This window comes from Hyperolius riggenbachi, chromosome 3, assembly GCF_040937935.1.
Source record: "Hyperolius riggenbachi isolate aHypRig1 chromosome 3, aHypRig1.pri, whole genome shotgun sequence".
Classification (NCBI taxonomy): domain Eukaryota; kingdom Metazoa; phylum Chordata; class Amphibia; order Anura; family Hyperoliidae; genus Hyperolius; species Hyperolius riggenbachi.
In genome coordinates, this window is record NC_090648.1 from 446,919,175 (window position 1) to 446,991,263 (window position 72,089).

The window sequence follows — 72,089 nt, forward strand, 5'->3', positions numbered from 1 at the left end:
TATTCAATTGGAATTGTGCTGAGGAAAGACAGGAAGAAGAGTGTGGAGATAAAGGGGTGTCTTTTTTAGGCCAGGATTCAGAAAACGAAAACGGAGAGACAGGAGACGAGGAAGAGGGAGAAAAAGAGGAAGAGTAACAAAGTGGGAGGGGGATATTGAAAATCCAGAAAGACAAGCCCAAACAGAAAGTGAATGAGAAAGAGAAGGTGAAAGAGGTAGAGAAAAAAAACGAGGGCACAATTAGCCAAGAGTCAGAAAGAGAAATAATGGGGAATAATGTAATCAATCTAGTAGAAGCACCGTTGGTTTAAGATAGTGTGTCCCTGTTGGGCAAAGGTCTCTCTTTTGCGCCCATGTGTGGTGGTGATGAATTCACTGTATACCGAGATTTGTGTTTTTTCCTCAGGCGTGTAGCCTTAAAACTCATGTTTGGGGAAATAAATAAAGGTGAGACTTTCAAAGAGATGTTGTAGCCACCACAGGTTTAGATTTGAAGGATAGGGTGTTGTTGAGAGACCTTGAAGCCCTGAAAGATGAGGCTGAAAGCCATGGAGCCCCTTTGGAGGGCCCTGAAGTTTTAAACCCAATCCCCACAGGTGCTAGAAAGAAATCGAAATATATGCCACCCCTGAATCATAAATTGAAAACATTTAGAGATTTAGTGCAAAGAGATCTATATACAGTTAAGTGGAAACCATTGAGAGGTAAGGATGACCTCTCAAAAGGTGAGAGAGAAGCGTTGGATAGATTAAAACAGAGAGAGGATATCATCATAAGAGGGAGTGACAAAGGAGGTAATGTGGTGATCCTATCGGCTGAATACTATGAGGGTGAATGCCTGAGGTTATTGAGCGATCAGGATACCTACCAGAAGTTGCAGGAAAATCCCTTTATGATGATAAAACAAAAAATTAATGGACTCGTCAAAGAAGGAAAAAAGTTGGGAGTGTTGACTAGGGAGGAAGCTGCTTTCTGCAAGATCAACTCCTTTCCAAAGGTTCACAAAAATCTTGAGCGTCCCCCAGGCCGACCGATTGTGTCGGGAATTGGGGGACCGATGGAAAACCTTGGAAAATTGTTGAACGGAAAGCTGAAACAGATGGTTGAGGAACTCCCATCATATGTCGAGGATACCGGCGAAGTGTTGGTCGCTTTAGATGGGTTCGTTGTTGCGGAGGACGATTTGTTGGTTAGTATTGACGTTGAGGGGTTATATACCTCTATACCCCATGAGGTTGGCCTGGCAGCGGTGGCTTTCTACCTGAAGGAACACTTCCCTGAGTCCCCACTGCACAACAAATTTGTCATTGAGGCCCTGGAGTTTCTACTTGGATATAACTGCTTTGTGTTTAATGGTCGGTTCTACCGCCAGTCCAAGGGGGGCATCCTGCGCTCCGGCATATGCTTGCCTCCACTAGGGACTTTGGGAGCGTCAGGATGTGTACCCTATGTGCCTCTTCCAGGAGCATGTGTGGCTCTGGTTGAGGTACATAGACGACGTGGTCCTGGTCTGGCGGGGAACAAAGGAGACACTCGAGAAATTTGTTGACCAATTAGGTAGCAATATAAGAAATTTGAGTTTCACGTATGTGTGGGACAAAGAGGAGATTTCATTTTTGGATTTGAACATCAGGAAAGAGGATGGTCACTTGATGACTAGGACATACAGGAAGCCAACAGCAGGAAACACTCTGCTTCACTTCACGAGTCACCATCTACCAAGCCAGAAAAAAGCAATACCAGGTGGACCATTCCACAGATTAAGAAGAAACTGTGTGAGGGATGGTGACTTTGAGGTGGAGGCAGAGGATTTAAAAATGAGATTATTAGAAAGGGGCTACCCTAATGAATTACTAAACCAAGAGAAGAGAAGAATCCAAGAGAAATCAAGATGGGAGATTTTAGAAAAGATTAAAATAAGAGGAAAACAGGATGAGATGGTTAAAAAAGGTCCTATGAGAATAGTAACAACATTTGGCTCCCACTTGTTTAATTTGCAAGAACTTTTACAAAAACATTGGCATGTGATGATGCTGGATGAGAAAATTAAAGCCTTAGTGGGGGAAAGACCATTTATGACAGCTCGTAGGGCCCTAATCTTAAAAATGAATTGGTTAGGTCTGAGTATAATAGTAAAAAGAAGGGAACCTGGTTAGCAAAGTATCCGAAAATGAAAGGAATGTTCAGTTGCGGTAATTGTAAAGTATGTAATTATGTTGATAGAACAAAAGTATTTAGAAATGCGAAAAGTACTAAAACCTATGAGATAAGGGATATGATAACATGCGCAACAGAAAGAGTTGTGTATTGTATAGAATGTCCTTGTGGATTAGTGTATATAGGAAAAACAAAAAGGAAACTAGGAAAACGCATCTGTGAGCATTTATTAAATATTGAGGAAGCAGATAAAGACAGTCCCCTGGGACAACATTTCAAGGACCTCCACAATGGTAAACCTGCAGGACTTCAAAGGAATAATAAAACAAAGAGTATCAAATAGAGGTGGAGATGTGGAGAACGAACTATATAAAATAGAAGCCACCTGGATTTATAGATTAGGTACAAAAATTCCTGGTGGATTGAACTCAGACCTCAATTTAGCGTATTTTTTGTAAAAGATTATGTGAATAGATAAAGTGTTTCAATCTCTTAGGAGAAAGACCAAAACTATCTAGTCATAGAGTACACTACAGAGAGAAAAGGAAAAAGTGTGAACTATACCTGCAATCCAAAAAGGCCTACCTGTCCCTTTAATTTGAGTGTTGAGGGAGAAGAAAATAAAAAGAAATGTGAACCAAACCTGTAATCCAGAAAGACTGGTCTGTCTCCTTAAGAATATGTGGTGTGGAGGCAATACACTATGGGCTATAAAAGGAGATGGCTCTGTAGAAGAAACATGGCCAAATAGAATGCCCTCTGCCCAGCGAAATGACAAGGAGTAAGGAAGAGTTCTGATTTAAAATTGGAATATGTCGAGAGATCACATCGGGAGCGAAAAGTACAGAGTGATGTGTATGTGTGGAGGGGGAGGTCCCCAGGAGGCTGCCCGGCCCCACTCAAGAATAAGAGGACTTGCACTGATGTGAAGCACAACCCTCTATCACTTTGAGAAAGCCCCGGTGGGAGGGGCGAAACACGTCAGTGGGAGGAGTCGGAATGGGAGTGAGCGCTCACGTGACGCCCGGATGCCATACAGATACATCCTATGCCGCAGCAAGTCGCCGTGCACGGCGTGGAAACGAGTTGGCTGGCGGAGGTAGTAAAGGCAGAGGCTCGCTCTACGAGCTGGAGCACTGCAAATAGACCCACAGAGCCATATGGATCAGCGATCGATACAGCAGGTGTACACTGTCGGGCAGTCCAGGACAAGGAGCCGTGAGTAAACAGACAAAGCCCTACGGGGGAGTTGCACGCTGAGAAGAAAAGTTTATTGTCATGTTGAAACATCAGAGCAGGGCTGGTTCACACGTTGATATGGGCATTGTCTCTGTTCTAAAGCAAGTGCACAGTATAAGTGAAAAACAGCCAGAGGTATTGCTTTGAAGTGAACTGGAACATATGATAGATGTCAGCAAGGGTGATGGATGTCAGCAAGTTTACCATAGGTGTTGGCAGTGCCTGAGAAGAGAAGTAAGAGCTCAGAGGTTTTTGGAGTGTACCTGGAGGTGCCTGCAGCTGCTTTTGTGAGGCCTCTGTGGTGTGCGTCGGTGGTGGGTCCACAGACAATCAGACCATATTGGTGGCAGGGGCGATTTGCATAGGCCAAGGCCGGGCGATCACCCTTGGCAGTTACCTAATGGTGATTGGTGGAAATTACTGTGAAGGAGCGCTCCCTCCCATTCCTCTGTGTTTTTAAGCATTTTATATTGTGGGAAACTGAGTCACTCGTGACTGCAAATTTTTGTATCAATTAAGTTTTTTCATAAGCACAGGTAAGGCCACTGGTCTTAATTTACTACAGTGTGTATGTGTGTATGTGTGTGCATGGTATTGCGTGTGTGTTAGAAACACCGATGCGAATAGCTGATCCACTGCTCCTTACGCTATGAGTGAAAAAAGGCAGCTTTTGATGACAAGTTTATAACAAAGAAGGAAAAGATAAGGAGGGAAGGATCCATTTTCAGAGTGATTGAAACTAATGATATATTGCCTCTTACTATCGCCTCTTCATAGCCTAGGGGGACAAAATGTATAAAACTGGCCTTGATGCTTATTGGTTGTGAGTGACTGTATGCAATGCATCTTGAGTACAACAGACAACCTGGGTTTGAATCTTGGCTCTTCCTGTTCAGTAAGCCAGCACCTATTCAGTAAGGAGTCCTTAGGCTAGACTCCCTAACCCTTCTACTGCCTACTGAGCATTTCCTAGTGGCTGCAGATCAAGGGCTTGATTCACAAAGCGTTGCAAACTGTTAGCACGCTGGTGAAAATCCCCTTATCACGCCTAAACTCAGTTTAGGCGTGATAAGTTTAGGTGTGATAAGTTTAGGTGTGATAAGTTTAGGCGTGATAACTATAGCACTAACTGGGTTAGCACCGCAGTGCACAGCTGATCAAAAGTTTTGCGCTAGCAAAGTCTGGTGCGCGAAACATCGCATAGAGTTTAATGGGTCTGCTTTGCATGATAAGGGGCTTTTCACCAGCGTGGTGCAATGGTTATCACGCCTAAAGTCTTTTAGGCGTGATAACTGTGTTATCACCGCTTTGTGAATCGAGCCCCAAGTGTTTTGAGTCTGCTAGGAGAAACGCGCAATATACATGTTATTTGTCTTGTATAATATGGCTACTGTTGAACTTTTATATAGTGTCAGCATCTTCAGTGATGTTATACAAAGAAATAAATAGTGTATAATACGAAGGATTCACATGGACATAGCAAAATGTAATGCAGGCAATAACTGGAAACTACATTGTGTAATCATACACACAGATAGGACAGCAAAGTCAATACTGAAATGCTAAAATATGTAAGGCAAGATCATTTGTAGAGCGCAGGCTGCATTTAGGAGCGCATAAAACATATATGCAAGTGATTGAGTGGTTAACTGGAATATGTTAGCTTTGAAGTACAGCATGCCTCCAACGTAAGTGTTTATATAATTTGCCTTCTTAAAGATGAATCAGGATGTCACATATTTATATTAATGACTGTTGTTAGAAAAAAAAAAACTAGTGCTGCTTTTTTCCCAAAAAAGTTATCAACTTAAAAGTTTCCATAAAGTAGTCCTTGATGACTCAGAAGCCGTAAAAAGTTACTTTTCTAAAGGTCACTTTAAAACTCATTATATGGATACACAAGAGGCTGGAACTCAACATGTACTGGTCAAGAAAGCATTGAAGAACTGTTAAAAACAAATATAAATCTCCAGCTAGCATTATGTTTGTGTAGAGCAAAAATAAACACTCACAGAATGATTTGGTGCTCTAATTAACACTGGGCATTGGATTTTCTTCACAGAGTGTAGTGTTATGTCAATTAAATGTTGTAGGATTAATTGACAACTTCTTGATTTATAGACCAAAATTATTTTTTTCTAAGTTTTTAATCTATTTTTTTCCCACAATTGGGGAAACATTTAACACAGAGCACTGGATTTCCTTCACAGATTGTAGAGGGTGCAGAGGTGATCACACATGATAACATTTTATTTTCAATTTGAGAGCTACAATATTTTTTTTCTCATTGATTGTAACATTTTAATAATCTGACCAATGTATCTCAATAAAACAAAAACAAAAAAACCAAAAAAAAAAACATACACCTAGAAAATAAAATAAAATAAATAAAAACTAAAATAAAAACATCTAAATATAAATAAAATGTTATCATGTGTGATCACCTCTGCACCCTCTACAATCTGTGAAGGAAAGCCAGTGCTCTAAAAACTTAGAAAAAAATAGTTTTGGTCTATAAATCAAGAAATTGACAAGTAATCCTACAACATTTAATTGACATAAAATTGATCAGAAAAATCAGCCACTCCCAACTGACTTATATCAATAAGAAAGGAAAATTCAATTGGATTTTTCACTTGAATAGAGAAAAAAATGATCTTCCTGTACAACCAACCTTTTGATCAAATTGCAGTGAAGCCTTATGTTTTTATTGTATCTTGTGTGGCAACCTTAATCTCCCTGGTGGTAAGCCCTACCTATGCTCGGGCTAGATGCCGGAGAGGATCACATGACCCCCGGAGGATTGTTTTTTAAATAAAATTTGATTGAAATGCTTAAGCTAGCACTTCGCTAGCTAACCATGCCTCCCAGGTCACTCTGCTCTACCCCAATCCCCCCTCGATCACCATCCTTATACGTACCCCCCAGGGATCCCGAGAAGGCGCAGCCTCCAAATCAGCTCCAGGCTTTGTTATGGGGAGGATCGGGACTGCGCATGATGTCATGTCCGATTGTCGCCATAGCGATCACTGAACCTAATAATGAAGTTGCGGCTCTCGCGGGATCGCGGGCGGGTAAATATTGCCGGCGGCGATCGGGGGGATCAGAGCAGTGATGGGGGACTTGGGGGGCATAGTTAGCTAGCGAAGTGCTAGCTTAAGCATTTAAATCAAATTTTATTTTAAAAAATCCTTCCGCGCACGCAGCCTCTAAACTGCATACCGCCAGGGAGGTTAAAGCTAACCTGCACCTGTTTCTAGTTGTATTTGTTGTTGTTGTTGTTGTTGTTTTAATTAACTAACAACATCAGAGCATCCATAAACTCTGTTAGAGTTTTTCTAACTAGATTATATGTATTGGTATCCCTGCCATACAAATTTTCAGTTTTAACCAGCAGTATATCTGCTTAAAGCCTACCTCCAGTGAACAAATATTTCAGTTGTGGATAATGTAGAAGTGTTTTAAAGTTCCTAGGGGTTTTTGCCATTGCATATTTTCCCATAGGTGAGATTTCCCCTAATTTCCGGTCCCTGATACCTCCATGGATTTCCATGACATTTCTATGAACACTGCGTCTCTGCTCTCTATTGCATGAAATAAGAAATATGAAAGTAGTTGTGGAGCACTCCTCAAAAGCAAAGCGGATGTGCCATGGTTAGACCAGCTGCACTCCAGTCGTTCAATTGTAGAAAACAGGAAGACCGGCACCATCCATTCAGTATTCAATATAGCTCTTTTATTAGCTCTTCAAAGGCATAACAGCAACAAAAGCGACGTTTCAGGGCAACCGCCCCTTTATCAAGCTATGCTGTGCAAGAGACAATCTAACAATAAATCTCACCATCTATATATACCCCAGCAGCCCACCAGTACAGCCAATCAGTAAATCCCACTATCAAACTGACCAATCCTTCCAGTCTCACCTTATGCGGACCTGATGGGTGACTGTTTTCCTGGTTCTGCTATTGGAGGATTCAAACTGTGTTCTCCCCACCTCACCCATCTCGCCAATGGATGCCTCTACTCCGGCGCATGCCCTGCGCTGTAACCATTCCCACCAGGCCGCCGTGAGACATGAGAAGTGGAACGAAAATCATACATGATTCCAAACATTTTTTACAAATTAATAACTGCAAAATGGTGTGTGCATAATTATTCGGCCCCCTTTGAGTGCAGTCAGTTGCCTATAGACATTGCCTGATGAGTGCTAATGACTAAATAGAGTGCGCCTGTGTGTAATCTAATGTCAGTACAAATACAGCTGCTCTGTGAGGGCCTCAGAGGTTGTCTAAGAGAATATTGGGAGCAACAACACCGTGAAGTCCAAAGAACACACAAGACAGGTCCAAGACAGGTCAGGGATCAAGTTATTGAGAAATTTAAAGCAGGCTTAGGCTACAAAAAGATTTCCAAAGCCTTGGAGCCTTCCAAGGAGCACTGTTCAAGTGAGAATTCAGAAATGGAAGGAGTATGGCCCAACTGTAAACCTACCAAGACAAGGCCGTCCACCTAAACTCACAGGCCGAACAAGTAAAGCGATGATCAGAAATACAGTCAAGAGGCCCATGGTAACTCTGGACTAGCTGCAGAGATCTACAGCTCAGGTGGGAGACTCTGTCCATAGGACAACTATTAGTCATGCACTGTACAAAGTTGGCCTTTATGGAAGAGTGGCAAGAAGAAAGGCATTGTTAACAGAAAGCATAAGCAGTCCCGTTTGCAGTTTGCCACAAACCATGTGGGGGACACAGCAACCATGTGGAAGAAGGTGCTCTGGTCAGATGAGACCAAAATGGAACTTTTTGGCCAAAATGCAAAACGGACAGGGAAGCTAGTCAGAGTTGATGGGAAGATGGATGGAGCCAAATACAGGGCAAACTTGAAAGAAAACCTCTTGGAGACTGCAAAAGACTTAAGACTGGGGCGGAGGTTCACCTTCCAGCAAAACAATGACCCTAAACATAAAGCCAGGGCAACAATGGAATGGTTTAAAACAATACATATTCATGTGTTAGAATGGCCCAGTCAAAGTCCAGATCTAAATCCAATTGAGAATCTGTGGCAAGATCTGAAAACTGCTGTTCACAAACGCTGTCCATCTAATCTGACTGAGCTGGAGCTGTTTTACAAAGAAGAATGGGCAAGGATTTCAGTCTCTAGATGTGCAAAGCAGGTAGAGACATACCCTAAAAGACTGGCAGCTGTAATTGCAGCAAAAGATGGTTCTACAAAGTATTGACTCAGGGGGCTAAATAATTATGCACACCCCACTTTGCAGTTATTTATTTGTAAAAAATGATTGTGGAATGATGTATTATTTTCAATCCACTTCTCACGTGTACACCACTTTGTATTGGTCTTTTACGTGGAATTCCAATAAAATTGATGCATGTTTGTGGCAGTAATGTGACAAAATGTGGAAAACTTCAAAGGGGGCCGAATACTTTTGCAACCCACTGTATATAGATGGTGAGATTTATTGTTAGATTGTCTCTTGCACAGCATAGCTTGATAAAGGGGCGGTTGCCCTGAAACGTCGCTTTTGTTGCTGTTATGCCTTTGAAGAGCTAATAAAAGAGCTATATTGAATACTGAATGGATGGTGCCGGTCTTCCTGTTTTCATGAAATAGGAAATAGCTTTTTCTTCTAGGTAATATTTTCACACCTTATCAATAAAATGCCCATTAAAGAGGAACTCCAGTGAAAATAAGGTAATAAAAAAGTGCTTCATTTTTACAATAATTATGTATAAATGGTTTAGTCAGTGTTTGCACATTGTAAAATATTTTAAATCCTTGATTTACATTCTGACATTAATTACATGGTAACATTTTTACTGCTGGCAGGTGATGTAGTGGCTGGATAGTGTAATGGTTAAGGGCTCTGCCTCTGACACAGGAGACCCGGGTTTGAATCTTGGCCTGTTCAGTAAGCCAGCACCTATTCAGTAAGGAGTTCTTGGGTGAGACTCCCTAATTCTGCTACTGCCCACTGAGTGGGCTCTAGTGGCTGCCTCACAAGCACTTTGAGTCTGACAGGAGAAAAGCGCTATACAAAGGCACACTAGCTACACTACATTAAGCCCTGTTGCCCCTACCAGCTAAACTAGACTACACTACACTGATCCTTGCTGCCCACTAACTAAGCTACACAACAATACACTACACTTCACTTAAATTAAACTACACTACACTGCACTACAGTACACTACACTACAATTAACTAAACTACACTACAATACAATTTCATACTATACCTGTTCCTGCCGCCGTGATCCTCTCCCCTGGCTCCATCAGTGATCCTCGCTTGCATGTCATCTCCTCCTTTCTCTCACAGTACGCTCCTTTTCAGTGGCAGCGGTAGGCAGGGACACCAGCAGCCTACCCATATGCTGAAGAGTGTGTTCCTCCATACTGCTGCCTGCATCCATGCCGTCTCTGTACACTAGTGATGAAAGTGCGTCGGGGGTCACGCAAGAAATCATGCATGACCCCCGGTGCATGTGCCCCTCTAGTGTACAGAGACGGCATGGATGCAGGCAGCGGTATGAAGGACCCGGCTGTTCAGCATAGTGGTAGGCGGCCGGTAGCCCTGCCACCACTAAAGAAGGGTGCGCTGCGGGAGCCAGGAGGAGAGGAAGATGCAGAAGAAGATTGCTGTCGGAGCCAGAGGGAGAAGATTGCATTGGCAGGGGCAGGTAAAGTATAGCAGTAGCTTCCTCTGCATTCATTTTTCTATATCTGTAGAATATCGCCCGGCACCAGGGGGTAGAGCGGAATACATATCCTCTCTGTAGAATATAAGACACACTCCCTTTTCTCCCCAAATTTTGGGAGAGAAAAAGTACGTCTTATGTTCTGAAACATATGGTACATGAAATTTGATCTCTGATCAGCCCTAGTTCTAAGCAATGATAAGACAACTCTTAAAGGGGTTTTCTAACAACACATTAAACATAATTTAAATATATAATTACAAATTACAAAGCTACACTATAAAGGCAGATGACCATTGGAGCAGCCTTGAAAAAGGCACTAACTGTCCGCAGGGGAGAGAGAGTGCCATAGAGGGCAAGACCTTAGGCAGTTTTCAACTCAAAATAAGGGAGAATGGTTATGAAGGGAGATACATGTGGATAAATTGTGGCATGGAATATTGGACGTAGCATTTCTGAAACTCTTGTGCTTTGACAATGCAACCCCGTTTTTGTTAATGTCTTGGTTATATTTCATTATTAGTAATTATGAGTCCCACTTTGTAAATGTGGTTGTTACAGAAGAAGCGATGTAAGGGCAAGAAAGTATGGAAGTGAAATCCTATCCATAAAAAACTTCAGCCATTGTCTGTGCATGGGGATCAACTAGAAGACAACGTTATTTCTCTTGACCTAAAATATATGCCCTCAGCACTAGCAAATGTGGGCTACATGAGGTAGCATAACATATGCTCGATGAGCTTACCTCTTGTGTTGCAAAATGTGTTATCGGAAAGGGTTCTCTCTAGATATGCTCTAGGCAGATGGGGTTGGTGACCACTATTCCAAAAACAATATGGATCCATGGGCGTAGGGCCCGCGGTAGCAGGGGTCGCCGTGGCGACCGGGCCTGCCTCCTAAAGAGGCGGAGGAGGGGCCCGGGGGCCTGGATCCCCCAGGTGTTGAAACTGGCTCCCGGAGGCAGAGCAGGATCCTGCAGTGGAGCAGCCAGTTTCTCCCGGAGGCAGAGCAGGGCTATGGCAAGATGGCTGCCGAAGCCCTGCACTAGAGACTATTTGTGTCTCCAGTACAGGGCTTCGGGCGCCATCTTCCCGTATCCCTGCACTCTGCCTGTCAGCGAGGGAGAAACTGGCTGCTCCACTCGCTGCAGGATCGTCGCTGGAGGAGCTGCATGAGGGAGGCTGGTTGCACGTCGGGGCGCTCACGTCAGAGGTTGTCCAGGTGAGTGAATTTTTTTTTATTTGTACAGGTTTATTTTCTGGTGACTGTCCCCACATAACGATTATTTTCTGGTGACTGCCCCCACATAACGATTATTTTCTGGTGACTGCCCCCACATAACGATTCTTTTCTGGTGACTGCCCCCACATAACGATTCTTTTGTGGTGACTGTCCCCACATAACTATTATTTTGTGGTGACTGCTCCCCACATAATGATTATTTTCTGGTGACTGCCCCCACATAACAATTCTTTTCTGGTGACTGCCCCCACATAACGATTATTTTCTGGTGACTGCCCCCACATAACGATTATTTTCTGGTGACTGCCCCCACAGAACGATTCTTTTCTGGTGACTGTCCCCACATAACGATTATTTTCTGGTGAGTGCCCCCACATAACGATTCTTTTCTGGTGACTGCCCCCACATAACGATTCTTTTCTGGTGACTGCCCCCACATAACGATTATTTTCTGGTGACTGCCCCCACATAACGATTATTTTCTGGTGACTGCTCCCCACATAACGATTATTTTCTGGTGACTGCCCCCACATAACGATTATTTTCTGGTGACTGTCCCCACATAACGATTATTTTCTGGTGAATGCCCCCACATTGCGTTTATTTTCTGGTGAATGCCACCACATTGCGTTTATTTTCTGGTGAATGCCCCCACATTGCGTTTATTTTCTGGTGAATTCCCCCACATTGCGTTTATTTTCTGGTGAAAGCTCCCACATTGCGTTTATTTTCTGGTGAATTCTCCCAAATAGCGTTTATTTTCTGGTGAATGCTGAGCACATAACGATTATTTTCTGGTGACTGCTCCCCATATTGCGATTATTTTCTGGTGAATGCTCTCACATTGCGATTATTTTCTGGTGAATGCTCCCACATTGCGATTATTTTCTGGTGATGAATGCTGTGCACATAACAATTTTCTGGTGAATGCTGCGCACATAACAATTATTATCTGGTGAATGCTGCGCACATAACTATTATTTTCTGGTGAATGCTGCACACATAACGATTTTCTGGTAAATGCTGCGCACATAATAATTATTATCGGGTGAATGCTGCGCACATAACGATTATTTTCCTTCAGACTGACATCTTGCTACTAATTGCCCTATTTCCTCTGGGTGCTGCGTATGTTTGCAAATTGAACGTGGCACCCATGCTGCTGGAAAGCGGAATTGATATAGCCATGCCATGCACAGCTATGGGGATTTGGATATGTGTGTGCTTCGGGTGTTGCGAGGGGGGGGGCTGTTGTTGCTGGGAGGGGGGGGGGGCCACATCCAGATTCCGCATCGGGGCCCAGAGGTTTCTAGCTACGCCACTGTATGGATCACCTGACATTTATATGGTTTGGATCTCAATTTTTACAACATTTTAGCTGCAGCATGCTACTCCATATGTCTAAGTGTATAATAGAAAATATACTTACTAAATAAAGAACATTCACTTTTCTCCCTAGACATCTAATTTGAAGCCGGATTAATGTTTTCTTAGGAAGACTGTTCCTTTTGCCTCTCATTTGAGGACTGCCTACTGCCTAGATTTTCTAGGAAGAAGACACCCCTTCATTTCCTTTTATGCTCTTTGTTGCAGGTACTAAGAAAGGAACCCTTTTGTTGACTGGAAGACTGTAGGAGGCGCCCTTGTTGTAGTTTTAGTGATGTTGTATAGGGTGCAGTATATAAAGGTGAAGTAAATCGCCTACCTTATGAAACGACACTTCACTAGGTAGGGATGATGAAAAGCATTTATTGGTAGAATGCACTCTGGACAACGCGTTTCATGGTGTAAGGTAGGCGATTTACTTCACGTTTATATACTGCACCCTATACAACATCACTAAACCTACAACAAGGGCGCCTCCTACAGTCTTCCCGCATACGTTTAGCATCCCACGAAGTGGGAGTGCTATTTTTTACCACAGGCTTGTGGTGAAAAAACTTTTTCCAAAGGAGCTGCGACCATCTATTCTAAAGACCGAGTGGGAATGGGATTTCCCCACAGGCCTGCTTGAGTGGTTGCCTATTAGCAACCCACACTTGTGAGTAATTTTTTATCTATTCCTACACCGGTTTACAAAGATAATACACTATAGGGGCTCCCGGTGTCTCTGTGGTTTTTTCATTTTTTGTCTATCACAGTTCCCTTTTGTTGACTGTCAGTTTGGAGTTGAAGGTTTTTTGGAGAGAACACAAATACCATTTGCTAAAGTGACAAAGGTTGACCACAATAGGAATGCTTTTATTGTAACTTATGCTTCATTTAAAAAAAATGTGGTTTCCACATTTTTCCATTTTTTTTCCATTTCAAAGTAGGTTTTGATATCTAAAGCAAAGCATGAACTCATTGAGAGTCCCACAAGTGGTAGTCAGTATTTCTGTAACAATGATTGCAGCATTAGAAGACCTGATTTAAAAAATGCTCTCTATTTAGGAAGGGTTTCTTTACAGAAAGAGTTGTTACATTGTGGAATATTTTACCACAGGTAAATGACAAATAGATATTACAAATGACAGGTAGATATGACAAATTATATATCTACGTTTAGAGGAGGCCTGGATGTTTTCCTTGCACTGAAGGACTTTCATGGCTATAATTACTAGGTTATCCCCAGCAGAGTTGATCCAAGGATTTTATTTGATTTCCTACAGTAATTGGAAAGGATTTTTTCCCCTTAAATGGTAATTGTCCCAAACCTTAGAAGGTTTTTTTTTTTGCCTTCCCCTGGATCAAGTGAGATAAGTGAGGGTGCAGAACAGAACCTAATGTTAACTTCTTTTATTTTTATTATTCTGGTTGGACTTGATGGATGAATGTCTTTTTTCAACCAAACTAACTATGTAAAGTGAAGGATTTGGCAATTTCCATGTTGCCCTCAAAGCTGTACAAGATGGTCTCTCCCAACAGTTGTGCAGATTTCTTCCCCTTTATGTAAAAAAAAAAAAAAGTTCCTCAGAGATTTTATGGCCTTCCTATGTTACCTTGGAGCATTTGGCCATTGTAGCTGCTCTCCAGAAACCAAAACAAAGTAACTAATTTATTCCACCTGGCTACAATGGTACTCAAATGTAGAATGTCCTGAATCCAGGATATGTTGCCCTATTTGCCCTATTTGGTCAAAAAATCTAAAAAACAAACAGAGGCATATTAAAGTAACTGCACCAACAGACCAAGAGCCCCAGTATGAGCATATTTGAATTTCTCACTGAAATTTCCCATTGGTCCAGGTAAATGGACCAGTAAGAATCCTCAGGAGCAAATACAAACAAACAAAAGGCACAAATTACATTTTTCTTAGATCATCCACGCTAACAGAAATGCAACAAATTTGACATAGTTGATCATGAATATTTAGGTTTTCCATGTGCTTTATATTCTTGCTTGATATATTCTTGCATTTAAACTGAAAACAGTTTTGATTAATTATATAGGTTACTTTACTAGAAACCGTCACTGGTGAATATGTACATTTCAAATGGGTGCTGTAGGAATATGGCCACTAGAGATAGCTGCAAGTAGAATATCAGTATGTGTTCATCTAAAGGTTAAAGCCAGTGTTAAACTTACTATACGGCTTCACGTTAATGCTATCATAAGTACTAGGCTTATTGAGAGTAGAGATGGCCTGAACGGTTCAACCGCAAACTTATTTGCGCAAACTTCGGTGGATCACGTTCGCGGATGAACGCAAAATTTATGGCGGTTTGACCCGCCTCCTATACTACATCATTAGGGTCAACTTTGACCCTGTACATCAAGACTTTTCAACCTGTGTTACGCGTACCACCGGTGGCACTTTGCTGTTGGCCAGGTGGTACACAACAGGTTTCCCTGCCACTTTATTGCCCGCATGCCACTTGTGCTGGTCCTGTCCTGTCTCCACAAAGTTTGGCTCCTCCTCCCTCGCTCCTTGCTGTGCAGCTCTGCAGCATACTTCAGATCAGTGGGGAAGAGAGCCAGGCGAATGGTGCACAGTGATGGCGCACATACAGAAAGTGGCATCACTGCTCATTTCCTGTATTTGAAGTATAAGCGCCGTCACCGCGCACTGTTTGCCTGGCTGCCTCTTCACTGCGGCTGGCTTACCAATGATCTGAGGTGTGAACTATATCGTAGGGTAGCACAGCAAGGAGGGAGCAAGGGGGGAACCAAACTTTGTGGTGAGTCACTGCCTAGCTCTCAGCTCTCTGGTGAGGGGGCCAGGCTATGTATAATTAAGCGGGGGTGGGGCGAGTGCTGTAATGACAGCGCAGGAGATTTGGGCGCAGCCGGCGCCATCATAGACTGTAATAGGAATTACGGCTATAGCGGCGCACAGTCAGTAACTTCGGGGCCGTCAGAAGACGGAGCTGGAGTTTCTTTTAAAACACTGTAATTTGGCTTCCAGCAATAGCCGTATACCAGCTGTATCCTGTGCCCAAGTCTCCCGGCGGCCAGTTCATATGTATGCGGTGGGGGGGGGGGATTGCAAGGCTACCTATATTGGCAATCTACATACAGATTGCCAATACTGACAATCTGTCGGCTAACAATCTAATTGTAATATTTTTCCCCACCAATGCCTCCTATTTTTCCGCTCCCATATGCCCTCTTTTCTTGAAGTGTACCTGTAACAAAAACGTGTGGAGAGGGTGTACTTACCTCAGGGAAGGGGAGGCCTTTGTATCCTAAAGAGGTTTCCCCCTTCCTCCTCAGCAGAGGAGATCCAGTGCTGAGAGCTCCAAAGTTCTCCTCATCGGTGTGTGCGCTTGTGCAGTAGCTGCTCTCCGTTCAGGCTCTAGCAGAAACAACCAAGCCCAATCGCATCCAAACTACTGTGCAGGCACACTGGTGGTACTTTTTAGGTGATAAAAGTTGTAGAATTAGTGAAAAGCCCTGCTCTAGTCACACACACACATACACACACACACACACACACCAGACACACACCACTCACACCACACACACACCCACACCACACACACACCCACACCACACATACATTCTCAGCAACTATATTTGTTTCTGCAGTGCTTGAGTTTAGGTCTTATTTAAAGAGATTCTGTGGGATTCTAAAAATCAAACAAGCTGACACTTACCTGGGGCTTCTATCGGCCCTCGGCAGCTGTAATGTCACGCGCCGTCCTCCTGCTATGCTCCGTTCCCCCGCCGCCGGTCCTGGTTTAATATTCATCTATGGGCCCTTTTACACTTAAACAGTTGGTATGCGTTAGTGTGTGTTAGTACGCGTTGGCAAGCGTTTTTTCCATAGCAGTGCATTGGAAAGAAGATTTCAGTTAAAACGCGTTAAGTGTGAAAGGTGCCATAGGAACACATGGGACTTACTTTGAAAATCAGTTTTCTTTCCGTTTTAACTGAGAGCAACTGATTAAGTGTAAAAGGACCCTAAACAGACAAATAATGCTCACTCCCGCTCGCGTCATCGGGAGCTTACTGTGCAGGTGCAGTACGATGCTTGGAAGAACAAAGAAATCGAGAGCCTAATATGGTGTAGTATTGTTAAGTTGGTTGTGGGTTAAAGCAAAATATTTAGATATACTCACAAACATGGGTTACCCAAAGGCAAACACTTCAAGTGCAGCTGGGGAATATTAGAAACCCCACTCAGGTTTTTAAGATGTCGCTCTCTGTACATAGGAAACTGGGTAGCACCCCTCCACTGAGGGTGGAATCAAGATTTCAGCAAGGCTTGGTGTACATAGGCGCCAGAGTAGAATAAAAACGTTTAAAAACGGTGTAAAAAAATTTTTTGGGGGAGTTAAATAAAACATTTTGTTTTGATATATTGTGACTCAATTGAGTATTATACTTTCCAGGGAGGTAAGTCCACCTGAACATACCCCTCTTTTAGATGGTTTTTAAACGTTTTTATTCTACTCTGGCGCCTTGGTACACCAAGCCTTGATGAAATCTTGAGGTGCAGTACGAAGTTTTCTTGTACTACGCCTGCGCGGTAAGCTCCCGATTATGCATGCAGGAATGAGGACGCGCGCGGCCATGGTCTCGCCGCCGCAGTATAATCACTCGCATAATTCCCCCGGGACCGGCGGTGGGGAACGGAGCATCTGAAGAGGACAGCTTTTTTCACTGTAGTGGAAATAGTTAAACAGTTTAAACAGTTGAAATGTGACAGTTGGAAAATGACAGTTTAAAAAAGACAGTTAAAAAATGGCAGTTTGAAAATGGCAGTTGGAAAATGGCAGTTGGAAAATGGCAGTTGGAAAATGACAGTTCAACTGTCATTTTTCAACTGCCAAATTTCAACTGCAATTTTCCAACTGCCATTTTCAAACTGTCATTATCTAACTGTCATTTTTCAACTGTCATTTTCCAACTGCCATTTTCCAACTGTCATTTTCCAACTGCCATTTCCCAACTGCCATTTCCCAACTGCCATTTTCCAACTGCCATTTTCAAACTGTCATTTTTAAACTGTCATTTTTCAACTGTCATTTTTCAACTGCCGAATTTCAACTGCCATTTTCCAACTGCCATTTTCCAACTGTCATTTTCCAACTGCCATTTTCCAACTGCCATTTTCAACTGCCATTTTCCAACTGTAATGTTTCAACTGCCATTTTCCAACTGCCATTTCCCAACTGCCATTTTCCAACTGCCATTTTCCAACTGTCATCTTCCAACTGTCATTTTCCAACTGTCATTTTCCAACTGTCATTTTCCAACTGCCATTTTCCAACTGTCATTTTCCAAGTACCATTTTCCAACTGCCATCTTCCAAACGTAATTTTCCAACTGCCATTTTCCAACTGGGATTTACCAACTGCCATTTTCCAACTGGGATTTTCCAACTGTCCATCCAACTACACCGTGAGGAGTTGGACTAGTCCAAAACCTATTGGTTCTGTCAGCTTTTAAAGCGGACCTAAACTCAGAGCTTCCTCTCTGCTCTAAGGAGATAAGCAACAGCATAATAAAGTTAAAGAAAAACATTTCTTTGTTACAACTTACAGAAATCTTACAAAAACCCTGCAGTGTTTACTTTCTGGTGTCCTAGGAGCACAAAAGGGTTAACCTCCTGTGCTTACATATTAGCACAAACTATGGCACACAGTGGCACACCTGACAACCCTAATTTACACTTGCTGTTTACTTTCCGATAAGGCCTAATTAGACGGGCTAATCTATCTAGACCAGAACTTTGCACCTGTGGTACGCGTACCACCGGTGGTACTTTGCTGTTGGCCAGGTGGTACATTCCAGGTTTGCCTGCCACTTTATTGCCCGCATGCCATTTGTCCTGGTCCTGTCCTGTTTTCACAAAGTTTGGCCCCCCCTCCCTCACTCCTTGCTGTGCAGCTCTGCAGCATACTTCAGACCTCAGATCAGTAGGGAAGAGACTGGCCAACGGTGCACAGTGATGGCGCACATACATAAAGTGACATCACTGCTCACTTCCTGTATTTGAAGTATACGCGCCGTCACCGCGCACCATTTGCCTAGCTGTCTCTTCACTGCGGCTTGCTTACCAATGATCTGAGGTGTGAACTATATCGCAGGGCTGCACAGCAGGGAGTGATCAAGGGAGAGCCGAACTTTGTGGTGAGTCCCTGCCTAGCTCTCAGCTCTCTGGTGGTGGGACCAGGCTACCTATAATTAAGCGGGTGGGGGGGAGAGGAACTCATTTACACTTCACACTCGTTTACATTTAATCAGTTGGTATGCGTTAGTGTGTGTTGGTACGCGTTACTATACGTTTTTCCCATAGCAGTGCATTGGGAAAAAGCTTTCAGTTAAAACGTGTTAAGTGTGACAGGTGCCAAAGGAAAACATGGACATTACTTTGAAAATCAGTTTTCTTTCAGTTATAACTGAGAGCAACTGATTAAGTGTTAAAGGGCCCTAAGGCTATCTATATTGGCAATCTACCTCTAGATTACCAATACTGACAATATGTAGGCTGGCAATCTAATGGTAGTCTTTTTCCCCACCAATGCCTCCTACATTTCCCCTCTTTTTCTTTAAGTGTACCTATTAGAAAAAAGTGCCCCGGGAGGTACTTACCTCAGGGAAGGGGAGGCCTTTGTATCCTAAAGAGGTTTCCCCCTTCCTCCTCAGCAGATGGGATCCAGCGCTGAGAGCCCCAAAGTTCTCCTCATCGGTGTGTGCGCTTGCGCAGTAGCTGCTCTCCGTTCAGGTTCCAGCAGAAACAGCCAAGCCCGATTGCATCCAATCTACTGTGCAGGCACACTGGTGGTACTTGAAAATTTTCAGGCAATAAAAGTAGTACAATTAGTGAAAAGGTTGAGAAGCCCTGCTGTACATCACAGTAAGCAGGCACATTGTAGCCAATCAGACTACACTCCCTCCTGGAGCCCCCCCCCCCCCTTATAAAAGGCAGGCAGCGTCAGGCACTGGACTGGAGCATTGGACTCACTCATGTGCCTGCAGTAACTAGAGAAGGGAGAGCTGCTGCAGAGAGAGCTAGAGGTAAAGCTTAGTTAGGCTCTTGTAGGCTTGTTAGCTTGCTCCTTGCTGATTCTTATTGCTAAAAAAACACCCCTCAACAGCTCTTTTGAGAGCTAATCTTGTTCTTGTGATCTATTTTTTATTTTTTTTTTGTGTGGCCCACTTGCATTATATAAAGCCCTGTCAGTCAGTCGCAGCTGGCCTTTGGCCCCTTCATTCCTACTGTGCCACTGCCAGGCCCAGCACATTCAGTGACTACCTGTGTGTGTGACAGGCAGCTGCACATTTGTAATCCCATCCCAATCACTGCACCTGTTCACTGTTCAGTGCGCCTACTTACCTACCTACGTGAGCGCACGCATTGTTAATACCACCAGTCATTGCACTTGTTCACGGTACGTGTTTGTGACAGGTGCACATTTGTAATACCCATCACTGCATATACCTACCTGTTGTTCAGTGCACCCACCTACCTACGTGAGCGCACGCAGTGTGATATTTAATACCACTAGTCACTGTACCTGTTCACGGTATGTGTGTGTGACAGGTGCACATTTGTACTACCCATCACTGCATATACCTGTTGTTCAGTGCACCCACCTACCTACGTGAGCACATGCACAGGACAGGACAGGACAGGACAGGATGCTCCAGCAATCTCATGGTGATGTCGGACATGCGGACATTCTTTGCTTCCGGATCCACCCTCCACCAATGCCTGGACGGCAGGTAGCCAACTACCTGGCCTTAAGTGTGGATGTAGACACTGTGAGCAGCGATGAACCCTTGGACTACTGGGTGCGCAGGCTTGACCTGTGGCAAGAGCTGTCCCAATTCGCCATTCAACTTCTGTCTTGCCCTGCCTCAAGCATCCTGTCAGAAAGGACCTTCAGCACAGCTGGAGGCATTGTCACTGAGAAGAGAAGTCGCCTAAGTCACAAAAGTGTTCAATACCTCACCTTTATCAAAATAAATGAGGCTACTGCCCACCCGAAGACTAATGGCCCATACTCACGGGCTACAATCGTTGCCGCAACACGCGGCGCGTGCGTGTTGTGGCGACAGGTCACCCGTGAGTATGCGCCGTTGCACGGGCGCACCCCGAACTGTCGCTCGACGCTGATGTCGCCAGGCAATTGAACTGCTCAATCGCCTGCTCCGCCGCAACTGTCGCTAGTTCATGTGAGTACGCGGACTAGCGACAGCAACCTCCATTGAGGAAAATGGAGCTTCCGGCGGGGGGAGGAGGAACGTCGCCGACAGCTTCCGTCGCGCCGCTGGTCCCTCTTCCGCGTGTGTACCCGGAGGGACCTGGCGAGGAGCTATCGCCGGCCTGTCGCCCACACGCTCACGTGTGCTGGCGACAGGCCCAAAAAGTTGCCCGTGAGTATGGGCCATAAGTCAGTCCCCACACACAGCATCTCTGCCTGCACGCTGTGTGACTGCCTGCCCCATGACAAAGTCGGTCCCCACACAGCATCTCTGCCTGCAGGCCACTTGACTGCCTTCTCCGCCACCACCAACAGGGTCCAGGACACCAGGCGGATTACTGAATTTTTAAGGCTGCTGCTAGCAGTGGCCGCTATAATATTTTTTCTGGTGCGTGTACATGCCTGCCTAATTTTTCTGGCTGCACTTCAGCTGCAACAACAAAACAAAAGGCATGTACATGTGTCAATTCCCCTTCGTGATTGTTACCTTGCTGCAGTGAAGGGGCTTGCGTATCACAATGAAGCAATGAGCGATGGCTATATGAGTGTCTCGGGGGGAGGGGCACACCCAAGAGTCGTTGCTTTATTGTGGACAGACCAAATTTGATCAGTTGGACAGTCACTGTTGTTCTATCATTGAGCTACCACATAGAGTTGAGCCGAAATTTTCGTAATTTCGCATTACTATAATTACGCATGCGAAATTTGCGATTACGATGCGAAATTACGGTAGCGTAATTGCCATTAAAATCGTAATTGAAAATACCGTAAGCGTAATTTTCAACGCGTAATTTCGCGTTTCGCTCATGCCGTAATTTCGCATTAAACGCTACCGTAATTTCGCGTTAAACCGTAACGCTCCGTACAATGTAAAAAAGACGCCGACTTTAAGGGTTAATAGCAAAGCCCCCTTAAATGCCAAGAGCCTCAAATTTGGAGAATATATTAAGGAGATCAGAAGGAATAAGAGGAAATTTTTTTTCAAAAGGACCTTATAGTTTTTGAGAAAATCGATGTTAAAGTTTCAAAGGAAAAATGTAAACATTTAAAAACCCGCCGACTTTAACGGTTAATAGCAAAGCCTGCTTAAAGTTTAGGAACACCAAATTCCAAGGGTATATTAAGGGGATCAGTGGGAATAAGAGGAAAACATTTTTTTTCAAAAAGACCTTATAGTTTTTGAGAAAATCGATTTTTAAGTTTCAAGGGCAAACATGTCTTTTAAATGCGGAAAATGTCAGTTTTTTTTGCACAGGTAACAATAGTGTATTATTTTCATAGATTCCCCCAAGTGGGAAGAGTTTTACTTACTTCGTTCTGAGTGTGGGAAATATAAAAAAAAAACGAGGGTCCCCCCTCCCAGACCTCTTTAACCCCTTGTCCCCCATGCAGGCTGGGATAGCCAGAATGCGGAGCACTGGCCGCGTGGGGCTCCGCACCCTGACTATACCAGCCCGCATGGTCCATGGATTGGGGGGTCTCGGAAGGGGAGGGGCAGCCAAGCTTCCCCCTCCCCCTCCGAGCCCTTGTCCAATCCAAGGACAAGGGGCTCTTCTCCACCTCCGATGGGCGGTGGAGGTGGAGGCCGCGATTTCCTGGGGGCGGGTTCATGGTGGAATCTGGGAGTCCCCTTTAAAAAGGGGTCCCCCAGATGCCCACCCCCCCTCCCAGGAGAAATGAGTATAGAGGTACTTGTACCCCTTACCCATTTCCTTTAAGAGTTAAAAGTAAATAAACACACAAACACTTAGAAAAAGTATTTTAATTGAACAAAAAACATAACCACGAAAAAAGTCCTTTAATATTCTTAATTAACCATTAATACTTACCTGTCCCTTTAAATAAATGATCCCTCGAAATAGCCTCGGAAATGTTCTATCAGTTACAATGTAACAAAGTTATTACAATGTAACAACTTTGTTACATTGTAACTACGCCGCACCCGACGTCACTCGCCGCTCAGCCGCCGCATACGAGTCTGCGCTGCACAGACCCGACAGAGCTCTGAGCTATATATTGGTCCTTAGCAGACCAATGGGGTTCCTTATGCGGCGGCTGAGCGGCGAGTGACGTCGGGTGCGACGTAGTTACATTGTAACTGATAGAACATTTCCGAGGCTATTTCGAGGGATCATTTATTTAAAGGGACAGGTAAGTATTAATGGTTAATTAAGAATATTAAAGGACTTTTTTCGTGGTTATGTTTTTTGTTCAATTAAAATACTTTTTCTAAGTGTTTGTGTGTTTATTTACTTTTAACTCTTAAAGGAAATGGGTAAGGGGTACAAGTACCTCTATACTCATTTCTCCTGGGAGGGGGGGTGGGCATCTGGGGGACCCCTTTTTAAAGGGGACTCCCAGATTCCACCATGAACCCCCCCCAGGAAATCGCGGCCTCCACCTCCACCGCCCATCGGAGGTGGAGAAGAGCCCCTTGTCCTTGGATTGGACAAGGGCTCGGAGGGGGAGGGGAAAGCTTGGCTGCCCCTCCCCTTCCGAGACCCCCCAATCCATGGACCATGCGGGCTGGTATAGTCAGGGTGCGGAGCCCCACGCGGCCGGTGCTCCGCATTCTGGCTATCCCAGCCTGCATGGGGGACAAGGGGTTAAAGAGGTCTGGGAGGGGGGACCCCACGTCGTTCTTTTTTATATTTCCCACACTCAGAACGAAGTAAGTAAAACTCTTCTGTTATGATCGATTCTGCAGCGTTTACTGCTGACTGCAGTGGTATTGCAAACCAAGCAGTTCTAATGTCATTACATGCATTTGCTTGCATAGTTTGGTTTGCACTTAAACTAGTTGCTGATTACATCTGCAGTCGCTCTGAAGTTAATGACAGTTTAATATGCTTTTGTGTAAACAAACATTGTCTGCTGCAATGGAGGGGCAATCCCTTTCCTGCAGGCTGCATATCATTGTCTGCCTTTTCCTGCTATCAGCCTGTGATTAATTACCATTCACTTGTGTGGGAATCTGCAGGTCTGCTCCCATTGGATGACCTCAGTATAAGGAACTGCTTCCTGCAATGCCTCATGGGCTACCATAGTCTCAGATCCTGTCTGTTACTCTGCCCGTGCCCCACCTTGTTCCTAGTCCGTGTGGACTGCGCTGACTCCTGCGAAGGGGTCAGCGAGTCCTCCTAGTTCTGCTCTTGTTTCTAGAAGTTGTTACTTTGCTTGTCTTGTGTCATATATTGGTTCATCGCCAATATATACGCATACTTGCACGTTTATTATTTTCCTTGTATTCGTGTTACGTTGATACATCAGTGTCGCTGATATATACGTACACGAACTGTTTATATCCTGTGTTCCGTTAGTCAGCGTTCCAGCACGCTGAGCTAGTTATCCTGTTCCTGGTCCTGTTTGTGGATTGCGTTCATCTCTGCGAAGAGATAGCGAATCCTTCTGAGTCCTGTTCCCTGTATTACTCCAGTCTTAGTCAGAGTTCCTGCTTATGTCATATATCGGTTCATTGCCGATATATACATATGTTAGTCAGATGTTACAAATAGTTTCATTGATAGCTGTAATTGTAATACGCTAGGAAATCATACTTATTGTATATTTATCTGTGTTACGTTCATCTATCTTGATCCTGCTATTTCCTGACTATCCTGTCCTGTCTTGGTGAGGCACGCCATCGCTGCAAACGCATTGGCTACCTCATTCCAGTCTGTTTTATTGTGGACGCTTGCTGTCACTAAGTAGTGACTAGTTAAGCAAGCGTTCATTCTGTCTACCTGTCCTGATCTCCTCAGTCCTGGTTTATGCGTCTCAGCACTACTTGCGCTGAGACGTTATTTTACGAAAGTGTTGTTTGTGGCTGTTCGGATCTGCACCGGCTCTGTGCACCACAATCTCCTATTGGAGTCAGTCCTCTCCTCCACTAAACTGGGGATATCCTGATTCCTTGTGCTGGTGTGTGTACCTCCTTCACGTCAGCTTATGTGTTGCATGCTGACGGTGGAGATTACACCTCCAAGCTTAACATCTTCCCACTTGGGAGAATCTATGAAAATAATACACTATTGTTACCTGTGCAAAAAAAACTGACATTTTCCGCATTTAAAAGACATTTTTGCCCTTGAAACTTAAAAATCGATTTTCTCAAAAACTATAAGGTCTTTTTGAAAAAAATGTTTCCTCCTATTCCCACTGATCCCCTTAATATACCCTAGGAATTTGGTGTTCCTAAACTTTAAGCAGGCTTCGCTATTAACCGTTAAAGTCGGCGGGTTTTTAAATGTATACATTTTTACTTTGAAACTTTAACATCAATTTTCTCAAAAACTATAAGGTCTTTTTGAAAAAATTTTTTTCCTCTTATTCCTTCTGATCTCCTTAATATATTCTCTAAATTTGAGGCTCTTGGCATTTAAGGGGGCTTTGCTATTAACCCTTAAAGTCGGCGGCTTTTTTACATTATACGGAGCGTTACGATTTAACGCGAAATTACGGTAGCGTTTAATGCGAAATTACGCCATGAACAAATACCCATTGTAATGCGGAAATTACGCGAAAATTACGCTTGCGCGAAATTTCGCGAAATCCTTCTTCATTACGATTATGTACTTACGGCCATAATCGTAATTATACTAATTACGCGAAATTTCGCGAAATCGTAATTACGTCATTACGCTCATCTCTACTACCACAGCCCGGCGACCACATGGGCTTGAAAACCGCTATCGTCTGCACTCTGGCCATGGTGCACACCTGTTCAGCATGGCCATCACTACGCAAACAGCTGTTTGCGGTGCATTACATGGTGAGTTTGGTTGTCAGTGTGAAGCAGTACTCTAATTACACTCCCTGATTGATGTATACACATGCAAGATGTTTTAAAGCACTTTAGGCCAATGTGATTTCTGCCCTTAAAACGCTTGTTTGCGTCAAATCCAGATTTTTCCCCGGGACTTTTGGCATCTATCCCACTCATCCATTTCCCCCTCCAGGTGTTAGACCCCTTGAAACATCTTTTCCATCACTTTTGTGGCCAGCATAAATGTTTCTAGTTTTCAAAGTTCGCCTCCCCATTGAAGTCTATTGCGGTTTGCGGAAGTTCGCGTTCGAGGTTTGCGAACCGAAAATTGAAGGTTCGAGCCATCTCTAATTGAGAGAGGATTAAATTAGTTTTAGGCTACTGAAAACTGGTACTCAACATTTTAAGATATTTCACAATGATACATTTTAATACAAATTTGACATCAATATGGTCATCCTATTGATGTCAAATTTGTATTAAAATGTATCATTGTGAAATATCTTAAAATGTTGAGTACCAGTTTTCAGTAGCCTAAAACTAATTTAATCCTCTCTCAATTAGAGATGGCTCGAACCTTCAATTTTCGGTTCGCAAACCTCGAACGCGAACTTCCGCAAACCGCAATAGACTTCAATGGGGAGGCGAACTTTGAAAACTAGAAACATTTATGCTGGCCACAAAAGTGATGGAAAAGATGTTTCAAGGGGTCTAACACCCCTTGAAACATCTTTTCCATCACTTTTGTGGCCAGCATAAATGTTTCTAGTTTTCAAAGTTCGCCTCCCCATTGAAGTCTATTGCGGTTTGCGGAAGTTCGCGTTCGAGGTTTGCGAACCGAAAATTGAAGGTTCGAGCCATCTCTAATTGAGAGAGGATTAAATTAGTTTTAGGCTACTGAAAACTGGTACTCAACATTTTAAGATATTTCACAATGATACATTTTAATACAAATTTGACATCAATATGGTCATCCTAGGGCGCATGCGCGGCGCTGAGCAAGATGGCCGCTTAACCTGGGAGCTCCGCCGATGGCTAGCTTAAAATAGACTCGACCACGTCAAATACCTGGCTTACCTGAGCTAAAAAGGCTTATCCCGGTTCCCCATCGAGCACTGATTCATATGGGACCAAAGAAGAGGGGCAGATCGGCATCCAAAAAGAAAATTGAGGCATATTTCTCCCGGCCTGCCAAGCCTCCGCCTACATCCAAGATGGCGTCTCCTAAATCTCAGCATGGCGAGGAGCAGCCCGATACTTCGGACTTTATAACTAGGGCCATACTGGAAACCTGTCTATCCGACTTGCATACAAAGATATCAGGTACAATAAAGGATGCGATCTCCTCAGCCCTGGAAGGCCTACGCTCGGATGTTAAGTCCTCACTAGCGCGGACCACGGCACTGGAAAAATCAGTTGCGGCCTTGGAACAACGCTGCGCATATTTAGAGGAGGAGAATGATAGACTAACGGACACAGTCGGGGAACTACACCGCTCTATGGAAGATCACGAGAACAGAGACCGGAGGTCAAACTTAAGGGTAAGAGGGGTGCCGGACTTTGTCAAGCCCCCGGATATTAAGCAATACCTAACCGATCTATTCACAGACATTGCCCCAGACACCTCACAGGATATGTGGCGGTTTGACCGTGCCCACCGAGCGATAGGGCCACGTCCAGAAGGAGCACCTCAACTTCGGGACATAATAGTCCGCTTCCACTATTACGAAGCAAAAGAGAAGGTGGCCATGAAGGTACGCAATATAAACTTTTACAAATTTCGTGACCACGAAGTACAAATCTTCAACGATATATCCCCTATCACGTTGGCTAAACGCCGAAAGCTTAAAGCTGTCACAGCACTTTTACGGGAAAATGATATCCAATACAGATGGGGATATCCCTTTAAGTTGATTGCGGTTAAGGAAGGCAGATATCACGCCATCTCTGCTCCAGAAGATGCACCAGATTTACTCAAAGGCCTAGGCCTACGCATGCTGGGGAAAGTTGAATCTCAATCCCAAACAAACGGTTCTCCTGCTAAATTCCGGGATCAAACAGCATCACCACCCTGCCTCTCACCTGAAATCCCAGCTACTTAAGCTTGGAACCGGGACGTTACCCAAATTTTTCTTCTTACAACTCAGGTTTATTTTTTGAAAATTGTAAAGTTTTTGACATAAAATGATCATAGTATATGGTACTATAATATATAGCCTGTCGGTGCGGCTCCGGGACACCCGGCCGCAAGGTGCCAGCATGCATTCCCTCTATGGGTGTGTAGTGGGGCGCACCCACACAAGGGATATGTATACCCTTGTTCCTTCTAGAATTGTTTTGATGGCTTTGCATATTCAGATTACGGTTATTTCACTGTTGTTCACTATGCAAAACTCAGTTTATGAAAATATTAAGAGGTTTGTTCCCCTAAATTTAGGGGTTGGTCTTCTTCTGTTTCTATTCTATCTTCTCCCTTTTCTTTTCTTTCCCACCTTTACCTCGCTCCCTGAGCATCTTGCCTGCCAGCCATTTTTCATCATATGTTTGGTGTTGGATAACATATTGTGTGTCTCCCTACGCTGGGCTCACTGCATAATTAAAGATGGCTTTTATAACCCCTCATCATGGTGAAGTTAGTTACACTTAATGCCAAAGGGCTTAACTCGGTTCGCAAACGATACTTAGCATTACGGGATCTAGAGCGCATCGGGGCAGACTTTGTTTTCCTTCAGGAAACTCGGTTTTCCTCAAGGCGACCGGGATATCTGAAAAGCAAGGCCTATCCAACTTCTTTTATGGCTAGTGCTACGGAAAAAAAAGCGGGAGTCGCACTTTTAATACATAGCAGATGCCCATTTCTAGTCAAAACTGAATGCAGTGATCCCAAAGGTAGATTCATAATATTACAAGGTACCTTACATGGACTAGAAATTGTACTGGTAGTTGTATACGCACCAAACGCTCATCAGCTACAGTTTTTGGAAAAAGTATTTAAGAAAGTTGAACAGTTAAAATGCCCAAATGTGATTATAGGGGGGGATTTTAACCTGATAAGCTTCCCCACAAGGGACCGTAGATCCGAGTTCATCCCCTCTAATTTCTCCACTATTTGTAAAACTGCTAAGAACTTCAGGCTGCTGCAGAAACAGTTTGGACTATGTGATGCTTGGAGAGCTCTGCATGCAGGAGATACTGATTTCACTTTCTACTCTCATAATACTTCCACTTACACTAGAATAGATCATTTTTTTATAACCCCTGCCTTGCTGAATACTTTAATTGCATCCGAGATAGGCCCAATTTCCTGGTCAGACCATGCCCCACTAGATTTAACCTTAAACTTAGCAAACAATCCAAAAATCCCCTCGGTTTGGAAGCTAAACGACAGCTTACTCTTAGATGAGGAAGTTTACCAAGATATCTTAGAGAGCTTAAATAGCTTTTTCCAAATAAATACAGGATCCGTTACTGATTACTCCACTGTCTGGGAAGCTCATAAGGCAAACATTAGGGGTAAACTCATTGCAATAGCAAGCAGAAGGAAAAAAGTAGCCCTTGCAAAAGTAACAGCTCTCCTCACTCAAATTACTACACTTGAAGAATCACACAAAAAAAGTCCTTCCAAACAGTTATTTCAAAAACTGGAAGATCTGCGCAAACAATTAGCAGATCTTCAATATACTTCAGTAGAGAGATCTCTGCTCTTCACGAGGCAAATGTTCTATGAGAAAGGGAATAGAGCCCATACACTACTAGCCAAAAAACTTAGGGATATAAAAACACGCAATGCAGTCCTTTCCCTCAAAGATAAGAAGGGGGTGATACATCATGACCTCCGCCACATAGCCCAGATATTTAGGGAATATTTCTCTGAGATTTATAACCTCCAAAAAACAGAAAACTACTCACATCCTACCCAAACAGAAATGAAAAATTATCTTAAATCATGTGGGCTCCCTACACTGTCAACAAATCAACTAAACATACTAAATGCAGGTATAGAACAGGAAGAGATTCTTGAAGTTCTTAAAAAAGCTCAGCCCCACAAAGCCCCTGGTCCTGATGGATACACAATGGCCTATTACAAAAAATTTCGAGATATTTTGGCTCCAAAAATGGCTTTATTATTTAATAATTTCATGGGAATGGATCCTATCCCAGAGACAATGCTAAAATCCCATATGGTGGTACTGCCCAAACCAGATAGAGATTCATTAGACCCTAAGAATTACAGGCCAATATCTCTGCTGAATACAGATTTAAAAATATATTCTAAAATCCTAGCAAATCGCCTTTCTCCGCTATTACCATCCCTGGTAGACAAGGACCAGGTGGGATTTGTCACAGGTAGATACGCAGGAGATAATATTCGACGAACTATAAATTTAATAGATTTTATTAACCATTCAAAACTTCCATCCATATTATTAAGCCTCGACGCGGAAAAGGCCTTTGATAGGCTGAGCTGGCCTTTCCTGTTCCAAACTTTGAGGACCATGGGCTTTGAGGGAGCGTTTTTGAACACTCTCTACAAATTGTATTCCAATCCTCAGGTAGCCCTAAAAATCCCATTTACAGACCCCCATCAATATTTCTCAATTTCTAATGGTACTCGACAGGGCTGCCCCCTGTCCCCCCTGCTCTTTGCCCTTTCTATAGAGCCCTTGGCGGCTCGGATACGGGGCAACCCGGATATAACAGGGATAAAAATTGGGGCAAATGCATATAAAATCTCGCTTTTTGCGGATGATGTGTTAATATCAGTAACCAATCCACACATATCCCTCCCTAACATGCATGCAGAGCTCTCTAAGTTCGGTCACCTCTCAAACTATAAAATAAATGACAGCAAAACGGAAGCTCTCTCTTTTCATCTTTCTTCCCTAATGGTGGACGGTCTGAAGTTGCGGTTTCCATATAGATGGCAAAAAGATACTCTTAAATATTTGGGAATTCACCTCCCTTATGAGACCAAGAAACTACTTCAATTTAATGTTTCCCCCCTAATTAATCGCATCATTAAAGACCTAAATAAATGGAAAGACTACAACATTTCTTGGATTGGTCGTATGACGGCGTTCAAAATGAACTCCCTACCTAAACTAGTTTATATATTTTCCACAATTCCTATGTGGATACCGCAAACTACACTGCTCCCCCTTCAAAAAGCCCTACTACGCTTTATATGGCATAGCAAACCACCCAGGATCTCCAAAAAAATAATAACTTTGCAAAGACAATTTGGAGGCCTCTCAGCTCCAAATATCTACAACTACTATGTAGCAAGTCAATTTAGGCAGATGGTAGCATGGTTTGAGAAAAGACCCCATGCAAAATGGGCACAAATAGAGTTTGAGGCATTTAGCCCCTTTCACCCAAGTGCTTTCCTATGGAAAAATAATTTCCCTCCTGTGGAGGCGAGGGAGATATACTCCTCCCTACGGTCTAATTTGAAATTATGGATGGTTGTGGGGAGGCGTATATCCCTCTTTCCGAAGGTTTCAGTTATGACTCCAATATTTGGCAACCCCAGATTCCCCCCAGGTCTTAAACGCACCACAACATCATTATGGTATCAAAATGATATTTGGTTTATTTCAGATTTAATGAATCCTTTCACAGGGAAACTATATACCTATGATGACCTCAAGGAAAGAATAGGACTTACCAACGCTCACTATCTGCAATATATGCAAATACGACATTTTGTAGCATCCATCTCTCCCAAGCTGGAATTTTCACAGAAAACGGAGTTCGAAATAATTTGGGATTCAGGTCCTACACAAAAAGGACTAATTTCCTCCCTATACACATGGCTAAACTCTCCGCAACGTAAAACCCTGGAGTACCAACACCGTTACATGATATACTGGGACCAAGCACTGGAAACAGATACTACTCTCGATTCATGGTCAAGGATCTGGATAAATGCCTCTAAATCCTCCATCTGTGTGCTTACAAAAGAAAACATATACAAAATAATGCTACTTTGGTATCAAACACCAGCACGCTTACATAAATGGAACCCCTCTCTTTCCCCGGCATGCTGGAGGAACTGTGGTCAACCCGGCACCCTTCACCACCTATTCTGGTTCTGTCCGGAAATTCAAACCTACTGGTCGGATGCTCTTCAGCTAATAACTCGCTATACTGGTTTGGAAATTCCTAAAGATCCTTGGATCTGCTTGTTGGCTAAACCTATACCGAAGATGAAACCCCACAACCAACGTTTGCTTAATCATTTTCTGACAGCAACGAGATGTGTTATCTCCAAACATTGGAGAGACACCTCCCCACCTAATATCTCTGAAGTGCTAAATAGGGTGAAATATATTTACAAACTAGAATATCTTACGGCTGTAATGCAGGATAAGATTCACATCTTTCAAAAGGTATGGAAAGATATTGATCTGTGAGCAACAAACGGGGGATCGTAAGCTAAGGGATGATTCCTCAAGCGCTTTATTAGGATTATATGATTTGGTGGGCTGGCAGGCCACCCTTCTCTCTTTTCTTCTCTCTTTTCTGATCTGAATTTCACCTCTGATTCTTCTCTCTTCTCTCTACTTTTCTCTTACTCCAAAAGAGGGACCTATATCCCTCCTAGGACAAAGATCTGGCGGAGCCACCCCATCCCCCTGAGAAAGCTGACAGATTTAAACCCATGAGAGACTTTCATGGCGGATTGGGTGACTCTCGATTGGGTCATGGTAAAGATATAAATAGATAATGGATATAAGATATAATTGGTTTCCACATGATTAGTACTGAAATTATTGATCCAAATGTTAATACAATATAGCTAATCATTCTGTAATGATCCTTTAAAATTCACTATGTGGATTGTACTGTATTATACTATGCAAAGAAAAAATAAAAATTTAAATAAAAAAACAATATGGTCATCCTAAAATTGCTGAGGCCAAGCCATTTATTTCAATAATGTAACCTACTGCAAACTCAAGGTGTCAGCCGCTTTAACCCATCAGCAGCTTTAATAGTTATCTAGTTTGAGTGCTCTGCTTTTGACCTCAGTCAGCAGAACTCGTTGTGCTGTAAATTCTTGGAATGCTTTGATGTCTCTCTGCTATCAGAACATATAGAACCTATAGAAATCCTCTGTTATTGTCTCACAATGTCCTCTAGTGTCAATTGGCCATTAATACATGTTACAGCAGTACTACTTACGGCAAGGAAAAGTAACAAATAAGAAATAAAAAAAATGTGCTAAAATAAATTGGCCTGGATCACTTGCAAGCCTCTAAATACATTGGCTGCTAAAGGGTTGAGCTTGCTACATAGTATTCAATTACTACTTGATTTTGTTTTATATCAATATTACAGTCATTATTATAATAATAATGTTAAAGGTTAAAATTGATAAAAAAAAAATAGATTGGCTATGGTGATTTTTAGTCAGTGGTAAAATAGAACAAATCGATTGTAATATGGATGAATGGGAACAAAACAAAATCAAGTGATAATGGAATTGAGTAATGTAGAGTCAGCTTTAATTTTAGAAAGCCCCTTTCATATTGCCATATTTTTTTTGTCTACTCTAAATTATTGAATAAAAATTGTTGATTTTGTTTAAAATAAATGGACAAAAATAATAACAAAACAGTATAGTGTATAGTACCTTTGAGATTGTGTATTTAATAAAACATGCATTATCAAAAAATCGTTGTGCTATGTTAATTTTTAGTAAAAGATCATATTGATTGTAAAACGGATGACTGAAAACAAAAAAATCAAGTGATATAATTAGATAGTGTAGATCCAGCTTTAACTCTAGAAAGCCCCTTTAATATTGAAATTTTTTGTCTACTCTCTAAATTATTGAATAAAAAAATGTTGATTTTGCTTAACATAAATGAACATAAATATTAAAAAATAACAGCATAGTATATGGTTCCTTTGAGATTGTGCATTTAATAAAACATGCATTGAAACCAGGCTTCCTTTAAATCCTATTCTACACAGACATACTGCAACTGTTTATATTTTTTATTTAGTATTTTTTTTTTTATTTTTATATTAATAGGAATCATTTTAGTTCAACTTACAACCCATACTCTTACCTAAAAACCTTAGACTGACATTGGTTACATTAATTAAGTCCTGGAGAAACTACGGTAGATTGTATCCAGTTACTCCTTTTATACAATCCTTTTCCACTAGCGCTAATTAAAATGAGCAAATAAAAAAGTAAAATAAAACTGTGAAGTTAATAGCCACCAGGGTCAAATCTCTAAAGCGCCATAATCGAGTAAGGAACATTTAAATTTGATGGAGACAAAATATCCTAGTATTGTTCTCCAGCTGAAGATAATATTCCGGTTCTTTAATAGGTAAGGCTAATTTTATACTCTACAATTGAGAATGACACTAGAAGGGTCGTTAATAATCAGACTGAATGTAATGTAGGGAGAAGTTATTTTTAGTGCTCTAGTAAAATACCCGCTAACAGAACTATTACAGTCAAGTTTTCCAACACTGCTCTGCTAACAGCAACAAATTTACAGTGATTGGGTGATTTCATGGCCTCCGGCTATAAAAGGTAATTTTAACAAAATACCGCTGCAAATGAATACATTTCATACATACATATATATATTTAGCCATGATGAACAGCTACTTTGTCCTTAACGAGCTAACATTGGGAAGTGCTGAATCTACCTTCTTGAGAAATTAGATTCGGGTCATTATGGATTTCATTTTTTTTTTGTAATATATATTTTACATTACCTATGTTTATTGCAAGAGGTTAAGTCTAAAGGGAATATAGAATAACTAGGGTATCTTCTATATTTTATGCTGCAGCACATTTCATTCATTTATACAGTTCCCAAAATAACAATTGCATTACCCCTTTCTGTATTAAAGTGGACCCAAATTAATTTCACTGGCGGTGGGATTATTCCCAGATTTTAGAGTCTAAAAGTGGTGCAATTTTTTCACACACCTTTAGATCCTAAAACCAGGAAACAATATGATACAGCAGTGAGAATTGCAGCAGCCCCTACACTTACTCACATCCCTGGGATCCAGCACTGCAATTCACCCTCTGTCCTCCTGGTGGCACTGTACCCCTATAGTGAGATCGCTATCTGGCATCATGACGGCAGATGGTGATCTCACCAGAGGGATCCAGAGCCTCTGAGGCCCGGAAGAAGAATGGCTGCTGTTGTCTGAATCCCGGGGGAGGTGAGTTGAAATGCCACCATGCTGCACTGTGTCCCCATACCTCCCGACAGCTACACTAAGTCAGGTTCATGATTACCGCTCCTGGCTTATTTTTTCCACCCTGAGCCTGACTCGGGGTTACTGCCAGGGAGGTTAAAACATTTGATACCAATCACATAAGACAAGTGATACATGTTAATACTCTAATGAAAGTAAAGGAATACATGTAATATTTCACTTTTTAGTTGTAATTTTTATGTTTAGTGGAGTATACCTCCATATGATGGTTGGCATGTGTCATTTGCCAGCAAGCTCCTTTCTAAAGCCATTCCCTCTTGAATATGATTATTAGCTGTGGAAGCGTAAACCTACACAAGTGATTGTCTCCCTATGACATTGTGTAACGTGTGACCTTGAGCATTCTTATATATGAAAAAAGTTACAGATTCCCCAGCAAGCTCATGGTGAACCAGATCTCCTAACTCTGGGTGTTTCAAGTCCTACCCCATAGAGCCATATTAATCCATGCCAAGCACTGGTGAGGATCAACCAATCTGAAACAGTCTGTGTGCATGTTGGATTAGTTTGGCTCTGTAATATCAACAAGCTGACACATCATTTCATGCCACATTGGATCTGGTGGTGTGTTTGTCTATCAGGGAAAACAAAGGGATGATTTGCATATTCAGCACAGCAGTGATGTATTGTGAGACACCTCATATGCTCACTCCAACCTGAATAATTGCAAATAAGTTCTGTTTTAAAAAGGCGAAATGAAGTTTTCTATTGTAAAGAAAGATATGTGAGGGAGACTCTAGGGGGGTATGTGAATATTTACTGTGAGCTGTCCAGGACTCTGCTACATGAGTCCTATGTGTCTCCTCTTTAAACCTCCCTCCCTCCTTCTCTTTCAGGAAAGTCCTGTAGAGAGAAAGCGATTTATCAGCTCCCAGCATGACTAGCACTGCACTTGGTACCTTGCTGTGATAGCATGTCACAAGGAGGAGGGAATACATACATAAATAAAGGGAAATATACCTCATTAATAAAAATAAAAAATAACTTAAAAACAAACAAAACATAATTATAAATACAAATAGGGGAGCAACGGGAGTAAATGTTAAAAGTTTAAAATGTTAAATGACACAGGTTGTTTTTTAATCCTGTTGTAAACCTTTTTGCTGTGTTCAATAAATATAACCTTGAATAATGTACTTGAATCCGTTCATCTTTTTTTCTGTAAATGTTAAGGTGGCCATACACTGGTCGATTTGCCATCAGATCGACCAACAGATAGATCCCTCTCTGATCGAATCTGATCAGAGAGGGATCGTATGGCTGTCTTTACTGCAAACAGATGGTGAATCGATTTCAGCATGAAACCGATCACAATCTGTGAAGCTGCCGCCGCCCCTTCCCCCACATACATTACCTGCTATGGCCAGCACGTGTCCCCTGGTCTCTGCTGTCTTCTTCTCCATGCTCGGCTCCTCCAGCTTCACTGAACTTCCTGGCGGGGAAGTTTAAACAGTAGAGGGCGCTCTACCGTTTAAACTTCCTGCCAGGACAGGAAGTTTAGTGAAGCTGGAGGAGCCGAGAATGGAGAAGGGACAACGGGGATCACAGTGATCGAATCTGCTGTATATCGGCGGGAAAATCGTTAGGTGTATGGGCCCCTTTAACCCCCTTGGCGGTATGAAAAATACCGCCAGGGGGCAGCGCAGCAGTTTTTTTTTTTTTTTTTTAAATCATGTAGCGAGCCGAGGGCTCGCTACATGATAGCCGCTACTCAGCGGCATCCCCCCAGCCCCGCCGATCGCCTCTGGCGACAGGCGATCAGGAAATCCCGTTCAAAGAATGGGATTTCCTGGAGGGCTTCCCTCGTCGCCATGGCGACGGGGCGGGATGACGTCACCGACGTCAGCGACGTCGGGACGTCATTGGGAGACCCGATCCACCCCTTGGCGCTGGGTCTGGGGGGGGGGGCGCGCGCCGCACCGGATAGCGGCGATCGGGCGCGCGGCGGCAGCGATCGGGGTGCTGGCGCAGCTAGCAAAGTGCTAGCTGCGTCCAGCAAAAAAAAAATTATTTAAATCGGCCCAGCAGGGCCTGAGCGGCACCCTCCGGTGGCTTACCCCGTGTCACACACAGGGTTACCGCTAAGGAGGTTAAAAGTGTTTTTACTTTAACCACTTGAGGACTGCGGTGTTAAACCCCCCTAATGACCAGGCCATTTTTTACTGAATGGGCCACTGCAGCTTTAAGGCCTCACTGCAGGGTCGCACAACTTAGCACACAAGTGATTTCCCCCCCCCCCCCCCCCCTTTTTTCAGATCGCCCCCAGGAATGTTTATTTATTTTTTATAATTTGTTTTATTACATTCCCTATTTTTTTTATTATTTTAACAGCCCTCTCACCCCCAGTTAGCCTATCACAGCGATCGGCTGTGATAGGCTTAAGCCTATCACAGTGGATCGCTCCTGTGCCCCCCAGGGGGACAGTTGTGTCACACGGCTGTCCCCAGTACAGTGCTGCCTTAAATTGCAGCCCTGTAAATGGTTCTCTGAGCGGTGATCGCCGCTGGGAGACTGAAGGCGGGGCTACATCATCAGAGCAGAGATGCGCACGCATTGACGTGCACGCTCTCCTGCAAGCCCCATAGGAAGCCATTCACGCCAATCGGCCAATCGCGAAAATAGAGAAAACTAAAAGGCGTAGGGCGACGATTTATGTGTCGTCAAAAAGAGGAGAAAGAGAGCTTTAAAATTATATCCATCTTTCCATAGTTACATTGTATTACACAGGGCGACTTTTTCTGCTGAATGGAGCTGCTGACTTTGAGAAAAAGTCACCCTGTGTAATACAAGTAACTATGGAAAGATGGATATCATTTTAAAGCTCTCTTTCTCCTCTTTCTGCCGACACAGAAACCGCGGTCCTACGCCTTTTAGTTTTCTCTATTTTCGCGTTCAAAATTGCGGCCACGGCAATTTCGATCGTGAAAATAGCGAAAAATAAAAGGCGAAGGGCGGGGCTTTATATATCATTGGAAAGAGGAGAAAGAAAGCTTCTAAATTATATGAATCTTTCCATAGTTACATTGTATTACACATGGCGACTTTTGAGAAAAAGTCGCCCTGTGTAATACAAGTAACTATGGAAAGATGGATATCATTTTAAAGCTGTCTTTCTCCTCTTTCTGACGACACAGAAACCGCAGCCCTACGCCTTTTAATGTTCTCTATTTTCGCGTTCAAAATTGCGGACACAGCAAATTCGATCGCGAAAATAGCGAAAATCAAAAGGCGTAGGGCGGGGCTTTATATATCTTTGGAAAGAGGAGAAAGAGAGCTTCTAAATGATATGCATCTTTCCATAGTTTCTGCACTGCTCGGAGTCCCTTTAAGGAGTGTTCAGGATCATGAGCAAAGTCTGGTCACAGTCATCCACAATGAAATGATGTGCAGGAAACCTTTATAAAAAGTTCATAGTTCCTCATTTTTTTTCTTTCCTTTAAAATAATGTTCTACTAAATGCATTAAAAAACTGTACTTGGACATAAATGTAAAAAATAAATAAATAAATAATCAATTAAGGTTGATTTTTGTCAGTTTCCCATTAAATTTCAAAATATGTAAAAATGTTTAACTACAAATGAGTACTAGAACTACTTGGGCTGCAATGAGGCATAGTTGGTACTCTTGCCAGGCAGTACTAAAAGACACAGGACAGAACACTGTCTGCATTGGGTTTGTGTGCTCTTTCTGCTTTTACTCCCAAATTCAAAAAGCTTACTGATCAGTTCATTTTTATAGGATCTTTTAGAATTGGCGTAGTATGTATGAGGACTGTTGTCCGCAGGGATCGGGACTCAATCTCTCAGGCAACAGTTTAGGGGTGGGGTCTGCTTCTGTACAAACATGTACCTAGCCTGCAGGCTACTGACACATTCTGTTTCTATAAAGGGCCGGCAGCTTGGTGCACAATGGAGGGAAGGGTGGGGTGAATAGGAGAACAATGCCCCTGGTCTGGGCTCAGACGGTCAAACATCAGGAGCATTAAATTCCAGCGAGTCGGGCTATCGCAAATCAAGCGCCTCACCGGCAAATTGTTTCTCTTCTGAATATCGGCCAAGCATGCCATGGCCATGTAGGACTGCCTGAAATGCCCACACACCTTCCTGGACTGCTTCAGGACCTCCTGTAAGTCTGGGTACTTAGACAGAAATCTTTGAATTATTAGATTCCGCACATGTGCCATGCAGGGTACATGTGTCAACTTTCCCAAACTCAAAGCCGAAATGAGATTGCTGCCGTTGTCACACACCACGTTGCCGATCTCCAGTTGGTGCGGGGTCAGCCACTGATCCACCTATTCATTCAGAGCAGCCAGGAGAGTTGCTCCAGTGTGACTCTCGGCTTTGAGGCAAGACATGCCCAAGATGGCATGACACTGTCGTACCTGGAATGCAGCATAGGCCCTGGGGAGTGTGTAGCTGGAAAGGAGATTGCAGCACCAGTAGATTAGCACTGCCACTCAGCCAAGAAGGAGGAAGAGGACAACAGCGAAGAGGATGTAGCAGGAGGAGTAGGAGGAGAGGAGGTTGCAACAGGCCTGCCTGCAAGCCGTGAAGGTGTCACAACTAGGTCCACTGCACAGCCACGTACTCCCTGCTTGTCAGCGTTCACCAGATTGACCCAATGGGCTGTATAAGTAATGTACCTGCCCTGACCATGCTTTCCAGACCAGGCACCCGAGGTCAGATTGACCCTTGACGCAACGCTGTGTGCCAGAGATGACACCACTTGCCTTTCAACATCATGGTACAGTTTGGGTATTGCCTTTTTTGAGAAATAATTGTGGCCTGGTATCTTCCACTGCGGTGTCCCAATCACCACTGAAGAAGATAATGCACCTGAAGGAGGAAGAGGAGAAGGGGGTGGCTTTGCTTTTGTGTGCTGCTTTTCCTCAGGTTGTCTTCCCATTGCAGTTTGTGCATTTTCGTCATTTGCCTTCGTAAGGCAGTTGTCCCTACGTGGGTCTTGGCCTTTCCACGGCTCAATTTTTGGTGGCAGAGAGTACAGATGGCATTGCTCTCATCTGAGGCAGACACACACAAAAATTTCCACACCGCTGAGCCCTGGGATGATGGCACTATGGTTGTGTCAGCAGCTGACTTTGAAGGGGATGTTGGCTGGCTGTCCATAGGTGGCAATACATGCCGCTGGACACTGCCACGAGCTGTTCCTGACAATGAGCTCCCCCTGCTTCTTTCAGCAACTCATCTCCTCCTACTCCTCTCTGACTCCCCCTCTGAACTGTCCCCCTGGTCATCATGTCTATTAGGATCCCATGTGACATCCATGTTAGAATCATCATCATCGTCATCATCATAATCATCCTCCACAGCTTTGTTTGTATCAGACACCTAATAAACTGGACCAACAGCAGGTACTTCATTATCCTCCTCACACCTTATGTCCATAGTGACGCCTAACTCAGACATGGTGGTGTAACTTGCTTAGCGCCTTCATCTTATTGTAACAATAATGGATGTGAATCAGTTAATTCCCCACCAAATAACTCCTGCGAAGTGTCAAATGGAGTGGATGCGGAAGATGAGGTGTTCTTTGTTAAATAGTCAACTATGTCCTGACAATCTTGGGAGTTGATGGCACGTGCCTTCTTCTGAGCACTGTAATTTGGTCCAGGGCTGCACAAAATCACATCAGCGCAACCTCGAACAGACCTGCCAGGTGGCCTGCCTCTAGCTCTGCCTCTGCCTGTTGTTTTGTCCATATTGGGGGGAAGAAGTTAAAGGTATGCACTGACTTGACTGATACAATGTGCAATCACACAGGTGCAGTAAACAGGTAGGCACGGACTGGTATTACAAATGTGCAGCTGTCACACACACAGGTACCGTAAACAGGTATGCAGTGACTAGTATATAAAACTGCGTGTTGTCACACAGATGCAGTGAACAGGTATGTACAGATTGGTATTACAAATGTGCAGCAGTCACACAGGTCAGGTGCAGTGAACAGGTAGGCAGCTGTCACACACACAGGTACCGTGAACAGGTATGCAGTGACTGGTATATAAAACTGCATGCTGTCACACAGGTGCAGTGAACAGGTATGCACAGACTGGTATTACAAATGTGCAGCAGTCACACAGGTCAGTTGCAGTAAACAGGTAGGCACACACTGGTATTACAAATGTGCAGCTGTCACACACACAGGTACCGTGAACAGGTATGCAGTGACTGGTATATAAAACTGTGTGCTGTCACGCAGGGGCAGTGAACAGGTATGCACAGACTAGTATTACAAATATGCAGCTGTCACACAGTCAGGTGCAGTGAACAGGTAGACACTGAATGTGCTAGGCCTGGCACAGTATAGCTATTAGCAAGGGCCAGCTGCGACAGACAGGGCTCTATATGCAAGTGTCAGTGGGCCAAAAAAAAAAACAGATTACAAGAACATTAGCTCTCAAAAGAGTTGTTTTGGGGTGCTTTTTAGCAATCCACAAGGAGCAAGCTAAATAGCCTAACAAGAGCCTAACTAAGCTTTCCCTAATCTCTGCAGCAACCTCTCTCCCTTCTCTCACTAACAACGCAGCACACAGAGTGAGAACATGACCGAAGCAGCTGCCTTTTATAAGGGGGGGAGGGGGGCTCCAGGAGGTAGTGCAGCCTGATTGGCTACCAGGTATCTGCTGACTGTGATGTAGAGGGTCAAAGTATAGCCCACTGAAGTAGTATAGGGGGCAAGTCGAACTCGCATAAAGTTCACGGTCGATTGCGAGCGCAAACCACCGATGTGAATAAGTTCGCCGGCCATCTCTATAGTAGATATTTGGCGTGAGGATAAGTATGCAAAAATTCAAGAACCAATAATGTTGTGACGCCGCAAGAATCATATAACTGTTAAATACACTTGTTATTGTTAACCACACGTAAACAGCAAGAATATTAAGTTATTGTAACAATCCCATTATTATTTAACAATAGGGCTTGCAGACATTGTACTGCCTGAAAATTGCACATCACAGTAATGAAAAATGGGTCTGTGCCTATCGACTATTATTCTCTGTGAGAGAGAAATAATAGGAAAATGTGACAGAACAATCCCCAGTCCTAATTAAGTTTACATATCTCAATAACATTAGTCCCACTGGTTTACAATAGGCTCAGATTCACATGGGCATGTATTACAACAATAATCGCACACACAGGCATTCAGAATGTACAGTGCTGCATTGACACACAAAGCACCAAGTCCACAGATACCAATGATATTTCAAATATAAGACCAGTAAGTATCCAGCAGCCACTTAACAACTTAAGACTGGTTTACAAATCAGTGTCTGCTTCTCTAGAGTTTGAGTTGTTTAACTCTTTAGCAGCCAAATAAAGTAAAACTTTATTTGGCTCTAGGGAGCACATTTTTCCTGCTGCTGGGGAAGTGTGCCTTTCCCAGCCTGGCAGGGTATGCAGGGTGGGGGTGACAGCAGGGAGCTCCAATACATACTTTGGACAGCTGGATTGGCTTCTTCTTCCTCCACTGCAGCAGTGACATACTCCCAACATGACTTCTCTGTTCTGATCATATGATATGACATGTGATTGGGTTCCAGGAGACCGTGTCAGCATTACAGTACCACCCGGTGGTGGAGGAGGAAAGATGTAAGAGTCTCTTCCATCTCTTCTACCATCATTCCTCTTCCATCACAGGGTAGTGCTATAATGCTGAAACAGTCTCCTGGATCCTGATCACATGTCATATCATGTGATCTGGATCCAGAAGACTTGCCGGAAGTTCAGAGCTGCAGGTGAAAGAAGATAAAAAGCATTCTGGAAGAGGCAAATATAACTGCTAACTGCCACACACTTGTTTGGCTGCACTAGGCAGTCAAACGAGATATGCTGACAGAGGCTGTCACTGCACAAGCAGCTTTCAAATGAAACATTTTGTTTGAAGCTGCGAATGGGCTAATAAGTTTAGAGTCACAAATACAACTCAATTCTTATCCAAAATCTATGTAAGGGCTTGTTCTTCTTGCACTTTAGAGCATTTTCCGGTTTTGAAAATCACCCTAAAAGCGCTTGTGCAATGATTCCCTATGAGAGTGTTCATATCTGCATGGCTTTCCACTCCCCATAGAGCTGCCTGTACCATTTTCGTGCGATTTGGCTATAATGGAAGGTATAGGGAAATCACAAAGTGCTTAAAAAAGCACTTTGTATAGCAATTTCCTGATCGCTTCTATGAATAGCAAAAATCTATTAACCCTTTGCACTCTCGCATGCAAATGTTCAAACAAATGCATTCACAGATTCACTCCGGTGTTGGTGTATGTGCATGGTGCGCATGGATACATTACGTTAGCTCCTTTGTGCGATTGGTAAGATGCACTGTCTGTCCCAGGAGAGGACGTCAGGATGTGTGTGTAACGATTGTGGAACTTTCTCCGTGATCAGCGCACATCGCGTGCACTGACACGGCGGAAATCGTCCACAAGCGTATATTTGCAGGCACCCAGCAAAATGTGCTACGCACCTGTAGAGGGAAATTCCTGTCGGCAGATGGCGCTGAGGAGTGCAGAGGAACCAATCCTCTGTACCTCCACAAGTGCCAGACAGGAATTGTACGAAGCGCAGAACGCAATCGCAAGAGAGGCGATTGCGAATGAGATTGAGCAAAGGGACAGGTTGTATGTGTGTGCGCCAATCCAGTCGCCACCCCGCCACACACACAACAGCAGATATGAAATAGGAACGCGATCGCGAGAGGTGCGATCACCAGACGTGACACAAGGCAGATCAGAATAGAATACGAGGGTAGCAAAGGCACAGCAAATAATACAATAAGGAGATACGGAAAATAACAAACGCTAGCTAACCACGAACACCGCACTCATTCGCAACAGTGCACGCGGTTATGCGCGGTCTCCACGTGATAAGCACAATAGAGACAAGCACGCCTAACTAACCATCGACAGACAAACATGAAACAGAGGACGCGAGCACTTGCTTGACGGTTACCTCACCGAGCCTCCAGCAAGCGTAGCAGACAAGACAGACACACGAAAACAGGGACAAGCGAGAGATAGGATCCACAGCACTAGCGAAAAGTGGCTAGCGCAATCCAGGTACAGAGTAGCAGAACAGAAGGATCCCCAGCGCTAGCGAAAAGTAGCTAGCGCGATCCCAGAAGACAGAACAGAAGAGATAGCTGGTAGCAACCGCTGCACCAGCTATACTCCAAGAACAGAGATCAGAACTATTTCCTGTCGACCACCTTTGGGACAGGACAATGGCAACAGGCAAGACAAGACAGAACAGGCAATACAGATAATACAACCTGACTGGGCTAGAAGGGGAGCCTAAAGCAACCCCTAGGAATTAACTATACTAGATAGCAATGGCTGACACTCCAGCAGTGTCCATCAGGAACAGACCATGGAAAGGAAATGACCAGCAAAGCCTTCTGGGAATCATAAAGCTCTTATAGTGCCAGTCATCAAAGAAGGCAGGTAGGGGATTTGCATAACGAATGTATGCAAATTCCCCAGCAAGAGAACAGACCAGAAACTTGCAATGGAAAGACAGGTCTCTGTTCCAGAGACCTGCAGCCCACAGACTAGAGGAATGGACAAACATCTGTCTGCCTGTGCAGCCAGCTGAGCGGATCATCACAGTACCCCCCCCCCCCCCCCCTCTAGGGATGGATTCCAGACATCCCTCAAAACTAGTATCATCACAAAACTCTAACTGAAGACTCATGAAGGTCGGGACAGCCCGACAAGGCCCAATTCCAGAGTCAGTCCATCCGAAACCGACCTCATCGGAAGCAGAAGCCACCGAAACATGCCCATCAGCACTACAAGTCTCAGCGTAACACCCATCAGGACTGTGGACACCAGAGAAGAAGCCATCGACACCCTCCAGACAATACCCACCACCTTCCAAGGAGCGTCCAAGAATACCAAACCTGCTGCAATACCTGTTCGAAGTGTCCCTTACAACACCAAAGCCATTGCTGATCGTATTCAGGGCACCAAGCAAAACCTTTCCCGGAATCTCCCAGAACGCCTTGAAGCTCAGCAGAGATCCCAAGAAGCCAGAACGCTCACCAGGCTCACATGGAGAACCACCAAGAACCCCTATGGAACCTATGATCATTCCAGACTCAAAATTAGCAGGACACCCATCAAGATCAGGACTTTCAGGGACCACTTCTGGGCATGCAAGCAGGCAGGCTATATCAGAACATGTCTCCACTGAGGAAGCATCTGAGTACGCTGGTAACCGAGGCACACTTGGGCTTTCTGGGTCACAGAGCACATCGGGGTACACTAGTACAGGAGAAACCTCAGGACATGTCGGGGAACTGCCAACCTCAGAGTCCGACACGACAAGACCAAAACCAGTACCGGGCAGAAAATCATCACGAGTAAAGGTCACAGGTACTGGTCTTTTAAAAGAAGACTCGGACTCAAATTCAGAATTTTCTGTAACTGTAATATCATCATTGACTACACATGAATGAAGCTCCACAAGAGCTGCAAAAGTAGTCAGCAAGGCAGCAATGCCTACTGAAGTGGGCAACACCTCAGAAGGACCTGGGGGGCAGGAGACATCTCCTACAAGTTCTGCACCCTTTGGGAGGAACTCTGAGACCTTCAGATCATCAAACAAGACCTCAGGAACATCATTTTTCAAGTTGTCTAAGAAGGATTCTGTACTATCCATGTTACAGGGCAAAACTGAAACTTTACTTTGAGAACAGGGCAGATGTCCCAGGTAAGGTTCCACCATAAACTGAGACTGAATTTCATCATCATGAGTGGAACGTACAGGAATATTCACTGGACCACACACTGACTCCCTAACTTTAATCTCGCTGCACCCAGAACTCTGCGTAGTAGTCAAACTAGCTTGCAACTCCAAAACTGCAGAAAGACAGGTAAAAATAGCAGCAATACCTAGACGAGCCTCTAGGGGCAGGGCAGGAGATATTGTACAGGAGGTATTGCGAATGAGATTGAGCAAAGGGACAGGTTGTATGTGTGTGTGCCAATCCAGTCGCCACCCCGCGACTGCGCACACACACAACAGCAGATATGAAATAGGAACGCGATCGCAAGAGGTGCGATCGCCAGACGTGACACAAGGCAGATCAGAATAGAATACGAGGGTAGCAAAGGCACAGCAAATAATACAATAAGGAGATACGGAAAGTAACAAACGCTAGCTCTCCGCGAACACCGCACTCATTCGCAACAGTGCACATGGTTATGCGCGGTCTCCACGTGATAAGCACAATAGAGACAAGCACGCCTAACTAACCATCGACAGACAAACATGAAACAGAGGACGCGAGCGCTTGCTTAACGGTTACCTCACCGAGCCTCCAGCAAGCGTAGCAGACAAGACAGACACACGAAAACAGGGACAAGCGAGAGATAGGATCCACAGCACTAGCGAAAAGTGGCTAGCGCGATCCAGATACAGAGTAGCAGAACAGAAGGATCCCCAGCGCTAGCGAAAAGTAGCTAGCGCGATCCCAGAAGACAGAACAGAAGAGATAGCTGGTAGCAACCGCTGCACCAGCTATACTCCAAGAACAGAGATCAGAACCATTTCCTGTCGACCACCTTTGGGACAGGACAATGGCAACAGGCAAGACAAGACAGAACAGGCAATACAGATAATACAACCTGACTGGGCTAGAAGGGGAGCCTAAAGCAACCCCTAGGAATTAACTATACTAGATAGCAATGGCTGACACTCCAGCAGTGTCCATCAGGAACAGACCGTGGAAAGGAAATGACCAGCAAAGCCTTCTGGGAAACATAAAGCTCTTATAGTGCCAGTCATCAAAGAAGGCAGGTAGGGGATTTGCATAACGAATGTATGCAAATTCCCCAGCAAGAGAACAGACCAGAAACTTGCAATGGAAAGACAGGTCTCTGTTCCAGAGACCTGCAGCCCACAGACTAGAGGAATGGACAAACAGCTGTCTGCCTGTGCAGCCAGCTGAGCGGATCATCACAGTGTGCTCCTAATCACTAGATAGGTTTGATGCAATGAATGTGTTTGCATGTCTGCACTATGCATGTTACAGGGCAAGAGTTAGGACACCTATGTTTACCTGGGTACTTCTGCGCAGTATAGGTGACTAAGCATAAGAATGCATTCTTCTGTGAACTAAGACCCCGGCTTTTAACTTAGCTGTAGGGATAACAGTGGTGCCTGGATGAGTGAATCTGTGAATGCATTTGTTTGAACATTTGCATGCGAGAGTGTGAAGGTTTAATAGATTTTTGCTGTTTTCTGGCCACACCCTCTTTAGCACCTCCCTTTCCTTAATAACTTATTTAATGTCCTAACTAGAGGTGATGTGCCTGGGTATATGTGTTTTTTTCTCGCTTCTATGAATCAATACATTTTATTCATTTCCAAGTGAAAGAGTTCACTTCCTGACTGACATCAGGAAGTGAAAAAAAATTGCTCTGCAAAAGCACTTATAAAGCGTTGTGAAAGGGTTTTTTTAAAAATTGCAAACAAATTACTCAGTGCTTGAAATAGTGCTGGTGATTTATAATTTGAACATAGCCTAACTCACGTCATCTCAACACAAACCATTTTGTAATTAAATGTCAATGAATATGATCTTCAACTTCAATCTACATCTGCTTTACTATTTTCCTAAAATTATTGAAAAACAGAAAGTAAAATATTCTGCATCCCATTTTTCCAGCAACATTAACACATCTGTTCCATTAGGTGAAGGGATCAGTCAGATTCTGGGCAAAGTGAATGTGGCAGGTGGGTGTAAATACACCAATCCTAGTAACAACAGATCAATGAATGACAGTTTTTCTTTCCAGTGAAACATACAGAGAGGTTCAGAGGAGAGATCCGGGCAACACCAAATAAATACTTAAAATGTATAAAGAATGAATTAAAGAAAACTCTTGTACAGGACACCATGAAAAGTCTTTATTCCACATATAGTTGCTTAAGAAGTTCACTGCACTGTGCTCTGTGTTTGTTTAGGCACATCAAATTGTCTACTTATCAGTAGCTGGAAATAGACGGCAGGAGCTCTTCGGAAATCTCTGCCGATGATCTCTGCTCTCTGCTAAACACTGAGGCTTAAGCCTTTCGGTGACTCCTGGAAAGAGAATCCAAATTAAGTTCTGGGGTTTTTAGGATTTACATAAATTGTAATGGATTTTTTCCCATAAAGGTTATCATGATGTGGCTGCATTTTATATGTGGGCAATTGCTGCATTTTATATAGGGGTGATAGTTGCATTTCATGGGGGGGGGGGGTAATTGTAGGTGCCGTGAAAGCACAAAATGAGGCACATAGCAGATAAAGAGGAAGCATTAAACAGCGAGGCACAGAGGAGACAATAATGCATATCTGCATAATTTTAAACAAACCAATTGGAAGCGTCTATGGATGTGTATAGAAGCCCCATTACTTCCAGTAGCTTCCTCTCATCCAGTTTTTATTTTTGTAGTGCAAGGCAGTTAAATCCTTTGTGTAGGGAAAAAAAACATGAATGTGACATTTCCTTTAGGTCTGCATGAGATCATGAACCTTGAATGCCTAGTAGCAATAACTGTGTATGAAGAAAAATAGGCATTCACAAGTGATTTCTATTACTGGGCATGCATGGTTCATGAACTTTAGCATGTGCAGTCCAAAGGCACTCACTCATGTTCTGTACACAAGATTAATAACATCTGCTCAGGGCCACTGCCAGCTTTAGTCTTTTTGCTGCCTGAAGAAAACTTTGGAAGATGCACTGCTTTGCCCCCCACCTATCAGATATCAGTGCTACTGATCAAGTGCAGTGATTGGCCCAATGATGGTGTTGTGGTCCCACCCACAAGACTATCAGCACCAGTTAGCAAAAGGAGCAGCGGCCGGCTGTGATTGGCCAGTCTGGAGCCAGCACCCCTGCCTGATTGGTTGCATGCCAAAGCTTCTCCTCTGATCTCTCACAGGTGATGGGGTTTCACCATTGCATGCCTCAATAAGAGCCCGAGGCCACTAACACAGTTGTGTTCACTTTTTAGCTACAGATCAATGTTACACATGCTGAAAAGCAGAGAGAAATGGACACAAATGCGTTAGTGAGCTTAGGCCGTAGGAGGCATATATAGACATCTCACCTAGTTATGATATCATAAGGAAGGGCAGCAGATGCCACCAGTCAAATGATGACAGGGGTACAGGGATGCATGGTTGAGGAGGATAGTGTGTGTGCTAGGAGAGCAGGTGGGAGAGTGGAGAGGAGGCAGGCACCAAGTGGTCCAAACTGTTTGTCCAAATGCCTCTTCTTAGATTGTGCCATCTAAATCATGTGATTCAGGTGGCTTCATGGTAGCTCCACCCCTGCATCTGCTCTCAAGGAATGGGAGGGAGCGAAGAAGCCAGCAAAACCATATAGATCTTCTAAATAATTGTATGAACATCACTTATTTAAAAGGCAGGTCATCAATCATCAATCATGTTTGTTTTGGTAGGAGGGAGGACATCCTAAGTTTTGTTTGAGGCGGGAGGAGGGGGGTCATATATGGACCATCCAAAGTTTATCAGCAATTCCTAGTTGTGCCCCTGATTGAAATATATGCATGTTGAATTATTTGTGTGCTATAGCATTCAGCTTGAAGTTAGAACAAAATCTGCTCATGTGTTATTTAAGCAAAATACATTGTTACTTTTTTTCCCATTTCGGTTTCAGCTAAGATGAGCCAAATCATTGTGACATTTCAGCATAATAAAAGGCTTAACGAAAAGGGCACTTAGTTATTTTCTCTGGCAATACAATGGAATACAATATACATTTTAATTTAGACTCCCGTGTAAATAAAATGCTACAGGCTAGCTATCTGTTATTATTTCTTTGCCTGGGATATTTAGCTATAACTTGCTGCTGATGTTATCGTTCTGTTCATTCTGATGTTATTTTAGGATTTTGTACTTAGTGCTGTTTCTTCTTCTTTTTTTTTTAATGTATACTCAAGGAAAGAGAGATCACTTCTCTGAAGTGTTCACTGTAATGGGAAAACCAGTAATGATGTTATTTCAATTTAACATTTGTAAAATGAAACACTTAAATATTAAAATCATGAGAAGTAGCAATTTGTGTTACATGATAAAAGGCAGTTTATCAACCAAGCGTGGAACATGTTGAGTTGAGTCCAATACGGGAGAAGGGGCTGTTTGTAGATAGCCCGGGAAGCGCATGGTGAACCAGAACTCCTAGGAGTGTAAGGGGCTGAAAGAGACCAAAAAACCTCCTTATTAAAATGCTATGACAAACAGAAGTTTGCCTTCTTAAAACAGAAGGTATGTATCATTATTTAGGTTGGAGTGAGCTCTGAGGTGTCCCACAGTGTAACACTTGTGAATATGCAAATCATCTCTTTGTTGTCCCTGATAGTTAAACACACCTCCAGACCTGCTGGAATGCAATGATGTGTCAGCTTGTTAATATTCTAGTGGTTCTGGAGGTGTGTTAAACTATTAGGGACAACAAAGAGATGATTAGCATATTCAGCAGTGATGCACTGTGGGACACCTCAGAGCTCACTCCAACCTCAATCCTCCTCTCACATTCCCGTGGCAGAACAATGTGATCAAACCCCCAAATCCCAGGGCAAAATTCCTCTACTTTCCAGGTTGTTGATTTTGCTGCCCAGGTGAGGCAGAGCTTTGCGCTCTAGTTCTGCCTCCAGTCGCGGATCTCCGCCTCTCCCTGCCCCTCTCAGTGAAAGAAGACTGAGAGGTGCGGGAGGAGGCTGAAATCCATGGAGATTGACGCGAGTAGAGGCAGAGCTACTGCACAAAGCTCTGCCTCTAGCAGAAAGGAGCCCCAAATTTTGCCCCGGGGATTTGGGGGGTTTAATTACATTGGTCTGTACGGGAATGCTGTTTTTCTTCTGTTGAGTTGATTAAAACAGCTGTTCCCAATTAATCAGTGTAATTCGAATGCTGTAGAACAGCTTGAACTATTTGGAATGGGATAGAACTTTGGATTTTCCCACAGACTGTGACAGTTTGTGAAGGGTATGAATAATTTTGGACTAGACACGTTTTGCTCAAATGTAAATAAAAGCTGAAAAAAGTTTTACTTTTTCACAATAATGCATCTTGTACATCGTTTTATTATCTTTTGGGAGACACCTATGTAATTTCCCATCAAAAAATTACTTACTGGTTGAATAAAAGTAACCTTAAGTCAAAATTTTCAGGGGTATGAATTATTATGGGCAGAACTGTAGATTTTAACATTTTTTTATTTGTTTCTTTTTGAGTGAACATCCTTCAAACATAATACAGGCATCAGTTTAACACATTGCCAATGTAACAAACACACAATTTCCATTAAGTATATGATAAAGGAGATCACATTTTCTCCCCACCTCTCCCCCGGCCCAACCCCTTGTCACCCCTTCCCCCACCCCATCACCATCAGTGTGTCCCTGAAAAGAAAGAAAGAGCAAGGTATCTCACCGCACAATCTTCAAACCCCCCAAGGTGTCTTGTAGATCTGAAAGGGCATACCATTTGGTATATTTAAAGGGCTTCATTAAAGACTGAATCTCCATTGTTGTGTAAGTATTAAAAATAAACTTTTTCCAACTGGTGAAAAAAGTTTTGCTGTATCTTCATCATGTGTAACAGTTCCGCTTTAATATCCCAAGTCGTGGGCATCAACAAATATATACTGTATTTTTCTCCCTATAAGACACCCCCCCCCCCCAAAGTGGGGGAAAAAGTCCCTGCAATTTTTGGATAAATTGCAAAAAAACTTTGCATAGGCGTACGTGTTTTAGCGTTTGCGATCACGTATGGAGTTACGCAATCACAACGTATGGAAAAGGTGCTTTTTTGGTGCGTCTTATAAGACAAAAAATATGGTACATTTATTATATATTGTCTAACAAGCTGCTAGCAACATAAGATAAGCCAGTCTAGTTTTTCCTTTAGGGCCCGTTCACACTTAAAATCGCAGAACGCCGACGATTACCGCCGGCATTTTTCGGGAGTGATTTTCCCGCGATTAGCGGCGGTTTTGGAGCGATCACGATTAGCACGCTAATCACGTTCGCGGAACGCTCGTCGCCGGCAAACCGCTGCATGCAACGCGGTTGCGGTTATCGCTAACCGCAACCGCGGCAGTGAGAACACTGCCACTCGCTACATTGTGTAGTGGTTCTTGCAGAACCGCTAGCGGTTTGCTGTGAGCGGGAATCGCGTGATTCCCGCTCAGGTGAGAACAGGCCCTCAGGGTTTATATTTACAGTCACCCTTTCTGGATCAGTGGGATCTACAGTGGGATGCAAAAGTTTGGACAACCTTGTTAATCGCCATGATTTTCCTGTATAAATCGTTGGTTGTTATGATAAAAAATGTCAATTTAATATATCATATAGGAGACACACACAGTGATATTTGAGAAGTGAAATGAAGTTTATTGGATTTACAGAAAGTGCACAATAATTGTGCAGGTGCATAAATGTCATTTTATTGATTCCAAAACCTTTAGAACTAATTATTGGAACTCAAATTGGCTTGGTAAGCTCAGTGACCCCTGATCTACATACACAGGTGAATCCAATTATGAGAAAGAGTATTTAAAGGAATCAATTGTAAGTTTCCCTCCTCTTTCAATTTTCTTTAAAGAGTAGCAACATGGGGGTCTCAAACAACTCTCAAAGGAACTGAAGACAAAGATTGTTCACCATAATTTAGGGGAAGGATACAGAAAGCTGTCTCAGAGATTTCAGTTGTCTGTTTCCACAGTTAAGAACATATTGAGGAAATGGAAGACCACAGGCTCAAGTTAAGGCTCGAAGTGGCAGACCAAGAAAAATATTGGATAGACAGAAGCGACGTATGGTGAGAACAGTCAGAATCAACCCACAGAAAATCACCAAAGACCTACAACATCATCTTGCTGCAGATGGAGTCACTGTGAATCATTCTGCGCACTTTACACAAGCAGATGCTGTATGCGAGAGTGATGCAGAGGAAGCCTTTTCGCCGCCCACAGCACAAACAGAGCCGCTTGAGGTATGCTAAAGCATATTTGGACAAGCCAGCTTCATTTTGGAATAGGGTGCTGTGGACTGATGAAACTATAATGGAGTTATTTGGGCATAACAAGGGGATGTTCTGCATGGAGGAAAAAACAACACAGCATTCCAAGAAAAACACCAGCTACCTACAGTAAAATATGGTGGTGGTTCCATCATGCTGTGGGGCTGTGTGGCCAGTGCAGGGACTGGAAATCTTGTCAAAGTTGAGGGACACATGGATTCCACTCAGTATCAGCAGATTCTGGAGACCAATGTCCAGGAATCAGTGACAAAGCTAAAGCTGCTCCGGGGCTGGATCTTTCAACAAGACAAGGACCCTAAACACTGCTCAAAATCCACTAAGGCATTCATGCAGAGGAACAAGTACAATGTTCTGGAATGGCCATCTCAGTCACCAGACCTGAATATAATTGAAAATCTGTGGTGTGAGTTAAAGAGAGCTGTCCATGCTTGGAAGCCATCAAAGCTGAATGAACTAGAGCTGCTTTGTAAAGAGGAACGGTCCAAAATACCTTCAACCAAAATCCAGACACTCATCGGAACCTACAAGAAGCATTTAGAGGCTGTCATTTCTGCAAAAGGAAGATCTACTAAATATTAATTTAATTTCTTTTTTGTGGTGTCCAAATTTATGCACTTGCCTAATTATTGAACACTTTCTGTAAAATCAATAAACTTCATTTCACTTCTCAAATACCACTGTGTGTGTCCCCTATATGATATATTTAACTGACATTTTATTATCTTAACAACCAACGATTTATACAGGAAAATCATGACGATTATTATCAAGGTTGCCGAAACTTTCTCATCCCACTGTATATAATGGAATAAGAATACCTGTGGAGAAAACTCTAGGTCTACACCACATATTTTAGAAATATATACAACTTAGTCTCATGCCAAAATGCCTTAAAGAGAACCTGAGGCATTTTTATTTACTAAAGATAATAGGACACAGAGGAATGTTCTCTGCACAATGATATGCCTCTGTGTCCTTCTATTGCTGCTACTAGTCCCCCATGCAAAAAAACACCAGGCTAGAGACAATCTGATTGTCGCTAGCCTGCTGTTTACCTGGCAGTTGTCAATCAGTGTCCTCCTCCACCTCAGGGCCCTCTGCTGAGAGGTAATGTATGATGCTTCCACTGCCACACTCTGCATCTCATGACTAAAGCAAGCACCCTTTGGCCCCACAATAGTGGGAGCTACATGGGCTATAGCTATTAGTGGCTCTGGCTACACTGAGATTTGGGCTGGGAGATTTGAGCACAGGGTAAAGCCGGTAAAAGGCTGTCCCGGCGGCGTTAATTACTATTCCCCCTCCAGGCTGCCATGGATAGTGGGAAAGATGTAATTTGGCTTCCAGCTATTGCTGGTGGCCGAATTACAGTGTTTTGTAGTGATTTGTGGTCTGACTTTTGACGGTGCCCAAATCACTCAGTGATTGCTTCTATAGTCGTTATTCCTATTACTGCCTATGGTGACGCCGGCTGTGCCTAAAACTCCTGTGCTGTTTTTACAGTGCTCGTCCATAAACAATGTATCTTCCCAGTGTCTTTGAGCAAAGGTTGCCATAACCCAATCACTATGGAGGCTGGCAGACAGCAAAGGGGCACTTTTATATGTATACCACACGTACAATTTAACTTTGCACAATATTTGGTATATTGCCCCATTTGTTATAATGTAAGAGCTTATCTCTTGTGACATCTGATGAGATCAATACTGCAAAAAGGTGCTGATGCAATTGCTGCTCCCCTACTAATTTTCAATCAATCAGCTATTAATAATTTGTACAATAGAGGTGCTGTAATCATATATATGTGTGTGTGTGTGTATATATATATATATATATATATATATATATATATATATATATATATATATATATACTGTGTATGTATGTATATATATATATACACACACACACACACACATATATATATATATATATATATATATATATATATATATATATATACAGTATATATTACACACACTGTATTTTTGGGGCCATAAGACACTCCTGACCATAAGACGCACCAAGGTTTAGAAGACAAAAACCAGGGGAGAATAATATACTAAGCCTGGTGCATCCACGATGCAGGTGTGTCTTGGGAATCTTCTCCCCAAATCCCTCCCAATTAATATGCCCCCCCTTGTGCCTTATGTTCCCCTTTGTACCTTTGTGTGCCCCCCCCCCCCCCCTTGTATACTGTGTGTCCCCTTTGTACCTTATATGTTCCCCATGTGTCCTCCTGTGCCTGTCCCCAGTCTGTCCTCCTGACATTCCTGTTCTCCCCAGCAAAGTGCAGAGTAATCTGCTCTAAGCGCCTCCACCCAATGAGTGCCATGTGGGGGAGAAGACGCCACTCATTACTTAAAGTGAATGTTTACCGGATTTAAAAAGAAAAAGTCAGATCACCTAAGGAGAGGGAAGGCTCAGTCCTAATGAGCCTTCCCCCTCCTCTCCCGGTGCCCAGTCCCGCGCAGGATCCCCCGTGGCAGTATTCGACCAGTTCGGTCAAATACTGCCACTTCCGCATGCCTTCGGGAGCTTTCGAAAGCCTTCGGGAGCACTCGGGCTCCCGATGACGCGGCCGCCCCATACTACGCATGCGCGAGCGCCCTCTATGACACGCTCGCGCGTACATAGTATGGAGCGGCCCGTCTTCGGAAGCCCGAGTGCTCCCGAAGACCTCCGAAGTCCCTGCGGTGGTGGACACGAACGGGGGAGCCAGCGCAGCACCGAGGGCACCGGGAGAGGAGAGGGAAGGCTCATTAGGACCGAGCCTTCCCCCTCCTTAGGTGAGTATCTGACTTTTTCTTTTTTAATCCGGTACCCATTGGCTTTAAAGGTTCCTGGAGAAGCTGTTGCTTCCGCTGCGGATTACTCTGCACCGGGCGGGAGGAGCACAGTGCAGGGAGACCCCAACATTGGGACTCCCTGCATTTGGTCCATGAGACGGAATTACTTTTTCACCTCACTTTTGGGGGGGGGAAAGGCGCGTCTTATGGTCCGTAAAATACGGTATATATCATTATACTGGCTAGCAGCTATACACATACAACCAGGCGCGTAGCTTGGGGGGGTTGGGGTAGGACAGGTGCCCCCGGGCGCTGGGTCCCCAAGGGCGCCCAGCTGCAGTGTCCTTTTTTTAATATAATTATTTCTCGGCGCCAGGCCCGGGTCTCCCCCGTCAGTGACGTCACCAGTGACGTCGCCGCCGCACCGCCGCGCAGCGTCCTTAGCAGTGGAACGCTGCGCAGAGCGGCAGAGAGACAGCGCCGCCAGACCCATCCTCCCATTCGCCGCCGACAAGTCACGAGGCAGGCAGGGAAGAAAGAACGGGAGGTCAGGTGATAATTGGAGCCGGACACAGCGTGGAGCCGGAGACAGCGTGGAGCCGGACGGACAAGCCAGCACAGGGCTGCCAGGCGGAGAGGACCAGAGCCTAATAGTGCTGTGCGCACTATTAGGTATATTGACGGTAAGCCTCAGTGTGAGGAAGCCTGGCAGAGGGAGGGTGGAGGTTGCTACATATACCGGGCACATATACCCCTTGCTACATATACTGAGGACACATGTACCCCTTGCTACATATACTGGGCGCATATACCCCTTGCTACATATACTGGGCACATATACCCCTTGCTACATATAGTGGGCACATATACCCATGGCTACTTATACTGGGTGCATATACACCTGGCTACATATACTGGGCACATATACCCCTGGCTACATACAGTGGGGACATATATACACCTGGCTACTTATACTGGGCACATATACCCCTGGCTACATACAGTGGGGACATATATACACCTCGCTACTTATACTGGGCGCATATACCCCTGGCTACATATACTGGGCACATATACCCCTGGCTACATATCCTGGGCACATATACCCCTGGCTACATATCCTGGGCACATATACCCATGGCTACATATCCTGGGCACATATACCCATGGCTACATATCCTGGGCACATATACCCCTGGCTACATATCCTGGGCACATATACCCCTGGCTACATATCCTGGGCACATATCCCCCTGCCTACATATACTGGGCACATATACCCCTGCCTACATATACTGAGGACATATACATCTGGCTACATATACTGGGCACATATACCCCTGGCTACATATAGTGGGGACATATATACACCTGACTACTTATACTGGGGACATATATACACCTGACTACTTATACTGGGGACATATATACACCTGACTTCTTATACTGGGGACATATACACCTGGCTACTTATACTGGGGACATATACACCTGGCTACTTATACTGGGAACATATACACCTGGCTACATATACTGGGCACATATACCCCTGGCTACATATAGTGGGGACATATATACACCTGACTACTTATACTGGGGACATATACACCTGGCTACTTATATTGGGGACATATACACCTGGCTACTTATACTGGGGACACATATACACTTGGCCTTGAGATTACATGTATTTTGGGGGAACCACTATGGCAGAGCTCAAACTTCCCTGGCAGACCTTTTTACACCACTGCTAAGGTCATGAATATTTGGCCCCACCCATTACCACGCGCACTTTTTGTTGCATGGCCACGTCCCTTTTTGGCGCGGGGCGCTATGCGCGCCGCAGGTCCCTCCTTATAGGGCGCACTAATAGTCTTTGTCCCCGGGCGCTGAAAGCCCTAGCTACGCCTCTGCATACAACTGTACAATTGTACAAGTTTTATTCAATCTTATCACATCTACACAGTATAAATAAACATGAACAATTTATCATAATTATACCCAGTATGTGGCTCCTCATATTACTGTCAGCACTGGACTGCCCGCACTATTGATTAATCATTCTGGTGTGACCAGAAGGATTAATAATCAATAGTGCGGGCAGTCCAGTGCTGCAGTGTTCAGTGTTACAAGCTGATTGCAGATGCCTGTAGTTATGGAGCAGAGAGAATCAGCTCTCTGCAATTTAGATAAGAAGCTTGCCTCAGCTGAATAGTTCTTGGCCTGTCCACTCTCCCCGTCCAACCACATCGTCTCCTTTCTCTGCCCTCTATTTCTTCCACAGTGCAAGGATGATGGTTGTTTCTCAACATGTCTCTGCCAAACGGGACTGGTGCAGACTGAAGTCCTGGTGAAACATCTTGCTCTCCTGTCTCTTGCGTTTCTCCATCTCTCTCTTCTGTCTCTTGCGTTTCCCCATCTCGCTCTCCTTCTGTTTTGAGAAGGCACCCCCAACCTTGAACAACCCTTACGCACCCCGTGTAGTATAACATTACTGCTATGTGGCGACTAATTTGAGTGCCATGTGCTGAAACCACCTGCTTAACTCCTCCCCCCCCCCAAAAAAAACAATGCTCCAGTATAGACAGGTAGCTAAAGGTGCACTCCTCCACTATATGTAGTCACCACCCCCCCCCCCCCCCCCATAAAGGTAGTCAAAGCACCCCCACCCAGTATAGATAGCCACTCCCTGTATAGGTAGCAAATATTGTCCCTACCAGTATAGGTACTGTAACCCACTCAGTATAGGTAGAAAAAGGAGCCCTTCCCCAGATAGGGCATTGGTGTCAGTGGAAGTACTGTATGTAGCTTGTGGCTGTCTCCCCATCTTCAACACAATAAACCCCCCCCCCCCCCTAATCATCTTCAACAACATCAATCTCAGACCTTCAGATCAACATGACCCAAAAAAGGAGAGCAGTGCACAGTAACTGCATGGCACACTTCAAATGCAGAAAATGAGCAACGACCACACTTCTGTCTCCGGAGTGTACTCTGTGATCACTGCACTGTTTTCCCCTCTGTTCATATTGCCGCAAATCTGAGGTCTGTGTGAGCGATGGGGAGACAGTAGTGGCCATACAAGCCAAATATGGCGTGGCCCTGGCAGCATGAAGGCCCCTGCTGTGGATAAGCCCCCAAGCAGCTGCTTAGTTTGCCTGGGCCAAGATGCACCCCTAGTAGTGATGTTCTTCCTCTTTAACATCCATGGCGGTATGATTATTTTTGGATTTTAGGATCTAAAATTGATTCAATTTTTTTAACATGCTTTTAGACCATAAAAGCAGGAAAAAAACATACCGCAGAGAAATCTGCGGCAGCACCTGTATTTGCTCACCTCCTTGTGATCCAGTGCTGCAATTTTCCCGCCATCCTTCAGGTGGTGCTGTACCCCTATAGTGAGATTGCAGTCTGTCATCATGACGACAAACAGCGATCTTACCCAAGGGATCCAGAGCTTCTAAGGACCAGAAGAAGAACGTCTGGATCCCAGGAGAGGTGAGTTGGAACGTCTGCTGTGCCGCAGGCTCTACACATACCTTAAGGCGGCTACCCCAAGTCAGGCTTGGGATAACTGCTCCTGGCTTTTTTTTCCACCTCGAGTCTGACTCGGGGGTTACCACCAAGAAGGCTAAACTCTACTTGTTCAAGTGCCTTCCAGCTGCCCACTGTTCCCACCTCTAGATGATGCAGTTGACAATGTCAAATATATTTATAAAAGGACAGAAAAAGGACATTGCATTGCCTGACATAGAATTCCGTTGCCAAACTTTGAATAAAATAAGGCCTCATATGACATATTGTTCACTAACATGTATATACTGTAGTGGATTTTAATGTTTAATCTATTTGCCAAGAAGCAAGGACACATTTTGATAAAAAGGTCTCCTAATTTATAACAGTGTTGGATCTGGAAAAATTGTCTAAAAGTGTAAAAGTTCATGTTTTAAGAGTCCATTGAGATCTGTTGTTTCATTCTGATACTGATTACTTGCGTAAATGTGGAATTTCCCTTGTGGAAGTGGGCTAATGCGTCTCGTGGCCTTTGAACCACAATAAGTCCACAATTTCTGCCAATCAGTCCTTTCCATTTCAGAAGGAGACCCAAGGCCTCTCAAATCCCCTACTGGCGTTTTTCATGTGCACATGGGTCAAGAAGCTGATATGTTTTCCGCGAAGCACTGGAAATATTTGCTTACTTCATTGAGAGTGGTAGTTTTTGCAATCATCACCAAATGACAAAAATAAAAAAAATCAACATTCTTCAACTTGAACAAGAAATGAGAAAGTTGCACAAAACGAGCATTGATACATTGTATTGTCCTCTTGAGAAAACTTGCTGCTGTGAAAGATTCAGGCCCGGGATACTGGCGACAAAAATATTAATTTGTTTATTTTTAGGCAGAGAGGAGAGAATTGTAGAGAACCCAATTATATTTCCATAAGCATGAGTGATTAGAAGCAGCACACTCAGAAAATAGATTTTGTGACAGGCAATATAGCTATCAGCACTGTTCCTGTTGCTTGAAATTGGACATAATGAAAGTTATGAAAAATAGGATTCGCCACCGTGGCTTTTGTATGCATTACTAGCATTTACAATCATTTGAATAATAATAATTTGACTTCTTACGCAGAAAAGAAAGCCTGTATAATTTTGGAAAGGAATCTGTTTTTTGTACAGTATACTATGTTGATTTGCCAACTGTAGTTGAGAGCTACGTGGAGGCTTCCATATGTATTTCCTTTTAAGCAACACCAGTTGCCTGGTTGTCCTGGTGATCCTCTGCCTCTAACAATTTTAGCCATAGACCTTGAACAAGCATACAGCAGATCTGGGGCTCGATTTACAAAACGGTGCTAACTTTAGCACTGGCCCTTAGCACGTCTAAACTCAGTTTAAATGTGAGAAGTAGTGATCGTGCGCAAAGGGCGCTCCGCGCGAAGTGCCCACTAAAGCCAAAGGGACTCAGCGCGCGCAAAGTCCTATGCGCGCGCTGAGTCCCTTTGGCTTTAGTGGGCACTTCGCGCGGAGCGCCCTTTGCGCGCGGTACTTTGCGCACGATCACTACTTCTCACATTTAAACTGTGCGGTACTTAGCGCGCGATCTGATTGAGAAAACCAGTGCTAACCTACTTAGCACCCTGGTTAGCACGCCTAAAGACTTTAGACATGCTAAGTAGGTTAGCACCGCATAGTAAATCAAGCCCTTGGTGTTTCTGACATTATTGTCACATCTGACAAGATTAGTTGCATGCTTTTTTTCTAGGATGATTGAGAAGGAAAACAGAGAGAAATGCACCCTGTATGTATTTAGAGAGTTTAGCCTGTTTAATTCCCCCTCATTTGTGTCTAATCACAAGTTGTAATTTGATCTCTCCCCTGTGTCACCTGACTGCCACGGCAGATAAGCCCACTTGAAAGCAGAGGATGTTAACAATATGTCTGCTTCTAGGTTATTATGCTGGGAACTTGTAATTCGCAAACACACAATATACATGTGCACAGGTAACTGTGTGGGTAACTGTGCAGGAAAACACATTTTTTTTGAATGTTATGTCAGAGTTTTATCCTCCTTTAAAGGGAATCTGAAGTGAAAATAAATTTATGATATAATGATTTGTATGTGTAGTACAGCTAAGAAATAAAACATTAATAGCACAAACATGAAGAAGAGTTACACTTGAAACAAAAAGAAAAACCGAGAGCCCAATATAGTGCAGTAAGTCTAACAATTGTTGGCGAAATAATGAACAGATGTGGATATACTCACAAACACGGGTTACCACAAAGGCAACCACTTGAAATGCAGGTGAGGAGCATTAGAACCTGCCCCCCAATCAGGTTTAAGAAGTCGCCCTCTGTAGACAGGGCCGGATTTGTACTTTTTACCGCCCAAGGCCCACTAACACCAGCCGCCCCCCCCCCTCCCCCGACAACAGTGGGGTTAGAAAAGGTTTAACAAACAGGGAAAAGTGGAGAGGTTAGGGATATAGAGGAGTTAAAGTAAGGTCAAAGTAACAAAAAGGCGGTAAGGGGAAATTAAAGGCTAGGAACTTGGGAAAATTAGGGTGAGGCTATGAATTTGAGAATGGGATAATGGGAAAATGGATAACATTAAGTATCAAGTTAGGGTTACAGATCAAGAGATTAGGGTGATTAAATTGACTAAGGACATTTAAGGTAGCTATACATTTAGCTATTTGCTAAACAATCAACCATTTGAGTCCATCATTTTATAGAATCGAAAGAGAGTCGATCGAGCAGGATGTGCAAAATATCAGTTGTTCGCACAGGGATCAGCTACCGTTCACCTATCATTCAGAGCATGGTGGTACAACATCGGTCAGATCGACTAGTGAAGGTGAATCACATAGAATATCGCTTGTAGTGTGTGGGCCACTAGTCAATTGACTTTCGATCAACCACACTCAAGTTGATCGCTTAATACATTTTATTGCTTTATCGATTGAATCAGAATCACTTGATGTATGTACCTTTAGTGACATGACTGTGTACTCTGTAAAGTGCTGCAGAAGATGTTAGTGCTACAGAAATAATAATATGGTAGAACATTAGACTATGACTATGGTAGGATTGGAGTGTGAGCTCCTCTGAGGACAGTCAGTGACATGACTATGTACTCTGTACAGTGCTGCAGGAGATGTCAGTGCTATATAAATACATAATAATAATATGGTAGGACATTACACTATGACTATGGTAGGATTGGAGTGTGAGCTCCTCTGAGGACAGTCAGTGACATGACTGTGTACTCTGTAAAGTGCTGCAGAAGATGTCAGTGCTATATAAATACATAATAATAATATGGTAGGACATTAGACTATGACTATGGTAGGATTAGATTGTGAGCTCCTCTGAGGGCAGTCAGTGACATGACTATGTACTCTGTAAAGTGCCTAAGATGACAGTGCTGTACACATACTTATTAAAGTGGTTCTGTGGTGGTCTGGAAAAACAAAGTGTCACTTACCTGGGGCTTCTAACAGCCCCCTACAGATATCCTGTCCTGCGCCGTTACTGACGAATCCTCTGTTTCCCACCGCAGGTCACCGTCTCATGCGGGTATTTGTCTAACAACACGAATGTCAAAGCGGCTGTGCAGCCATGGCCGCTCGAAAAAAAACTTCACAATGTCACAACAACTGCGCAGCCGTGGCTGTGCACGTCCTCGCTCCTGTCTCCGGGAGCTTACTGTGCATGCACAGTACAAAGTTTTTTCGTACAGCGCCTGCGTAGTAAGCTCCTGGAGACGCAAGCAGGAGAAAGAACGCGCGCGGCCATGGCTGCACAGCCGCTTTGACATTCGTCTTGTTAGACAAATACCCACATGAGACGGTGACCTGCGTGGGAAACAGGATTCGTCAGTGACAGCACAGGACAGGATATCTGTAGGGGGCTGTTAGAAGCCCCAGGTAAGTGACACTTTGTTTTTCCAGACCACCACAGAACAACTTTAATAAGTATGTGTACAGCACTGTCATCTGAGGCACTTTACAGAGTACATAGTCATGTCACCAGACCACCACAGAACCACTTTAAAAATATGGTAGGACATTAGACCATAACTAGAAAGTAAAACTAGTGATAAAAGTGTAAAGTACAGAGGGGGAGTGCAAGATGGGAGACAGGGGCTCAAAGCACAGCCCCAATGACGAATTGCCAGGCACCGATGCTGAACGCTTTTCTTCTGCTTGGTAGCTGAAAAGTGTTTTAACACAAGCTAACATTAGATAAACGAGCGCCCAATAACCATCCACAGAAACTTATCTGAATCATCCCTTCTCCTGCCTCACTGCCTCTGTAGCATCCGCAATAATATCTCCAGTTTAGCTTTGTGTAAGATGTGAGATACAGACATTACTTTAAAAAAATTGTGGATTTCCCAAAAGACAGTCATCATTTTCTACAAAGCAGAACATGATTAACTTGATGTAGTGGTGGCCAGCACTGTGTAGGATTGCAGCACACTTCATATACTTTGCGTAACCCCATTCAAAAGACTAGTTAAAAAAAAATATGCCCCAGCATGAGCATGGTACCTTAGCACACACTGTGCAAGTTCACATCCCTGCACACTTCTTGCCATCTCTAGTGCTGGATGGAGCGCAGGCAACTTTCCCTCCTCCTGGCTGCCTCCCTCGTGCTGCTGTGTTTGTGTCCATGCAGAGGGGCGGGGGCGGGGCCGCTGCAGATCACATCTCCCCTGCCAGGTCACAGTGTCATATAACGGCAGGGGAGAGCCAGATAACCTGACAGGCTACACGCAGACGCTGCAGCTAATAAGAAGCATGAAGAGCAGGAGAATGCTCTCTTTGCTTTCAGCTGCAGCTCTTGACAGACGGGCCTGAACGATGTGCATGAAGCTGTACTGTTGGGATAGAGAGTAGTGTGCGCATCTCCCCACCCGCCCCTTGAAGTAGCAAAAAAGTCTCCGCCCTAGTCCCCGGCCTCGGAAGCCTGCTCAGAAATCCGGCCCTGTCTGTAGATAGAAAGAAGGGGAAAGTCCCCTCCACCCAAGGTGGACTATATACTGTGCAAATTTGGACAGAGGCGCCAGGCAGATTAAAATGATCTAAAAACTACTAAAAAGGAGGAGTACAGGTGGACTTACCTCCTGAAATAATGGACAATCGAGATTGTTCAAATCGCAAATAACAATTTATTTTGGCACTCCGCAACGCGTTTCACAGGTATAACCCGCTTCATCAGGCAAGGAGTGCAAGCTCAAAAAGGTGCCACTTGTCAATGCGCCACTATTGGACCTTTTTGAGCTTGCACTCCTTGCCTGATGAAGCGGGTTATACCTGTGAAACGCGTTGCGGAGTGCCAAAATAAATTGTTATTTGCGATTTGAACAATCTCGATTGTCCATATTTTCAGGAGGTAAGTCCACCTGTACTCCTCCTTTTTAGTTGTTTTTAGATCATTTTAACCTGCCTGGTGCCTCTGTCCAAATTTGCACATGAAGAAGAGTTAAGAAACTTCAGTTGTTATCTATGTAAAAGATCTTTTCTGAGCTCTCCAACCCAACTTGGGTCAGCTACAGTGCGGATTTCTGAAGCACTTATCTTAACCTCTCACTGTTTCTTGTTTTTAAGGTTTTACTGCACAAAAAATTCAAAGGATCATTAGCTCTGCTCTGTTTCATAGTTTGAAATACATTTTGGGGTTTGGTAACTGCAAATACAGTATTAAGGTAGCCATACACTGGTCGATTTGCCATCAGATCGACCAACAGATAGATCTCTCTCTGATCGAATCTGATCAGAGAGGGACCGTATGGCTGCCTTCACTGCAAACCCCCCTGCATACATTACCTGATCCGGCCGGCGCGAGTCCCCTGGTCTCTGCTGTCTTCTTCTCCATGCTCGGCTCCAGCTTCACTTCCTGTCCGGGGAATTTTAAACAGTAGAGGGCGCTCTACTGTTTAAACTTCCTGCCGGGACAGGAAGAAGTGAAGCCTGCCAGACTCAAAGTCCAGCGGAGAAGGAGCAGCGGTGACAGCGGGGACACGCGCCGGCAGAACAGGTAATGTATTGCCACTGTATTGCGTCGGTTGTCGGACATTCAAACGCCGCTATCGATGCACTCCTGACCTGCCGGTGATTGAGCAAAATCTTCTGCACAGACAGGAACGACGGGAAACGATGGGAATGATCGATTTAGTTCGGAAATCGATAGTTTGGTCAATATTTGCGCAACGATTTCACAGCAGATTCGATCACAGTGATCAAATCTGCTGTATATTGCCAGGAGAATCGTTAGGTGTATGGGCCACTTTAGTGAATGATGCAATGTGATAAAAAAAGCTATATAACTGAAAATAAAAATGAGACTCTTTTCTTTGCTACTAATGTTCTATTAATTATCTGTACTACACATACAATTCATTATATCATAAGTTATTTTTCACTTCAGAGTCACTTTAAATCATCCTTAATCTCCAATCAGTCTCAGATTATTAGTGATTACTACCATTTATCATAACATCTTCTGGCTTCATTCTGGACAAATGCATCCAACTAGCCACTGGCGTACCAATAGGGGATGCGACCCCTGCCGTCGCGGGGGGGCCCGGGGCCCCCCAGGGCCTGCTCGAGGACTTTTTGGGGGCAGGAGGGGTCGCAGCATAAGAGGAGAGCTGTGGCCGCAGATTGGTGGGGAGGGGGGAAATTCCCCCCCATCACCTCGGGCTCTCCTCTTAGCGCTCCCCTTCTGCAAGCAATCATTGGTGGTGCTTGTGGCAGCCGCGACGGCGGCAGGCAATCTGAGCACATACCTCCTTCTCGCCTCTGATTACTAAGAGCTTCATAGAACTTCCTGTTTACACAGGAAGTTCCATAAAGCACTGTGATCGGAGACCGGCCAGAAGGAGGTATGTGCTCAGCTTGCCTGCCGCCGCCGCGGCTGCCACAAGCACCACCAATGATTGCTTGCAGGAGGGGAGCGCTAAGAGGAGAGCCAAGGTGAGGGAGAGGGGGGGAATTTCCCCCCTCCCCACCGATCTGTGGCCACAGCTCTCCTCTTATGCTGCGACCCCCAGTGGTGCTCAGCAGAGCTCGAATATTCGAGTAGCTCGAATATTCGAGCTCTTTTTCAGCTATTCGAGCTCGGTATTCGAGCTCCGAATAGCTGTAGCTATTTGAATGGGCTATTCGAGTACACTCGAAAAGCCCATTCACTATTCGAGCTATTCGAGCAAACTGGCGCTATTCGAGCTTGGTACCGAGCTCGAATAGCGTCATAGCCCAGATTGATGTCCTTAGAGCCAATCAGAGGGCTCCCAGGCCCTCTGACGGCAGCCAATCACAGAGGGGGACCCTGGCCAGCCCCTACCCTATAAATAGCGGCCGCCATGTTAGGTTTCTCCGTGCTTGCCTGAGACTTGTACAGAGAGAGAGTTGCTCCTTTGTGCTTTGGCTTAGCAAGAGCTCTATTGTGGTCATTTACCTAGCGTTTTTGCTCACATACACCTCCTATACACACCTATATTGTTGTTAGTTAGTTAGACATTGTATTTTAGTTAGTAGCTTTTGTGTTACATAGAGAGAGACTCAGACAGCTGCTGCACGCTTACAGCTTTAGGCCTCAGGGCCTGCCTGTGTGGGCAGCTGTTCTCTCCTGTCCTCTGTTTATTTCTCTCATCTATACCAGTATTTCTGCTGTCCTTTACTACTGATTGTATTAGTATTGTAGTTATATACTGTAACTGTACTAGGACACTCACTGTCACTGTTCATAGGCTACTAGCTGCTCCTGCGTGTGTGCACTCACTGTCTGTGTAGTGTGTACACACTACACACACTCTATTTCCTTCTGATAACTGATTGCTTATTGTAATTAGTTAGTTGTACTTACTGTTACTACTTACTGTACTAGGAGTCTAGGGCACTCAGTCACTGTTCATAGGCTACTAGCTCCTGCGTGTGTGCACTCACTGTCTGTGTACACACACTACACACACTCTATTTCCTTCTGATAACTGATTGATTATTGTAATTAGTTAGTTGTACTTACTGTTACTACTTACTCTTACTGTACTAGGAGTCTAGGACACTCAGTCACTGTTCATAGGCTACTAGCTCCTGCGTGTGTGCACTCACTGTCTGTGTACACACACTACACACACTCTATTTCCTTCTGATAACTGATTGATTATTGTAATTAGTTAGTTGTACTTACTGTTACTACTTACTCTTACTGTACTAGGAGTCTAGGACACTCAGTCACTGTTCATAGGCTACTAGCTCCTGCGTGTGTGCACTCACTGTCTGTGTACACACACTACACACACTCTATTTCCTTCTGATAACTGATTGATTATTGTAATTAGTTAGTTGTACTTACTGTTACTACTTACTCTTACTGTACTAGGAGTCTAGGACACTCAGTCACTGTTCATAGGCTACTAGCTCCTGCGTGTGTGCACTCACTGTCTGTGTACACACACTACACACACTCTATTTCCTTCTGATAACTGATTGATTATTGTAATTAGTTAGTTGTACTTACTGTTACTACTTACTCTTACTGTACTAGGAGTCTAGGACACTCAGTCACTGTTCATAGGCTACTAGCTCCTGCGTGTGTGCACTCACTGTCTGTGTACACACACTACACACACTCTATTTCCTTCTGATAACTGATTGATTATTGTAATTAGTTAGTTGTACTTACTGTTACTACTTACTCTTACTGTACTAGGAGTCTAGGACACTCAGTCACTGTTCATAGGCTACTAGCTCCTGCGTGTGTGCACTCACTGTCTGTGTACACACACTACACACACTCTATTTCCTTCTGATTACTGATTGATTTTTGTAATTAGTTAGTTGTACTTACTGACTGTTACTACTTACTTACTGTACTAGGGACACTCACTCAGTCACTGTTCATAGGCTAGCTCCTGCGCGTGTTTGCGCGTGCGTGCACTCACTGTCTGTAGTGTACACACACTAAATTTACTTGTGATTACTACTGATTATTGTAACTGCTAGTTGTACTTCCTGACTGTTACTACTTACTTACTGTACTAGGGACACTCACTCAGTCACCTCACCCACCAACCCACTCCATTAAAGTACCCCACTTTTCACCCGCCCTTTTAAAAAACTTTTGTCTATACGCCCAAAACATCGAAGATGTCTGGAAGTGGCAGCCAGCGCGGTTTGGGCAAGGGGAAGGGCAGCAAGGGAATCAGGAGGAGAGGGAGCAGCATTGTGGCAGGCCGCGGCCGCGCCACCATGCACAGTTCCGCAGCAGCAGCGTCAGTGGCTAACATTCCTCCCATAGCCACTGGCCGTGGACGCCTTGGGCGCCGCCCAGCAGGAGCATCTGCAACTCACGCTGCAGAGACACAGCAGCAGCAGCAGCGTGTAGCACCTGCTCCGATTTTCCTCCAGCCGGGTCGGAAACGTCCCATTGAGGAAAAGCATGCAGATACTGTGGTGCAACTCATGACGGAGGATGAGCAGCCCGCCATCAGCTCTGCATCCGAGGCCTCCACCCTCACCACCACCACCACCACCCCTGTTCGCAGCAGCCGCCCAGCAGGGTCTGGGGAGGAGGCCAGTTCACCGTCACAAGTTGGCGACCTGTCACTCAGCAGTATTTTTACCCCAGGCACCATCAGGGTATTGTCTGCTGTTGTTGGCGATTTTGAGGAGGAGATGCTGATGGGCACTTTGGGGGATGAGGGATTGGACAGCAAGACTGTGGCGACAGTCAAGCAGCCCATCCATGCATCAGGAGAGGAGTTTGGGGGGTCATCATCCCAGCAGGACATGTTTCAGGAGGGGGAGGATGATGATGACCCGGTGACAGACAGAGACTGGGTGCCACCACCTCCAGGGGATGTCGTCCTCAGCAGCTCTGAGGAGGAGGAGGAGGATGCTCTTGTGGGCCTTGCAAGGAGGCGCATCATTGCAAGCATTGGCAGCAGTAGGCAGGTCCCACAGCCTGCTGGTGTCTCAGGCTCAGCAGCAGCAGCAGCAGCATCTGCCAGTACCACCACCAGCCGCACCCAAGCCCCCCCCCCCCAACCACCACAGGGAGACAGGCAGCAGCGCTTCCATGCCGTAGGGGGATGTTTCTGTCACCAATCTGGCGATATTTCACCATGCCCACTGTGTACAGCAAGTACGCCACTTGCAACCACTGTCAGCGGAAGTTGAGCAGAGGTGCAGACCCCTTAAAGTTCAGCACCAGCTCGCTCATCAACCACCTTGCTGCGAAACATTTCCACCAGCATGAGGAGTTCCAGAGGCTGAAGGCCTCTGGTGCTGGCAGTGGCATTACACCCATCACTGCACAGCCTTCAGCAGCAGCAGCAGCAGCAACAGCAGCCACCCGCCCTCCTGCTCCTCCAACAGCACCAGCAGGAGTGCGGAAATGCACTGCTCCTCCCCCCTCTGCAACTCCTCCCGCCGACACTGAGGCCTGTTCTGGCAGCCAGTCCTCAGTGGCCTCCTCCGCTGTGTCTGCTGATTCCCGTGCCAGCAAAAGGCCACGCCAGAGCCTTTTGAGCGAGTCCTTCCAGGGGGTGGTTAGGGCTCTGCCTCCCAGCAGCCGTCGCGTGCGGCAGCTGAACGGCTTGCTGGCACGGGCCATGTGCTCCCAACTCCTGCCGTACACGCTCGTGCAGGAGGGGAGCGACATTCGTGCGCTGCTTGCTTGCGCAGCCCCAGACTGGCAGCTCCCCAGCAGACACTTTTTCTCCCGCAAGGCCATTCCTGCACTGCACCGCTTTGTGATGGCCAATGTGGAGCGAGGGCTGGAGCACGCGGTTGGTGAAAGGGTCCACGTCACCATGGACTCCTGGAGCAGCCGCTCCGGGACAGGCCGCTACCTGTCCTTCACTGTCCACTGGGTCAGCTTGGTGGAAGGGGGTGAGGATGGGAGAGCAGCAGCGGGCACAGCAGCAGCAGCAACACAGTGGGTGGTGCCACCCCGCAGGGTCAGGGGAACTGCAGCAGGTTCCTCCGATCCTCTGCCATCCTCCGGCACACCTGGCCAAACCCCCCGCCTCAGCAGCAGCGTGAAGGCCCGCCACTGCCAAGCGCTGCTGCACTTGGTCAGCCTTGGGAAGACCAAGCTGACGGCAACCCATGTGTTGGCCAAACTCCAGGAGCAGGAGAGGATTTGGCTGACCCCCAGAGGCCTCAGAGTCGGAGAGGTTGATTATTGTAATTAGTTAGTTGTACTTACTGTTACTACTTACTCTTACTGTACTAGGAGTCTAGGACACTCAGTCACTGTTCATAGGCTACTAGCTCCTGCGTGTGTGCACTCACTGTCTGTGTACACACACTACACACACTCTATTTCCTTCTGATAACTGATTGATTATTGTAATTAGTTAGTTGTACTTACTGTTACTACTTACTCTTACTGTACTAGGAGTCTAGGACACTCAGTCACTGTTCATAGGCTACTAGCTCCTGCGTGTGTGCACTCACTGTCTGTGTACACACACTACACACACTCTATTTCCTTCTGATTACTGATTGATTTTTGTAATTAGTTAGTTGTACTTACTGACTGTTACTACTTACTTACTGTACTAGGGACACTCACTCAGTCACTGTTCATAGGCTAGCTCCTGCGCGTGTTTGCGCGTGCGTGCACTCACTGTCTGTAGTGTACACACACTAAATTTACTTGTGATTACTACTGATTATTGTAACTGCTAGTTGTACTTCCTGACTGTTACTACTTACTTACTGTACTAGGGACACTCACTCAGTCACCTCACCCACCAACCCACTCCATTAAAGTACCCCACTTTTCACCCGCCCTTTTAAAAAACTTTTGTCTATACGCCCAAAACATCGAAGATGTCTGGAAGTGGCAGCCAGCGCGGTTTGGGCAAGGGGAAGGGCAGCAAGGGAATCAGGAGGAGAGGGAGCAGCATTGTGGCAGGCCGCGGCCGCGCCACCATGCACAGTTCCGCAGCAGCAGCGTCAGTGGCTAACATTCCTCCCATAGCCACTGGCCGTGGACGCCTTGGGCGCCGCCCAGCAGGAGCATCTGCAACTCACGCTGCAGAGACACAGCAGCAGCAGCAGCGTGTAGCACCTGCTCCGATTTTCCTCCAGCCGGGTCGGAAACGTCCCATTGAGGAAAAGCATGCAGATACTGTGGTGCAACTCATGACGGAGGATGAGCAGCCCGCCATCAGCTCTGCATCCGAGGCCTCCACCCTCACCACCACCACCACCACCCCTGTTCGCAGCAGCCGCCCAGCAGGGTCTGGGGAGGAGGCCAGTTCACCGTCACAAGTTGGCGACCTGTCACTCAGCAGTATTTTTACCCCAGGCACCATCAGGGTATTGTCTGCTGTTGTTGGCGATTTTGAGGAGGAGATGCTGATGGGCACTTTGGGGGATGAGGGATTGGACAGCAAGACTGTGGCGACAGTCAAGCAGCCCATCCATGCATCAGGAGAGGAGTTTGGGGGGTCATCATCCCAGCAGGACATGTTTCAGGAGGGGGAGGATGATGATGACCCGGTGACAGACAGAGACTGGGTGCCACCACCTCCAGGGGATGTCGTCCTCAGCAGCTCTGAGGAGGAGGAGGAGGATGCTCTTGTGGGCCTTGCAAGGAGGCGCATCATTGCAAGCATTGGCAGCAGTAGGCAGGTCCCACAGCCTGCTGGTGTCTCAGGCT